This window comes from Thermobia domestica, chromosome 1, assembly GCF_964235325.1.
Source record: "Thermobia domestica chromosome 1, izTheDome1.hap1.1, whole genome shotgun sequence".
Taxonomy (NCBI): Eukaryota; Metazoa; Arthropoda; class Insecta; order Zygentoma; family Lepismatidae; genus Thermobia; species Thermobia domestica.
Window position 1 is genome coordinate 283,391,424 of NC_137454.1, and position 72,089 is coordinate 283,463,512.

Genomic DNA, 72,089 nt, shown 5'->3' on the forward strand with positions numbered 1-72,089 from the left:
ATTTCGAAGCAAAATTTATGGCAATCGTTTGTGGTACGTTTGTGCCGGAGTGAACCGCAAATATTTTCGTTTGTACCACTTCCGGTACAAAGTTATAACGGTTTTAAAGTGGTAGGCTGTAGGAACGGCAGCCTTTAACCTTGGAATTTCGAAACAAAATCTATGCCAATCGTTTGTGCTACGTTTGTGCAGGAATGTACCGCAAAACTTTTCGTTTGTGCTACTTCCGGTACGAAGTTATAAAGTTTTAAATTGGGGGGATGGAGAAACGGCAGCCTCGAACCTTGTAATTTCGAAGCAAAACCTATGCCAATCGTTTGTGCCGGAAAGTACCGCAAAAATTTTCGTTTGTGCCACTTCCGTTAAAAAGGTATAGAAGTTTTAAAGTACGGAGTTTTGGAGACTGCATCCTTCTATTTATAGCATATGTTTTATTTCGTAATTCAATGGTGGGAGCCTGTAAAATTGGCAGCTCATAGATTAAAACTCCCTTATCTTTGTATCCGATGGGACAAAAGCGAATTTTTTTGCTGTACGTTCCGGTACTAACATGGTAAATGGAATAGACATAAGTTTTGTTTGAAAACTCAATGGGGGGAGGGGTGTGGAAACGGCAGCTTCCTAGTTTAAAACTTTTATATCTTTGTACCGGAAGTGGTACAAACAAAGATTTTTACGGTACATTCCAGAAATAACATAGTACAAACGATTGTCATAGGTTTTGTTTCAAAATTCCAAGATGGCGGGCTGTGGAAACGGCAGCTCCCTAGTTGAAGCTTCTATGTCTTTTTAACAGAAGTGGGACAAACAAAAGTTTTGCAGTACATTCCGTTACAAACGTAGTACACACGATTGGGAAAATCTACAATTTTGGAAATTGAAAGGGGGAGTTTGTAACTCTTATACTTTTGTAACGGAGCTGGTACAAACGAAATTTTTTGCGGTACATTCCGGTAAAAACGTACCACAAACGATTGACATAGTCTTATCTCGAAATTCAAGGTGGGTGTTCTGGAAACGGCAGCCCCCTAGTTAAAACTGTCATACTTTTGTACTGGAAGTGATACAAACAAAAATGTTTCCGATACATTCCGATACAAACGTTGTACAAACGATTGGCATAGGTTTTGTTTCGAAATTCCGAGGGGGCTGTGAAAACGGCAGTTCCGTAGTTTAAAACTCTCGCATCTTTGTACCGGAAGTGGTACAAAAAAAAGTTTTGCGGTACGTTCCCGTTCAAAAGTAGTGCAAACGGTTGGCAAAGGTTTCATTTAGAAATTCGTAGGTGCGGGGCTGCCGTTTCCACAGCCCCTCTTAAAAACTCATATAACTTTGTACCGCAAGTGGTACAAACAAAACTTTTTGTTATACATTCCGGCAAAAACGTAGCACAAACGATTTGCATAGGTTTCTTTTCGATATTCCAAGGTGGTGATGCTGCCGTTTCCCCAGCCCTCCATTTTTAAACTCTTTTATGTAGAATTTTTCAATGTAGAAAATCTTCAGAAAATGTAATTCAACAACCACAGCAGAAAATTAGCTCTATTCAAACCCCATCCTTATCTCAACTAAACTCTGTACATGAGTACATCTACTATGAAAATCAACAAAAGCAAAACAAACCTAATTGTTTCTCAGATAATATTTCTCTACGCATTCATGGTTTAAATTAGATAGTTGCGTATTTCAACTATACGTCGAATATTTTTTCTTAAGTCGAATTTGTGTCGTGTCAGTCAAACCAGCTAATATGTACTCTAAATATCCCAAGAGTTTTGTAATTAAAAATCACCGACTATCGACTGTAAAGAATATATTCAAAAATGCCATGTCGATTATACCTATATGCTAATAAATCATCATTCTCTACAATCAAGACAATATTAACGACTTATTTCCACCAACATGTTTTCCAAGGACATTTAAATTTCGCCAAGTGCCAACGGCAGAGGACACATCTGGACTCCTGTCAAATCAACTGGAAATACGATTAACCAGGAAATACTCGTCTGAACCCCACGTCTGTGTAAATTTTCCCCCACGTCTACATATGAAAGTGAAAAGTGATAAGTGATTATTTGTGAAATAATATTATCGAACTAGCAGTGAAAATGTTATATATATATACATATATATATAAAATTACGTAAATATTGTGGTGGTTTAGCCAAAAAAAAAAAAAAAAAATCAAAAGGTGAAGGTTAATCCAGAAATAGTTATGGTGATGGATAATTATGATTATCTTCATGTTATTTATTTATATTTACCGTTTTTCAGTGTAGTACAGTTGCGAATGTTAGTGCAAATTCACATAATACGAAATCAGTGTTTAAAAGGAAACGCGCAAAATTTTTATTTGTATAACGATATAAGACATACTTACCAATATATCAGCGTACGAATCTTAAAACACATATAATTCACTCCATCACCAAACACAAACAATGTAAAACTGACCCAAATTTCTGTTTTGCTTTGTGGAGAACTTCTTTACCTGTGACATTGCAAGGACGTATGCATATTCTTGTGACCGTAATACTAACCTTGTAATATGCAAACGCAATATAAGGACTTCATTTTTATTTTGATATGATTATCTTTGACTGAGCAATCTTTTATCACTCAATCATTGCGACTTGCTACAAACATAATATTTTAACGAAATATCTTATATATACATATTCAATTTATTTTATATTTTGGCGTTGCTCTGACTTCTTATACTTATATCGATATCTGAAATGCTGAGTATCCAAGCGAGGAGAAATGTAATATAACTGAAGTTAATTAGTAAAGGGTAAATGATATTTTATTAACCTCGATATTAATATTTTGTAAATTTTCATATTTCAAATGGAAATAAGAAACTCAATTCCCACTCTGGTGCTGTTAGATCGCTCACATGTTTAGAGCAATTAAGGAAGTCTCGTAACAACTCAAAACTATATCTGGATAAAAACATTCTTTTTAATAGGAAATATAACTTACGTATGTTATGCACCAATATGTCAACTCAATAACAAACACTTTCTACTTCGAGTCATGAGGAAATTCTTGAAAATGTTATTCTAAGTGGAAGAAATGACGCTAACAAAAACTAGGAAGAAAAGGTAGGTGGACAAAAAGGGTAGTAAACTCGAGAGAGTTTTGAAGTGACCATCACAGAAGTACGTTCGACTTCTTAATTATTCTTGGTGAGTACATGATGGTTACGAATCGTTAACACACTTCTATTATTCGACTTCATTACCAATTTCATTCACATCAAAATCTGACTGTTTATTAAATATAACAGTCATTATTATTTTTTTCTTAAGGCCACAGCACTAATTTTGGGTAATTATCTAATCTGATATCTCTAGTTTTTATTTTCGAAATTAAAACTCTCCATGTTAACAAATTATTGCTCTACCTGAATTAAATGATTAAGTACGTTATAAGATTACACTCTAAATTGCCCTCATGCTAACATGTTTATTATTATATAAGCTAAGTGTTCATGTAATCAGGTATGTCGACGTCCGGATTTCGATCGAATAAGTTGGCATACATTACTATTATACTTGGCAATACTCGTTTTACAGCTAGGGGGCGCGGCGGCTCAGTGGGGAGTTGCTGTTAAAATGTGCTAGCGGTAGGACGTGTTGTCCGGTGCAGTGTTTGTTCGCAATTTGACATCCTCAGCTTTAGCACTACGTGTGATTTATTTGGTAAGTGATTATATATTGTAAAATATTAAGGTGTCTCAGCTCGTTAGAAAGAATACCATCAAATGTGTATTTGACAAGGAAAAACGTAATAATCGCCCGTCACCCATAGCTATTCATAAGTGGATCGAAACTTTATTTAGAGAAGAGTGCCACGACATTGTTGCGCTCCAACTTCACTCTGATGGATATGCTGTGTTTGTGACTTTTAATACTGATGCAATTTTTGAAAAAGTGTTAAGTAAGCTCGAACCTACGGTACCATTTAAACATAGTGACGGTAGTACCACTTTGTCCAACTTGTCAACGCAATGGAAAATATTACCAGGGTAAGAGTCTTTAATTTACCTATTCAACTAGATAATAACGTTATTGTGCAAATTCTGACTGAATATGGAACAGTGCAAAATATAACCAATGAGACATGGTCTCAAAATTATCCCCTTGCAGTGTCCAATGGAATACGAACTGTGAACATTGTCCTTAAAAACCCTATCCCTTCACGTTTACTCTTTAACGGCTTTCGTGGCTTCATATCATATGAAGACCAGCCTGTAATGTGTTTTTACTGTCGATCATTAACTCATCGACTTAGTGACTGTGATAAGAAAAGAAGACAAGAGCTGAATGGCCCTCATACGTCTCAAACGTCTGACATTCGATTTACCGAGTTTTCCCCCTATTCCGCCCCGCATCTAGCGCACAGCCACTGCCTTTACAAATGTCATCTCTCGGCACTATTAAAAAAAAACGTGAATAACATGCGTAATTACAACCAAACGGTTCAGAACCAGTAACTGACACCTCTACTACGATTGCTGCTCATACGGATGACAACTCTGATTCCACATCTGGCCTTATCAACAATGCAGCTGAAGAAACATATACATCTAGTGTTAATGTTAATGACCTTGCAAGTGTTGATAATATCGATTCACCGTCTGGTCCGTCTGGTAAACAGCCTGTTGGTACTGAGGGCCTCCCTCCAAGCTATGAAACAAAAAACTGCTATGGAATTCAGTGCACCTACTTCAGATACAGACGGTAGTGACCTTGACCTGGAATGTGAAACAACAGACATTCCTGATACAACAAGGGAATTACGTTCACGAAAGAAACGTGGCTCGCGCGGTTCTTATTCACAACCTGTGAATGTCATAACAACTCGAAAGAAGAGAAAGCGTGGTGCTTCAATAACTGAATGTTTATGTCACGACGATACTGCATCAGGTGTGCTCACTGACCTTCAAGATTTGTAAACACTTTTTTCGCTTTTTTGTTGTCAGCGTGACTATATCGACGTTCTTGTCTTCTGTTTATAGGAATACGTTGATATATTCCAATCTTACATTTGCTTATAACACTGTACATTACACTGTTATTTCCCTCAATGTAAACCTATGCAAAATAATGTTAAAAAAGAATTGCTTAATTTTTTTATGATTATGACGCAGATTTTATATGTCTTCAGGAAATAATCTCTGATGAACACTGTTTCATCTCTGGTTATAAGAGTCATGTTAATCTTGGTGTACATAGTTTTGGAACTGCTATATTAGTGAAAGAAGTTATACAAATTGATTCCCTTAAAATGTTGGTGGATGGCAAAAGGATAGCGTTGTATTGGAAAAATACTTTAATTGTCAATTATATGGGAATTCGGGGCATTAGAGAGACCTTATATTCTGAAGATTTGTTGTATTTGCTTTCTGAGCCCTTTAATAACATTATGTTAATGGGTGATTTTAATTGTGTACTTCGAGCTAATGATTGTATCGGGACACCATCATATAGTCCTGCACTACAATTTTTTGTTCCTCAATACAGGCTGGTTGACACTGCTATCTACTGTAAAAAGGATCATATCTTTACTTACGTGCGCAGTAATGCGGCGTCCAGAATTGACCGTTGCTCTATTGTAATCCAGACTTGGTTAAATTAATTGTTAAATATGTTTTTATGGCCCCGTTTACTGATCATTTGGGTCCAGTTCTTGAATTTAATATTGGTTCGGCGTACTGTGTCTGGGGACGATCCTACTGGAAAATATCCCCTCTTGGTCTAAATGATCATTATTTTCTTAACCAGTTTCATCGGCACTGGTCAGTCTGGCTTCACCACCGCCACAGATATACCAAAAGCCTCAAATGGTGGGAGGAATATGTGAAACCCAAAATGAAATGGCTATATAACGATCACTTTCGAACTAGGAATGCCAACAGTAACCATATGATGGAATTTTATATGAAATGTTTACAATCGGCTAGTGGTTTATCGGCTACTTTTCCAATATCGTTACGAGGTATGCAGTATTATAAAGGTAAAATTTTAAATTTGCAGAGAGAGTGTACTGAAAAATTTCGTTACTATTGTAAAGAAAACACTGTGGTAGAAAACGAGCGTATGACGTTATATCATCTAATTCATACAAAGAAAGGTAAAAATGGCGCCTTAATTTCAAAATTAATTTCTAATACTCAGCAAGTACTAACTAATTCGAGTGAAATTAGAGCTCACATTCATAATACATACACAGAACAAGACTTCTGTTTGGCAATGACATGTTAATGCAACCATATACCAACAATGAGATCCATGAGGTAATACTCAGTTTTCATCGTTATAAAACTCCTGGCAATGATGGATTAGTAGCAGAGTTTTATCAAAAGGTGTTTCCTATTATAGCAGATGAGTTTACTACGATTGTCAATGAAATATTGCATCATGGTGTAATTAGTGAATTCTTTGCTACAGGTATCATTATATTAGTACCAAAGTTACCAAATCTTATTTGTTTTAAGCATTATAGAGCGTTAACTATGTTAAATGTTGACTATAAAATAGTAGCAAAATGCTTTTTCAATAGGTTAAAAACAGAGCTCTCAAGCATCCTGATGCAAGCAGGATTTCTAGAAGGTAAAAAACTTCTTAATGTATTGATGGATCTTCGCGATGCAGTAGCACATTTTGATTACAACAAATGTAAAGGTGGCCTTCTATCTATTGATTCAAGAACAGCATTTGATTTGGTTAACCATGGGTATTTATATCAAGTAATGGAAAAATTTGGATTTCATCCTGCTGTAATTAATCAAGTGAGAATTTTGTATGTTTGCGAGATCTAAAATTCAGGTGAATGGTTATTTAACACCGTTTGTAAGAATCAAGAGATCCAAGAGAGAGACAAGGGTGTCCGCTTTCTATGTCTCTTTTTAATATTTACATTTCACCATTGATTTGTGAATTACATGCTATGCAAATAGGTATTTCCTTTACTGATCTCCACCTTACAGTGCGTTCCTATGCTGATGATCTTTCTGTTTTAGTACGAGATGAAGCTCAACTTAATCAAGTTATTCATGTCATACAAAATATTGGGCAATCTAGTGGAGCATGCATAAATTTTCAGAAAACAAAATTGCTTGCATTTGGTACTTGGGATTTTGAGATGATTACTTTTCCTATTCTCCATGTTGATAGGATAAAGATTTTAGGTGTCTATTTTTATTGCACGGTCCAACAAATGATTTTAGAAAATTGGGCTCTAGCCCTCCAGAAGGTGAAAGGTTTATGTCAATCGTGTAAATTTCGTGGCTACTGTCTTGAACAAAAACTTTGGATTGTTAATACATATATTACATCTCACCTTTGGTATTTAAGTCCTGTTTTACCGTTGCCAAGTCCAATCGTCCGCTCTATGAAAGCTGCAGTTTATTGGTTTGTTTAGAGAGGTAACATTTTTAAAACACCCATGTATGTTCTTACTTAATCCAAAAATGCTGGAGGTCTCAACATGGTGGATATATATTGCAAAAGCACTGTTTTATTTTTGATTAATTGGATGTACAAGTTACAATTAAATACACCCAGTTTTCTAAAATCTGGGGTCTGTATTGAGTACAGGCCACGGCGGTTACCCCTTCTCTTAATATGTCGATTCTTTCAAACACTGTAAAATATTTGAATGATGTACTCTTGAATTCTAGTTACATGGTTCTAGACAGATATTCCCAAATGTCAGAATATTAAAATCTTGTACAGCTTGTATCAGTGTAAACAAAATGTTACTATTAAAGGAAAAGACAACTTTCCTAACTTTGGATATGATCTGGAAAAATATAAATAACACAGTCCTAAATGTCAATCAGCGCTCTGTATGGTACCGAATTGTACATGACGTCATACCAACTAATATAAAGTTACAGAAAATTAAGCTGATGTCGGTCGGAACATGTTCGCATTGTAATAGAGACGATACTTTACAACATCGGCTTTCAACTTGTGATTTGGTGTACGACATATGGTTGACGTTCGCACGTATCATGTGTATTCTAGTTCGTTGTGGGATCCGGGATATTTCCCCGCTAATGATTTTATTTCCTGCTTTTTCATATTATCCTCATTACAAACAAAATAGTGTAATCTGGTTGTGTGGTGTAACTGGAATATTTGATTCAAAGTCAAAGGCCAACCCTTGCAGACTTCTATTTTCACCTCTTGAAAGAACGATGGAAGATAACTGAAAATATCAAACAGAAACAGTTCTCAAATTATTTAGCTGTTGATGAAAAATTAACAATGATGCGTTCATAATTTTTGCATTACTAATGTTTTTTAATGTTTCTGCTATTTGCGATTTGATTCCTTGTTATTTGTTCATAATACAGTATATGTTATCCTTTTTGGAAAAAAATGTTATGTATTCCAATGTATAATACTTTCCTGGATCTAAATAAAAATGTAAAAAAGTGGTAGAGCGTTTACCTATGATGCTTGGGGTCTCTGGTTTGACTCCAGTTCACGCTGTGTGGACTTCGTGGTGGACAAACACCGTGCTCGTGGGTTTGAATGTCTCTGCTAAGGATATTTATATTGAATTTTTATATGAATTTTGGACGGGAGCAGTAGGCCCATATCATTCACTGACATATGCAAAAAGCACCAGAATATTAATTCTGCGAAATTTATGATTAATCTGACGTCACTGACATTTTCAGAATAAAATTTGGAAATGAAATTAAATGAAATCTTTAACGTCCCACGGTTATTCCGGTTAGGCTAAAGGAGACGGTGATAATGAGAAATGAGTGAAATGGTCGAACGAAGAAAGTGCGAGGAAACGGGAGAACCCCGAGAAAACCCACGAGCACGGTGTTTGTCCACCACAAAGTCCACACGGCGCGAGCTAGGATCGAACCAGAGACACCAAGCACCGGAAGTGAATTTATATAAAAATTTACCATCATATGTTTCGCCCCCCGTGATCCCCGTTACCAAAATAACATCTTATATTAAAATACACTTACGTTTCTACTACAATAACACCGAATTTCACATTAATTGATCCAAAGGTACCTTCTTCTGGTAGTCCCTGCTAAAGATATTTATGTGCTTTTTAAATGTGATTTTTATAAGGGCTGTATCCCCATATCAGTCACTGGCACATACAAGGAGCATCGGAGCATTAATTCTATTTCATTTGTGTTTAATCTGACTGTTACCGGCGTTCCCAAACTATAATTTAGGATTTTGGTTACACTCCACCCACTACATTTTTATGTTCCTTGCCCTCTAAAAGAGAAGCCTTACTGAAAATAATGTTCCAGACGACTATACTAACATTATGGAAGAGTGTTATTGTATTCTAAAGCAATCTGGTTAACTGGTTTGGGTTCGGATTAAGGTTGAAACAGAATGTGTCGTTTTATTTCAGAAACCGAACCGTAATATGGTTCTATACAATGTCTGTTTTCAGACTTGTTTGAAAACAGACATTGTATTGCCACTTTTAAAATATCCATACATATTTTGGAAAAGTTCCGAAATGCATATAATGCTTTCATTTTAGGTTAAGATATTATGAATCTGCTGTTTCACTTTTGAATGGAATTACGATTCCCCATGTTTTTCTATCTATATATTTTTGTGAGAACATGTTAATGAGCAATAGAAAATACAGCTGTTTATCGGTTTCATTTGGCTTCGATTAACCAATTGAAAATGAAATCTTTCCGTTTAATGTCCCAAGATTATGCTTGTTAGGTTAAGGGAAACCATGATTAAGCAAGTGAATTAAGATAGACGAATTGTTGGAAGAAAGAAGTGGGAGGAAACTGGAGAGTCCCGAGAAAACTCACGAGTACTTTGTTGTCCACCTCAAGCTTACTGCCTTGGGAATGAACGTGGTACTCCACTCTCAGTTCAGTGCCTACGGTCCCGGGTTCGATTCCCGTTGGGAGACCCATTGAAATTGTATATGTACTCGAGGTATCTGCATTCGTGTCCATGCCGTTCATGGTTCCTGGAAATAACTGTAAAACGATTATTACCAAGTATAATATAAACAAGTTACGGAGATACTTTCGGTGAATCAGAAAAGAACGTGGTCTGAGGCACCACGTTCCAGTTATGGGTTCGAATTACTTGTAAAATCAGTTTCTCCTTCATGTTCTTCTGTGTTTGTATGTCTATTTTATTTTCTAATTTTAATTTGAATTCTCTCGACTACAGTATTTTATAATGACCGAAATCAGAGTGTTTCGTCGTTAACGTATACGTATGCAATTTGCTACATACCCGAGTGCTTTTTTTTACCCTTACTTAGTAGAGCAGTCTTCTCGTAGTAGCTTAAGCATTCGTTTCGTATTTTAGGGATCCTGCATTCCATTCCCGCAGAGGTAATTAAGGAAATTTCGATCAACTTCAATATTCATAGTTCTTCTGATGTGTAATAAAATGAAAAATGCTGCATTTGTTTCGGTTTTACAAGTTAGAGTCGAAACACCTTTCTTCACAGGAAAATGAAATGAAAACTTTTACGTCCCATTGTTATGCCGGCTAGGCTAAAGGAGATGGTGATGATGAGAAATGAATGAAATGGTGGAATGAAGAAAGTGGGAGGAAACGGGAGGATCACGAGGAATCTCCCACACACGGTGTCTGTCCACCACAAAGTTCACTTGGCGGGGGCTGGGATCGAACCCGGGATTCAAAGCATCAGAGGTGAACGCTCTACCACTGAGGCACCGCGGCCCCTCTCACACGGACAAGATGTCGCCACATACCTACAACCGTGATTCGTACTGTCTGAGAACGAAACGTGTTTAATAAAAATTTCATTAATACATAAGAGTCATCCTTAATGCCTAGTATGAGTCATAAATATGTCTGAAACGATATCGTTTCCTAACAATTATTTCGAACCTCTTACAAAATTACTCCTTCTGCTAGAAATAATGATAATATTTTGTTCACCATTTCAAACACGTTCTACATATCTATTCAACCAAAATTTGTAAATAGAAAGTATTCTTTTTTATATTCGTACGTATATTTTGTTAAAATATCAATATAACGCATACATAATCCAAAGTCGTTTGAGTTGAGTTGATATTGAGCTTAACGCCCCTTTCAGCAGCGATGGTATCAGACGAGAACCGACTGATTAAGGTAGAATCAAAACCACATATGCTCCCGCCGGGAATCCAACGCGGGTCTCCCACGCCAGAGGCACGTACGCTAACCACTTAGCCACGCCAAAGTCTTTTATCCACAGAAAGGGTGTTACTAAGTATCGTGATGAAGACAAGTCCTACTTAATTCCTGTTATGGTGTCCCAAGTTTCGATATTAATATTGTCTAGGAACTGACACCTTTTTTCCTCATCGTTTCCTTTCGGACTCTAATCCTCCCAAAATATCTGTTATAAGGATATGCATCCCTAGACAGGGTCTAAAACGATTTATTTTCCTTTTTCCTATCAACTTCAGTATGCTTATTTGTATTGCAATAGGACATAATATTGAGGCCTCAAATCTTCAGTAATAATAATATGTATACTATATTTTCCCCTTTTCTCCCTGTGTCTCAATTTGTAAATGTTCACAAATATTATACAAATCAGAAACCCTCAGCTATATTTACTAATAAATTACTGCATAAAAATATTTAGCATTTTCAAAAGTCATTTAACGAATAATGAAATCGGACAAGTTCTTCTTTCGAAGTAGTATTACGTATCAATCAGTGCCGCTACCACCAGGCGTAATTAATCTTGGAGCGCACGTTAGTTGGGTTGCCCAAGTCAAGGATTTTGTATCTCAAGAATTTATGTGGCCCACTGTACTCACAAGGTTTAAGTAGTATGACAGGGAGAAGAGTGAGAGAAAGGAAGAGAAACCATGCATCAACCGAACAGGATTGAAATTCAAGACTCCATTAGTGTACAAGCTGACGCTTTACCGATTACGCTACAACAGGGCACAAGAAAAAAGGGAAATTTTGCATGAGGTTTCGAGAATTTAAATTAAAGTTCTAGATTGAGATAGCTTCTGATATAGGTAGTGGTAAGGAAGTTCGATAACTCTTAATACCTATCGAACTTCAGTTTTGAATATTTATTATCCGGTACTTGAAACTCTTCGAGTATTTGAGATTGTCGAAATTTCGTCTAATATCTAAACTTCGAGTATCATTTAAAGCAACTTTGGGAATTTTGAGTGCAAAGCTCTCTATAGATGGCATTGTCTGTATGTATGAGACGTCTAATGATAACTTTTTTTAACAGAATATATAATATTGATGGAACTTACTTTAAAATGTTCCACTTTCTTTGATCATATACCTATTGTATTTGGCTGCTTTACGACAAGAAGAACTCCCTTGATTCCAAGTATTTGTTCTTTCTTTGAGCGTATTCGTGATGTTACGACTATTATTAATATTAATGTTTTCTCGCTATTTTATTATTACTTCCTAATATATAAAATTGCATGTTTTACTTCAAATAGGCTATAAGCATAATCCATACATTAATTTGTTCTATAATTATCTCTAGCTAAAAAAAATATTTAAAAAAAATCATTCGGTGCATTCAGAACTTTATAAAGGTCTTAGAAAAGACTTTATTATATGTTGAATGTTCTTGTATACCTTAATGTGAAAGCATCTAATTCACCCAAGGAAAATCCAAAATCTGGTAAAAATCATTTTCAATGTCATCAGCTTAGTTGTACCAATAATATACTAATAAAAGACTCAAAAACGCAGATGGGTTTTAAGGTGTTTTTTTTTTTTTTTTTTTTTTTTTTTTTTTGTTTTTCAAGTGAGTCCAACCCGAAAAAATCTCTTTATTTCGGGTTGGGTCCACTTGGGCACACCCTGGTACTACCGCTATAGTCTTTTACTGTCATTTTTGCATCTGACATTTAATACGTTTCAGTAGCATATTTCAGTTTTTCTTTCTTTCTTTTTTCTTTTCTTTCTTTCTTTTTTCTTTGTTTGTAGGCTGATTGTATTATGCAGGTTATGTGAAGGAAGAACATTTTACATCAAATTATTGATATGTTTTACTATAGTTTAAAGTTATACAACACAATTAAATTTTGACTAAATTTTAAAAAGCTGAATAATGTATTCGTAGCAGAAAATTAAATTTCGTTATATTACTAAAGATCTCTTGCCATCATGTGAGTGAAAACAAGCTAGACCCGCCCTTCCGCCAGTGCTCGCATTTTCGTTTTTACAACCATCTTGTTGTTATCTATTTCCTCCTGTGCTGCCATTTGGAAATGCATATGAACACGTACTGCTGTAATATATAACGAAACTTGAGACCACCTTTCTATGGCCAAAATTTCGATTTTGCCGCTATCTTGAAATGCCTATGACCACATACCGCATTAATTGGACACATTCCCTCCTCCGAAAAGAAGATTCGCAGAAGTACCTTCAGTTTTGCCGTTTCCAAACATTCCTTTCGGCTTCCGCCGCAGTCCGCCCCCCACTCCTAATAAAATTATAAGCCTAAGTAGGTGACCAAGGTCAGTAATCGTGCAAAGAATCACTCGATTCGGTTCACCAGTTTAGAATATTAGCGCTATTGTACTTAGTCACTTTCCCGTTGTCTCAATTTCTTTTTGGCCACCAGCTTGGAATGAAATGGTACGATTGACAACTTTTACCCAATATTTCTTTCAGAAAAAAATGTTCCGGGTAGCACATTTAGTATTCGTAGGAGCCACATACTTGTAGGCTACATACTATTTTCACGCGATACTAATATATTATTATAATATAGATTAATTAATTTGGTCTCCTCGGGGAGGGGGAGGACTCTCAGAACTCCTGGGGTAGTGCCTCCAAGATACATGTCTTTAAGAAACACTGCTTTTACCGTGCCGGTTCTGTTGTCTGTGGCAATAACTTACAACGTAGAGTGTGTGCAAGAGCGCATCACTTTATCTGGTGTCCTTTGCATGGCATAGACAAACACATACGGTGCGAGCCGTTACATTAACCCGCGGTTAGCGTACGCGCCTTTGGCGTGGGAGACCCGGGTTCGATTCCCGGCGGGAGCTCATGTGGTTCGGATTCCACGTTAATCAGTAGGTCCACGTCTCATATAGTCTCGCTGCTGAACGGGACGTTAAACTCAAAATCAACTCAACTCAACCGTTACATTAACCCATCCCTTCTTATAGGGCGTGCTAAAAAGGACAGAATAAAAGGGTCAGAGTGGATGGTTCGACCGCTATAAGGTTTGAATCTGAACCACTCAATTTTTTGGGAAGCCATGTTAACATCTAGCATCTGCACCCTCTCCTATAGGGCAATATCGATAAATGCTAAATCTTGCAAATTACTGGTAAAATATCAATCATTAATACGCTTTTTCCTTCATACCTGACATATTATTAATTTCCGCTTTGTCACTGGCACTTAAGATTTCATGCTGACCTTGCTAGCAAAGGGGGTTAGCTCGCTTCGATAATACCCTATACTTCAATAATACTAGAAATTTCGATAACACCCGAAATTTCGATAATATTCGAAATTACGATAATACCCAAAACTTCGATAATTTCAAATACTCGAACGGTTTCGAGCAACCGATGACAACTCAATAAATTTTCACTCCCGAAATTCGATAGGTTCTCAGCCTTATCGAACACCCCTAGTTTATATACGAAAAGTGGTGAGCTTCGTATTGAATCTTACTGAAAAAAAAATAAGTGTAAAAACTTATGTGTGCTCAAATTATCTCTTAAAAGCAAATACATGAAATTTTGATCACTCGGGTATATGTTTTCTCGGCATTTATTATATTTAAAATGATAAAAAGAAAGGACAAACTAACAAACTGGGTGAACTGATTATTTATACCGTCTGGAACGTCTAGTGGATATGCAACTTAATTCACTTCCCAGTCAATTGGGTCGCATATCAATAAGGGGTAAATCCATGTACCGTATTTATTCGTGTATGCCGCGCACCTTTTCTGCACAAAAACGAAGTCAAAAACCAGAGTGCGCGGCATACACGAGGAAATGTAGAATTGACTGAGCCACCAAGCATTTAAAAGCCACCAAGCCCCTGAGCCACCAAGCACGGGGAGTTTTTTTTTTTTTTTTTTTTTTACCTAATACTGGAATATTGTGATTAATTTTACAAGAGTAGAAAAGTTTTAATATAAAATGACAAGTTACAGCTCATCTTTCCTCTTTGCATCAACCGCCCTTTCAAGAACCACTTGCGGCGACTGTACACTGAATGGATGGCGACTGCAGTACACGAAACTACGCCAACTGGCCGAATTAAGGAACCTGCACTTCGCCTTTTGGCGAATGGATTATTGAAGCATGGAATTCAATTCCAGAGGATCTTGTCGTCCGCAGCTTTAAAAAATGTTGCATTTCCAATGCCAGTGATGGGAGTGAAGACTTTACTCAGTCCGATGCTCCAGCTCCGCGGGATGATACGTGCTCCAGCTCCTCGGGAGACGACGGCGACGAAGAAAGCTAGGCACCGGAGTGGTTTCTGAGTATTGTTTTATTATCTCTATGTGTAACGATTTTAATGATTAAAAGTAGGATGAAAAAGACATTGTACCGTTGTTGTTGTTTTTTTTTCTTTCAGAAAATTGTTGTGCGCTGCTTACACGAGATTTTTTTTTCAATTTTAACGTTCCAGAAAGTGGGGGTGCGCGGCTTACACGGGGGCGCGGCATACACGCGTAAATACGGTAATTCCATCAGAAAGCAATTAAATTTATCATCGTTTAGGGGTAGTTATTTGCCGAAGCTTAGGGAAATTGAACAAGTAACTATAATGGATTGAAAAAGACGCTGCTCAAGTGGCTCGTACAGCGATATGTTTATAAATTAGAAGATGAACAGGGCCATTTATTGTATCTAAGAGTAAGCAAATCCAAATTGAATATATCCAAAATCGAAGAGTGAAAATAAAGGGCATATTTAGAGGAGAGCTGAATCACCTGCTAATAAATATAGGAATGGTAAAAGAAAAAAATAATGCGCGTCACCAAATTAATACACAAAAGACTATGAACAATTCTACATAGAAGAACAAGGAAAAAATTTGGAGGAGGACCCGGAGGAAGTTATCATTTTGATGTATGAATGAATGAACTCTCGAATTAGAGGATGTAACACTAAACAGGGGTAAGGCTAGCTCTTCCATTGCAAAAGACATCGAAAAACTAGCTGATAAAATGGCTAATCGAAAACGAAGCCATAAATGACCATTTCCGAATGAAAAATGACAAATTGAAACAAGAAAATGAAAGATTAAAAAGCGAAATTACAATACTAAAAGCAGAAACCATTGTTTGTAGCACTATTAGCACGATGACAAGGTCAACTACAATCGGAAAAATGAGAAGAAACACTAAGGCAAATAATAACCAAACAAAAGTTTACAATGTTTCTAAAACGAAGAGATAGCGATGAAGTTACAGAAGCGCACAGAAAATTCTGTTCAATAATTAACTGACAAAAGAGAAAATCAAGATTACGGCACTAAAGATCATGAAGAACACCATAATTGTAGAAGCTGTCACAGAAGAAGATATGATAAATATCATAAACAACAAAATCTCCATAAAATTATAGTGGTGGAACAATCTAAAACAAAGACACTACCACTATTCATATACCGTCTACAGTTCGCGGCATAGAAATTGTTACACAAATTCTAAGTCCAAATTAATAACAATCTCTTGCCCCGTTTCATTATGCATCCAGAAATACATGTCTCAATCGATTAGTTGCTTCCAGTATTCATTCCAACTCCTCCCCCTCCTCCACCTCTCCTTGTCTAAAGCAGTGTGTGTGACGTAGTGCACTCTTTCCATTCAGCTGAAAAAGAAACAGCAATCAAGTTTACAACGTTATAGATTTAAAACAGTCTTTTCCATTCCTATGTTCTGAAATATTTTTAAGAGAATAAATTTTTAAAAAATCACACAATGTTCGCAGAGCTTCATAAAGATCTTTAGTTTCATTCTTTCCCTTCTTTAAAGTCTGCAAGCTAGTAAGATGCTCTCTAAGAAATCTATGGAATTTGCCAATAACGGCAGTAGGTTTTATGCTTTCTAAAGTCTGTAATGCACACACAGAGCTCTAAAATATCTACTGACAGAAATGACTGTTATTCAATGATTTATATCATTTCTTTTCATTAATTGCAAGTAAATGTTCCAAAGACATCATTTGGGCAGGACAGGAGGGTGTAATTTCCCCTCCCTTGAGCTTCATAAATACGTATTGTTTCATCAAATGTATAATAATACACTAATAAAAACTTGAAAATCTTATGTCGGCGGAGAATCTCATCCCCCCCCTCGCGAATAAAATCTAAAAGACACTGCTTTTTAGCAAAAAAAAAAAAAAACACTATAGAATTACGATAGCACATTGCTAGAGACGATACATTTGATTTCAAGAGTCGAAGATTTCATCTCAAGCCATATGATTTCCTGGGTGACATTGGGAGAAAGAGAGAGAAAGAGAGATTCAAGTATGGAGACAGAGAGACAAAGAGACAGTATGGAGACAGAGAGACAGCATGATTTATATACACAGATTTAGAATTGGGGGAAAATGATCGGACAGCATTCGTATTATGACGAAAATTCTGAGTTTGTGAAACAGAAGTGGGGAAGGTTTCGAACTGCGACGATCACATTAGGCAGTTGTCGAACTAAGGTGGAGAACGATTTTTAAAGAATCAGATGATTACGAAGGCAGAGAAAGATCTTGAGAACTGAGGAATTAAGAATTTTTAAAAAATCTAAAGCTTCCGAGACGGGTTTCGAACCACGAATCTTGCAGCTATCGAACCATGACTTTATACATTCTGCTAAGGAGATCTCTATGTATTCGTTTACATACGTTTCCTTTAGCTACATTGAAAGCTAATTTAATGGGATATTCCAAAAGTTGACTCGGTGATGCGCCGTTCAGATATAACGTAAACCTCTTGTAACTTAGTTATAATGTATCGTGGCGGATATAAATCATTGATCAGATAATGGCGACTGCTTTGAAACAAATGCAGAGTATGAGAATTAAATCACTCATATCTGTGGTTTCGTATGGAGAAGAAACAAACTTGTGAACCAAAGGTTTAAGAACAACTCAAGTTATTAATATAAACTTTGCCAAAGGTTATTCACTTATATCATCATAAAAAAAAATACGAAGGACGTTCCAAAATGAAGAAATAAACTTTGCAAGCGGAGGCAAAGAACCTCAAGTAACGAGACTAAAGACGAATCTTTTACTACGTAGTGATTGTGGTTCAGTGGTCAAGTAGCTGGATCATTAATATGGAGGTTCGTTGTTTGAATCCACGTAGGTCATTTTTATACTTTAGGATTTTTGATGGCGATTGATCGACGATGACACACGTTTTATTATTTTCAGATATTTGAATACTTGGATGTTTCAATAATTGAACTCTCAAATCTTCATGATTAATAATAGTAATAATAATTTTATCTCCTAGAAGATTAAAATCTAGGAGCTAATTATCGCTCAGATCATACAATTACAAGCAGAAACGTGACATTTGAAAGGAATATTTTGGTTTTATTTAATGTTGCCCACGAGAAGAGGATTTTTTTCACCTCCTTTCTAAAACAAAAAAAAAAATGAGAATTAACATTTGCATTCGAGACGGGAAAAGGCGAACTCAAATTATCGTCTCGCTTTTGAGATGAGAATCGAAACGAGACGAAAAGTATCGTAAACATTTCTCGTCTTGTCTCTATTCTCGAAATGGTGCATCTCCATTATTTAAGTAATAATTGCTATGTAGACTGAATCTTATAGGCTTTTTGTCATCTTGCATTTCAGAGCTCATTGAAGTATGGTCTGTGTAGGTATTTTTGTAGCAAAGCTTTTATAATTACCTCTGCAAATTCTAAAAATTAGTTTATTATATGCCTTACTGTTGAGTTATATTCCGTTATTTTTTTTACTGTTATTTTCCTTAAAACGTACAGTAGAATACTTTCTACGTAAAACTTTAGTGGAAAGGTTTTGTTTAAAATGTGGGTAGTTGCAGAGGTGTGTCTTGAAGGTACGGAACACCTCCGAAATCCCTACGTTTAAGTAAGTTTTGCCAGATTTAAGGGCAACTTTAAAACCTTTATTATTATTATTATTATTATTATTATTATTATTATTATTATTATTATTATTATTATTATTATTATTATTATTATTATTACTGAAGTGTTGTTAATTTTATGGCTCACCCACTTCCATCCAGCTGCCGCCTAGTGGGCATTGTGCTGAACAAACATCCTGTGTGTAGGTTTTCTCCGGATTCCGCTTCCTCTCAGTTTCTTTATTCCAATATTGCTTTCATTTTCATCATCGACGTCTTCTGTAGCTTAGCTGGCATAACCATTATTTAAAAACAAATTTTCTTACGGCTCTTGTCAGTTCTGTAACCCTACTTTCTATATGAAACTTTTCTCGAAACTTTCCGTTTTAAAATTTAGCTAGTTGTAGGGACGTATACCAGAGATGGGCACCCTCACTCATTTTTGCTCTCAAGAGAGCCGCCCTCACCCTCACTCACCCTCATTTCGATAGATGAGGGTGAGGGTGTCTGAGGGTGAGGGTGAAAGTGTCTATTGAGAGTGAGGGTGGCTGAGGATAAGAGTGAGGGGGTCAATTGAGGGTGAGGGTGTCAACTGAGGGTGAGGGTGTTTGAGTGTGAGGGTGAGGGATTCGATTGATGGTGAGGGTGTCTGTGGGCGAGTATGAGGGAATCAACTGAGGGTGAGGGTGAAGGTGTCGATTGAGGGTGAGGGTGAAAGTGTCGATTGAGGGTGAGGGTGGCTGAGGGTGAGGGTGATGTAGTCAACTAAGGGTGAGGGTAGCTGAGGGTGAGGGTTGATGAGGGTGAGGGTGAGGAAGTCGATTGAGGGTGAGGGTGAATAATGATAAGGGTGAGGGAATTGATTGAGGGTGAGGGTGAGTGAGGGTTTGCAAAAATGCCCATCACCAATCCAATCTCTTCGACCTTTCTCCACGTTGAGTGAGTCAGGTGAAAAAAGCAATGCTGTACACGAGTTGAGTTTCCGAAAGATGCTTTTACAGTTTGCATTCCCGCTATCTCGAAATCCATAACCACAGTTACAGGGTCTGGGTATTCACCAAATTCACTGCACTGATGCACCACCGCACGAAACAGTTCTTCGTATGAATTTTGTGTCTTGCTCTGCATTAGGGCATACACCTAGTAAAGGAAGTCTCACCTCAAATAACATATAGGGCCTGCGTAATTTTTTTTAAGAAACCATTGAAAAGTTTCCGTGCACCTTCCATATTTCACTTCTCAATAGTTCCATAAGGCTATATTTAGAGGAAACTGTTAGAAATATTTAAATGTTTTCCTTCCTTTATATAAATTTGTTTTCTTCACATATATATCCAATAACAATTCGCCAATGTTTAATCAGAGTTGAAATATAACATTCTTCTTTCAATAGTTTCTGAAAAAGATTACTCTTTTCACATGACTCAGTTAACGTGGAGGGAAGTCCAAGAGTTTGGGCTCGGAGAACGGTACAAGAATGGTGTAAATTTTCGTCTAGATTGCGGGAAAATGAACGGATTGGCATATCTTCTCATATTTGCAATTTTCTGTTCTGAAATTTTGATATAGGCGAAACTTAATATTTGTAAATAGTGATATATAAACCCATTGGTTCTCCACGTTGCCTTTGCTTTTAACATTTGCTGAAGGTAGCACTATTTTCTTGTATTTGCTCCTGCGTCGAGTACCCAAAACTTAAATTTTGCAGAGTTCAACACCAACCGAATTGTTTTCCAAGTTTGATTAAAATAACGTAAGCTGTTTAGGTCATTTACTTTGCCTCTACTTAGTACAAGAAAGGTTAAAAAAATAACAGTGACAAAATTTCTTATATGATATGTATTTCTGTGATAGAATCACTGGAAACCTTTTATCTCTTATCTCAAATACGATATCTAAAATATGTAACTATTTAATAATAATAATAAATAAAAGTATTCTACTGTACGTTTTTAACACCTTTTCTTTGGGTAAAAGATATTGGATTATGTATGCGTTATATTGATATTTGAAGAAAATACAGAAAAAGATATATAAAAAAGAATAATTCCTATTTATCAATTTTTGTTGAACGAATATATGGAACGTGTTGAAGATGGCGAACGAAAATATTGTTATTTCTAGTAAGAGTGGAAGAACTTAATAAAAATTCCACAATGACGTTTCAGACAAATTTGTGACTCATACTAGAACTGAAGGATGACCCGTTTGTATTCACGACTTGTTTGCAAAACACTCTAAATTTTCAGACAGGAGGAATCGAGATTGTAGACTGTGACGTCCTGGTGTTAGTTTTTCCCCCGTGGAGGAAGTCTTTTGCACTCTAACTTGTAAGAACGAGAGAAATTGACTATTTTTCATGTTATTATACTTCAGAAATATATACATTCTAAATTATAAAATATTTTTGAATATCCTCGGAAGGACTCGAACCGCGGACCCCTTACTAACGAAAGGAATGCTCAAGCCACTACCCTAAGACTGCTCTTTTAAGTAAGATTCAAGAAACACAAGTCTATGTAGCAAATTGCAATAAAATACTATAGTCAAGAGAATTCAAGTTTAAATTTTAAAGAAGACAGAAAGTATCTCCGTAACTTATCTTTATTATATTAGGTTATTCTCGTTTTACAGGTATTTCCAGTAACCTTGAACGACAGGGACGCGAACACAGATACATCAAGGACATGTAATATTTCAAAGGCTCTCCCACCGGGATACGAAACTGAGACCCTGCCTACTGAACTATCTGATGGGAGGCGTGCCTGGTTTGTTCTCAATGCAAGTGTGCTTCAGACGGACACATCGTGCTCGTGGGTTTTCTCGGGACACTTCCACTTTCACATTCCACCAATTAGGTCATCACAATTCACTGCTCTTTCACTTTTGAATGGAATTACAATTCCCCATGTTTTTTCTACATATTTTCTGTGAAAAAACGTTAATGAGCAATAGAAAATACAAATGTTTTTCGACTCGGATTGGTTTAGGTTAACAGCTTGAAAATAAAATGTTTACGTTTAGTGTCCAACGATCATGCCTGTTAGGTTGAAGAAGACTATGATCGAAACAAGTGAATTTTGATTTACGAAATGGTGGAATGAGAAAGTGGGAATGTCCTGAAAACCCACGAACATGACGTTGTCTTTCTCAAGCTTACTTGCCTTAGGAACGAACCAGGCACCCCAGCTATCAGATAGTACAATAGGCAGAGTCTCAGTTTCGATTCCCGGTGGGAGAGCCTTTGAAATATTACATGTCCTTGATGTGTCTGTGTTCGCGTCCCTGTCGTTCAAGGTTACTGGAAATACATGTAAAACGAGAATAACCGAATATAATAGGGAGATACTTTCGGTCATTTTTTTTAAAAAAAATTAAACTTAAATTCTCTGGACTATAATATTTTATCATGACTGAAATCAGTGTTTCATCGTTAATAAATTATTGCATAATAAAGTACGTTTGCAATTTGCTACATAGACGAGTGTTTCTTGACTCTCACTTAAAAGAGCGGTCTTAGGGTAGTGGCTTGAGCATTCGTTTCGTGAGTTAGGGGTCCGCGGTTAGAGTCCATCCGAGGATATTCAGAAATATTTTATAATTTAGAATGTAGATATTTCTGAAGTATAATAACATGAAAAATAGTCAATTTCTCTCGTTCTTACAAGTTAAAGTGCAAAAGACTTTCTCCACATGGGAGAAACTAACACCAAGACGTCACAGTCTACAATCTCGATTCCTACTGTCTGAAAACTTCGCGAGTTTCGCAAACAATTCATGCATACAAACGGGTCATCCTTCAGTCCTAGTATGAGTCCTATATTTGTCTGAAACGTCATTCTTGAATTTTTATTAAGTTCTTCCACTCTTACTAGAAATAATAATATTTTCGTTCGCCATTTTCAACACGTTTCATACATTCGTTCAACAAAAATCGGTAAATAGGAACTATTCTTTCTTATATTTGTTTCTATATTTTGTTAAAATATCAATATAACGCATAGATAATCCGCGTGAACTTCCTGGTGGACAAACACCGTGTGCGTGTGTTTTCTCGGGATCTGCCGCTTCCTCCCACTTTTTTCATTCCACAATTTCATTCATTTCTCATAACCACCGTCTCCTTTAGCCTAACCGGCAAAACCGTGGGACGTAAACATTTTTTGATTACCTAATCCAATATCTTTTACCCAAACGAAGGGTGTTATTATGTATCGTGATGAAGATAAAACCTACTTAGTTTCTGTTAAGGCAACCGAAGATTCGATTTTTATATTGTCCAGTAGCCCGGCTAAGCTACAGAGGACGTCGATGATGAGAATGAAAGAAATATTGGAATAAAGAAACTGAAAGGAAGCGGAATCTGGAGAAAAACTACACACACGGTGTTCGTTCAGCACAATGCCCACTAGGCGGGAGCTGGGTGGAAGAGGGTGAACCATTAAATTAACAACACTTCAGTAATAATACTAATACTAATACTAATACTAATTACAATAATAATAATAATAATAATAATAATAATAATAATAATAATAATAATAATAATAATAACGGTATTAAAAGCTTTAAAGTTGCCCTAAAATTTGGCTAAACTTATTAAACGTAGGGATTTCGGAGGTGTTCCATACCTTCAAGACACACCTCTGCAAATACCCACATTTTTAACAAAACCTTTCCACTAAAGTTTTATGTAGAAAGTATTCTACTGTACGTTTTAAGGAAAATAACTGAATATAACTGAACTGTAAGCCATATAATAAATTAACCTGTAGAATATGCAGATGTGCTCATAAAAGCTTTGCTACAAAAATTTATACCCAGACCATAATTCAATGAGCTCTGAAATACAAAGTAACAAAATAACGTATAAGATTCAGTCTACAGAGCAATTGTTACTTATAGAGTGGCATACACTATTTCGAGAATCGACACAAGACGAGAAATTTTTACGATACTTTTCGTCTCGTCTCGATTCTTATCTCAAAAGCGATACCATAATTTGTTTGTTTTAGAAAGATGAAAAAATTCTCTTCTCGTGGGCAACATTAAATAAAACCAAAATATTCTTGCCAAATGTCACGTTTCTGCTGGTAATTGTATGATCTGAGCGATAATTAGCTCCTAGATTTTAATCTTCATGGAGATAACATTATTATTACTATTATTATTCATGAAGATTTGATAGTTCAATTATTGAAACATCCGAGTATTCAAATATCTGAAAATAATAAAACGTGTGTCATCGTCGATCAATCGCCATCAAAAATCCTAAAGTATAAAAATAGCCGACGTGGATTCAAAAGACGAACCTCCATATTAATGATCCAGCGACTTGACCACTGAACTACAATCACTACGCGGTAAAAGATTCGTCTTTAGTCTCGTTACTTGAGGTTTTTTGTCTCCGCTTGCAAAGTTATATTTCTTCGTTTCAGAACGTCTTTCGTATTTCTTTTATGATGATATAAGTGAATAATCTTTGGTAAAGTTTATATTAATAACTTGAGTTGTTCTTAAACCTTTGGTTCACAAGTTTGTTTCTTCTCCATACGAAACCACAGATATGAGTGATTTAATTCTCATACTCTGCATTTGTTTCAAAGCAGTCGCCATTATCTGATCTATGATTTATATCCGCCACGAAACATTGTAACTAAGTTACAAGAGGTTTACGTCCTATCTGAACGACTCATTCACCGATTCAACGTTTGGAATAATCCACTAAATTAGCTTTCAACGTAGCTAAAGGAAACGCATGTAAACGAATACATAGAGATCTCCGTAGCAGAATGTATAAAGTCATTGTTCGGTAACTACAAGGTTCGTGGTTCGAAACCCGTCTCGGAAGCTTCAGATTTTTTAAATTCTTAATTCCTCAGTTCTCAAGATCTTTCTCTGCCTTCGCAATCATCTGATGCTTTAAAAAGAGTTCTCCACCTTAGTTCACTTCTGTTCGCAAAATCAAATTTTCGTCATAATACGAATGCTGTCCGATCATTTTTCCCCAATTCTAAATCTGTGTAAATAAATCATGCCTCTCTGTCTCCATACTGTCTCTCTGTCTCTCCCAATGTCACCCAGGAACTCATATGGCTTGGCATGAAATCTTAGACTTTTGAAACCAAATGTAACGTCTCTAGCAATGTGCTATCGTAACTTTTTTATTAGTGTATTACTATACACTTGATCAAACAATACGTATTTATGAAGCTCAAGGGAGGGGAAATTACACCCTCCTGTCCTGCCCAAATGACGCCCTTGGAACATTTGCTTGTAATTACTGAAACGAAATGAAATGAATCATTGAATAACACTCATTTCTGTCAGTAGACATTTTGGAGCCCTGTGCGTGCATTACAGACTTTAGGAAGCAGAAAACCTACTGCCGTTATTGGTAGTTTCCATAGATTTCTTAGGGAGCATCTTACTAGCTTGCAGTCTTTCAAGAAGGGAAAGAATGAAACTAAAGATCTTTATGACGCTCTGGGAACATTGTGTGATTTTTTTTTTACTTTAGGCTCTTAAAATATTTCAGAATAAACGAATGGAAAAGACTGTTTTAATGCTATAACATTGTAAACTTGATTGCAGTTTCTTTTTTAGCTGAATGGAAAGAGTGTACTACGTCACACACACTGCTTTAGACAAGGAGAGGTGGAGGAAGCGGAGGAGTTGGATTGAATACTAGAAGCAAGTAATCGATTGAGCTATGTATTTCTGGATGCATAATAAAACGGGACAAGAGTTTGTTATTAATTTGGACTTAGAATTTGTGTAACAATTTCTATGCCGCGAACTGTACAACAGATTTCAAAGATGAAGAAATAGTTGAAATATTTGGAGAACAAAATTTTGAGAAAACGAAATATCATAAATAATGAAAGAAATAGAAACGAAATTCAAGACTGAATCTAAAAATCACGTAACTATTTCGTGATAGAAGTCTCCTCAATTATTAAAAAATGCTCCAAATAGTAGAATATATCTCATATATAAGATATATAAAATAAAACATTTCATAATGATTCCTAATTGTTTGCCGTGTGCTAACTAAGCGCACGTGAGTAAACATTGTTAAGAAAAGAATATAAAAAATAGAGTTAAATGTTAAATCGAAGAAATTTCTTTGTCCACCAACTCCACATCAAAAGCCTGTTTCAGTGTCACATAAGATTCCAGTTTGAAATGTTAAGTGTAAATTGAGTTGTATCTGTCCAAATGTTAGTGATGCCATTAAAAGTACTGAACTCAACGTAATGGAGTATTTCTGTTGTTGTAAATAAACTACATGCTGTAATAAAATGCAAGTTTATTAAACTTGCATTTTATTAAATTTGACTTTTCAATATCCTTACACTTCTCCCCTTACCATTCCAACAAACAATAGTAGTTCTTTAACTCCGAGACAACACATGTGTGTTGTGAGAATAGGTATAACAGTGTAGTCGGTAAGGCATCTGATATGAACTATGCGATTCGGGTTCGAACCGTACTACGGACGGGAACTTTCACTAATTCTATCTTCGTTCTAGTGCGGCTCTGAGTCTCACCCAGCTGCTTTAAAATGAATACCTTCTGCAATCTAGGGAAGTAAAGCTGCCAGATGAAGATGCTGAAAACTCAGGAGAAATAAACTTGACAGTACCGGAAGAATGATGTGCTTATTTTATAGGAAATTCATGGATATGAAATCACTTATATCAGAACATACTGATAACAAGTAAGATCCCTTTCTACAACAAAATGCAATTTAAATTATTAGTACCTGTAGAACTGACCATTGCACAGTGGGCAGGAACCCCGAAAACCTGGCCAAAACCCCAAAAATGAAAGTTCATGGAAGGGTCTATGACCTAACGCATATGAACAAGAAAGGTTCCAATCGTATACATATATCAATGTTACTGATATATGTCCACTGGTTTGGTCAGGAGAGAAAGTCAAAACTAAACTTTGTAAATGTTCTGTATTCATGTGTATTTTCTATGTTGGAGAAGGTTAAGTTTGCTATATTTTTACGGATATTATCGTCACATCCACGAGTGGGTACCTATCGTTTCTTTCATCTGTATATATTATAATTCAATGAAAACATCTATTTTTGACGTTAGATGTAATTTATCAATTCTATGGATGCTTATGGAGAAGTAGGTTGTAAACCAGAAAGAAAAACACATTTTTACAGTTTCGTAGGTTTTTAATCCAGAAGGAGCGGATACAACACGAGTTTTTTCGCTAATGTAGTACTTGAATTATTTATGTTTCACGAGCAGTGAATCAATTTTGCCCGTTTAGACTGTAAGTGCATATTTACTGTGAAAGATGTGTGAAATTTTCTAACCAAAATACAGCATTTAACAGCAACTATCCTCTCTTTTTGGAAAAATGCCACATGAAATAACTAGAAGAAACCTATTTGAGATTCTGAAGAATGCAGAAGGGAACAGAGAAGCCAAAAACAACAGCTCCTGCACTTTGTGGAAGATGAATATCAGGTGGAGATATATTATGTAATACTGGCCAAAAAATAGTGGTCGCCTTTTGCTATCAGATATTCCGGAAGCTCGACAAATGCAATCGTGAGTACGGTAAAGTAGAGGAAATGTATGCGGACTGGCTGGATACTGATATTAATCTGATTGATAGTGAACCACAACTATCGACCTCGGTGAAAGTTGGACGCCCACAGGCAGACTTTGCAGAAAGCAGTGAAAGATCAAAGTGGAGAAAGACTGAGGCAAATCGGTAAGCCGAGAGCGGAACCACTCTTGCTGACGCAGCCACGATGAAGCACAGAGAGGGAAGAGAACTTGACAAGTCAAAAATACTAGAAGAAATCGAGGCAAGTTCTACCAAGATTAGGAAGTCCTGGACACAATCTGAAAAACACTCTGCAACGTCGTACGATTCAGATAAGGCTCTGGCATTATTTCTGAAAACCAATCTAACTAAACGTCAGTAAAAACTTCTTAGGAGTGAAGCGAAGGAACTGAGCCATGATATTTATCCCGCTTATAATCATATACGGGACGAAAAGAAGAAGTGCTCCCAGAGGGCATCCAAGTGAGTGAGTCGTTGTCGGAAGTGCCACTTCAGTATCTACTAGATCACACTGTGAAAAGGCTTTTGGAGGTTCAAGAGCCAGTCATGGAGAGCATGTCACGGAAGTACCGTATGTGTCTAACGCTGATCAGCAGGTGAGGCTGTGATAGGTCTAGTGGTCAGGCCCAATACAAGCAGTCGGCCAGTGAAGCTGGGTTTCAGGATTCAGACATTTTCTTCATTTCATGAGTGCCATTGCAGCTGTTCTTCGATAAATAAGGTGAAAGAGTTGTAGTGTGGCAGAATCTCCACCCATCATCACCAAGATTCTGCTATCCAGTTCGGCTCCAACTCAAAAAAGAAACCGAGAACCTGGCACGAGAAGAGGTGCAGCGAATACAAGAACAAATATCAGCCTTAACACCAAGTAAGGTGTTCGTTGAAGATGTGGCGTTTCAAGTCCAACACAGCCTCCATTTGACAACGGTAGACGGCAAAGTCTGCAACGCTATCATGCATACAATGTCTGCACAAACGTGTTATGTATGCGACACAAAACCTAAAGATATGAACAGTTACAAGAAGACCTCCATCAGCAAACTGGAAATCAGACAGCACGTTTTAAAAAAGAATTAACATGGGAAATAGGTGCGGTACCAAACCATAATTTATAAAGACAATTCGCACAGAAAAGACAGACTATTTTGTTATATAGATCATATAAAAAGTGGCAACGATAGTTTGTGATCTTTCAAGACATAATAAGGTATTACATATATGATTTCATTTGTTGTTTTCTCTTCCGTTTTTTCTGTAATATATATACCCATATTAAACACATATACATATTTTGAAATTTGTGACTGCCATATTGTATCCGCCATTTTGAATTTTACCCTTTTGGTATCAAATTCGTACTGAGCGACCTTCTAAACCTATGCATACCAACTTTCATAAAAATTAAAGCACGACTTCCAATTTTGGCCAGGTTTTCGAGGTTCCTGGCCCACTGTGCATTGGTATAAAGTAAGCAATAATTATATGGAAAAATTTGAACTCAAGTGTCTACAACATTGAATAGTAAAATTAGCAGGTAGTTAAAAAGGATGGCGTTAATCAATCAAATCTCAGGGTGAATGGCTGCAGCTCGTGCCTAAATTTGCATTTACTTATTCAGAAAATATCCCATGGTAGGGTTTCCTTAACTTGGAAGTGTAAAATTCGGGTGGGGGCCGCGGTGGCTCAGTGGTAGAGCGTTCACCTCTGGTGCTTGGGGTCCAGGGTTCGATCCCAGCTCCCGCCAAGTGAACTTTGTGGTGGACAAACACCGTGTGCGTGGGTTTTCTCGGGGTTCTCCCGTTTCCTCCCACTTCCTTCATTCCACCATTTCATTCATTACTCATCATCACCGTCTCCTTTAGCCTAACCGGCATAACCGTAAAACTCAAAGATGTAAAATTCGGGTATGAAGCCTTAATTTAAAATAATTGAAAATGTGTTTCAGTGACATCCCCTTTCTTTCCTTCTTGCTGCATTCCCGAATCGCAGCAAATTCATTCCCGAAAAGTTTACCCCTAAGAGTATGAAGGGGTTAATTACCGTATGGTATTTCCTATTTTTCCCCATAAAATAGCCATAGTGAGAATGTGGTTCAATTCGTGGTGGTGTTTTTTCTATAGATTTTCATTGAAAATGAGTTCATCCGTGTTGCAACGTTTTCGAAAATTTCGTTTCAAAAGGGGACGAGAGGGAATTTCTACAATTTTATAATATTTTGTTTCTTATTTATATAATTTTGTATGTGCAATGAGCGGCCATTTATGATATTATTATAATATGATAATATTATGACTCTGTGAAGGATAGAAATAAATAAAAATAATCTAGGACACAAATCTAGGATTAGGCTAAGGAGGAGCGAGGTACATGTATGTAACATTCTGTCCATTGCAAAGTACTATCAAATGCCATAAGTATAATATTATTTATTTAATTTTTCCACTAAAAGGGAAAGTAATTACTGTGATAGCCTGGATCTTTGACCACATATACAGCAAATATGTGCTTCACTTGTAGTTTTTCGTACGAGTCGCTACTGCTAATGTGATGAAATTCCCTGGAAGTATCAGTTCCTGGCAAAACATCTCGTCGATAACTCATATACTAATCTATAATTTGACGTCATTGTTGTAAATTTTCAGTTATTTCGTCATTTCTACATCTCTTAATTAACTCTACGTACATGTACTCCCGGAAATTCCGAGAATTCGACTCCAATGTCATAATCCTGTCAGCAGTCACAATATATAAAAGTTGATGTCTCGTTCCAGTTTTCCTTGTGATACGTACATATATATATTAGGATAACATACATGCAGCAGCGCATAATAAAACATGATTAAGCTATACCTAAAAGTCACATTTAAAAATCGTTTAATTACTTGTACGTACCGATAAATCAAGACGGTGGCTGAAGTATCACTTCCGCTTTATTTTAACAAAGTATAAAAAGTGAAATAATTTTCTCGTAATTAGGTCACATCTTACATTTGCGTGTGAAACACATTCACATGAATATATTGGTTTTTGCTTTCAGAGATACATAAATATTCCGTCTATGTTATATTCATTTAGTGGTACTGAAATGTGCATAATTACTTACTTTCATTGCATTGTCTTTACAACATTTCATGTCACTATCTGCACATGTATCCTCGCTTTATTTCCAACATCATTTTCAACATTGGCAACCTTGCATTACATTCACTCTCTCTCTCTCTCTCTCTCTCTTTCTCTCTCCGTCTTTCTGCTTGATATTTCAGTGAATGGACAACAGATGTCTCACAAACAGAGAGCGAACCTGCGCAACGAACGCGTGTCTGAAGAGCGGAGAAAGAAAGAAAGATACGAGATGTTTTCAGTCTGTGCTGTGTGAAGCGCGACACGGTTTTGAAATGGTGTATCCCCTGTGTCCCGTGTGTTCATCCCTTCGAGCACAATGAGAAGCAGCAGCTCCGAGCTGCTGCTCGAGCAGCAAGAACTTCGAAAAAGAAAACTCCTAGAACTGACACAAAAGAAACCGAAACCACCGAAACGAACTTGTCGTCAGAGACTCTGGTTTTATACGACATCATTCTTTGCGATGTGTCTTTTAGGAGCCAGTTCCTCATTGCTCTTCCTTGTACCATTGTATGTAGACCCAGCAGTATCCACGATCCTTGCGGATTTCCATCCTGAGCCAGTGACGTGTATTACTTCTCGAAGTGTTGAATTAAAAGGCATATTTAATTGCACGTGGAGTTCTTGTCGCGAAGGATGCACTAGCGATTTCTATGAGTGCATACATGTCTTCGTCAACTATACCTTCCAGCCATTCTTTGAAAATTATATTACCTCACCACCCTCCTCCATTTCATCACAAAGTACCTCAGAAGACCTTTTATCTCTGAGTCTGGAAGAAGCTATGAACTATCCATGGAACGTATCTTACGCTGTTCTACTTGTTAACATCAAAGGCTGTGGGTACCCACCAGATGTACATTGTAACAATTTTACTGGCCTTTATAAAGAAGAAGGTGTGGTCTTCCCATGCTATTATAGTAAAGAGAACAACAGTATCGTACTAACAAAGTATGATCATGACGAACAAGTAATGTACATTGTCCATTATTTTGTTGTGCCATTTATAGTCACTGTCTTATCTTCGGTAGTTCTTTGTGTAATGCATTGCGACTATCGTTGTCGAAGAAGGAGAAGAAGGACAAAAGTAGAAGATATGAGGTAAGAAATTGATTTGTTTTTTGAAATGTGACAATTCCAGACATCAGAGAGAAGTTCAATAAATGTGTGTGTGATGTTACTTGGAATAGTACTAAAAGCATATATATATATAATATCACTCACTAGTTTTACTCCAATGCTTAATTCATGCAGTGCATTTTAAGAAAACTTGGGAAGCATACTATTACATTTATAATTTTAAAACAGAACGTCAATCACCTTGGGGACTTCGGACGCCTTGATATATACAACTCGTAATGTAACACAGAAGCCACAATTATTTCAATTAAATAAGAAATTATTTGTTTTTAAATGTATAATACATAAATTATTCTTATAAATTATTAAGTTTCAATCAATAGACTACGACTAGCTTTGATTTCACTTATGAGTTAATGGAATCTTTGGTTTTAGCATAGAAATTAGTACTTTCTCTTCTAAAAACAATTTCAAATATTTTTTGAAAATAGAAAAAAAAATATTTATTCAACTTCAGAATTAAGCTTTCAACTCTAACTTGAGTAAATGATATATTAACTTTCTTCATTGACTAAACTTGACTTTCTTTATTTTGTGTGGAGGAAAGTATTTGAAGACGATTGTGAAGATATTTTATTATTTTTTAAACTAAATAACATACTATTATATTTATAATTTTAAAAATTACCACCATCACCTTGAAATTATGAATGCAATTTTGTTTTATTCATAGCAAAGAAATTTTGTACTGGAGAAGTTGTTGAAAATTATATTGGAGAAGTTGTTGAAATATTTGCGTTTCAAATATCCAGCATTCAATCCTGAATACCGTAGAAAATAAAGATCAATAAAAAGAGTAACTTCCATTATTTACATGAAGAGGCATGGAAATAGATAATCAATTTGGTTGAGTTTTTCAAGTTCTATTTGTAGTTTTTCATCTCATGGTCTCTTCATTTAATATATTATGCACCCTTCCTACTTTTGCTTATCTGAACTATATCCAAATTAGGGATAGTCACTTTGTTTCGAAAAATACTATGTTGAAAACTAAAGTTTCCGAAAACGATAAATGACAAATTTTCGAAAAGCGAAAGTTTTTCAGATAGGAAAAATTAAAAAGCTATTTTTACATGATAAAACGAAAACTGAAATTTCAAAAAATCGAAAAGCTTTTTTGAAGTGAAAAATCGACAACCGACACTTCCGAAAATCAAAGAACAAATATAATGAAAAATATCTCTAATCCAAACCGAGCAAGACGATAAAGCTTAACAGTAGGCAAGCACTTATTTTCCTGAACAGTCTAGCCTTGTCAGCGTTTCAATTCCAACTAATTTAAAAAGGAGTGGGCCCACCATGTTTCTGCCTAGTAGCAGAGATATCTGAATCGACACTGTGATGTCTATCTAAGACCTTGTACTCCAAGTCGAGTTCCAATTAGGAAACACTAACAATGAAAATTCTGACAATATTCATATTTATTTATTTATGTAATAATAAATATGCAATGAAATATATGAAACAGGAGAATGGCCAAGAGACTTTCTGAAAACGAACATGATACCGATGGCTAAGAAATCGAACCCAAAGAGATGTGAGGATTATAGAACTATTAGTCTTATATCTCATGCAGCTAAAATTCTGCTCCGAATACTGAACAGAAGGTTATATGGAAGAACAAATAAAGATGTTGAGGAAGAGAGGTTCGGGTTCAGAAGAGGCAAGGACACAAGAGATGCTATTGGATTATTAAGGGTGATCGGTGAAAGATTTATAGAAAAAGGGAAAGAGGTGTATGTTGTATTTATTGATCTAGGAAAGGCTTTTGACCGCGTGAATTGGGAATTGTTGTTGGGAGTTCTAACAAAGATAGGGTTGGAATGGAAAGATAGAAGAGTCATAAGAAACTTATACATGAACCAACAAGTAAGTGTTAGGATAGGGGAAGAACTGACGGAAGAGAGTGCAATTGGAAGGGGAGTACGACAAGGATGCTGCCTCTCGCCAACACAATTTAATGTCTATCTAGAAGAAATAGTGAAAAAGAGCCTACATGATGATGACGGCATTTCTGTAGGAGGTAGAATGATTAGTTGCATAAGATTTGCAGACGATATGGCACTTGATGCAGAATATGGAAAGAAAATCAATAAAATGTTAGAAAACTTGAGGATGGGCTTTGAAGAATATCAGATGAAAATAAATGTTAGAAAGACAAAAACCATGGTGATTGGAACAAAGAGGTCTGTGTTAAATATAAAAGTGGGAGGGGAGAAAATAGAACAAGTGAATAGTTTTCGATATCTGGGTAGTATTCTTAGTAATGATATGAAGTGCGAAAGCAAGGATAGGAATGGCGAAAGAAGCCTTTAGGAGGAAGAAAAGTCTGTTTTGTGGGACCTTGAATAGAGTTGAGAAAAAGACTCATAAAATGCTTCGTATGGAGTGTTGTACTGTATGGAGTGGAAACATGGACATTACGTAAAGGTGACGAAAATCGACTGGAAGCCTTCGAAATGTGGGTGTGGAGAAGAATGGAAAGAATTAGTTGGGTCGAGCGGAAAGCGAATGAGAGAGTGTTAGAAATAGTGGGTGAGAAAAGAACACTTTTAGATATTATTAGGAAGAGGAAGAGAAACTGGTTGGGACATTGCCTAAGAAGAGATTGTATCATGAGGGACGTCCTAGCGGGTATGGTGGCGGGAAAGAGAGGGAGGGGGCGAAAGAGACTACAATTAATGGATGATATTAAAACAGAAAGATCATACGCAAAGACGAGAAGGTTAGCGGAGGACCGTGGAGCATGGAAGCTTCTCAGCTGCGGCAAGTGACCTGCCAATAAAGGCAGAATACCTATGATGATGATGATGATGATGATGATATGTAATAATATTTTATATTAAAAAGGGAAAATCTTTTGTTTGTGATCGCATCACAGGAAAACGGCTGAACCGACTGAAACTAATTTTTACATATAGCTATCGCCTACTTTACACTGCGTTTCTATCATGCTACTTTGATTAAAATGCGTTTCCTAGAATAGGGAAGAGGGGGGGTCAAACTTTATGTGAAAAATTGAGTTTCTTACTATCTCGTGAAGTTAATAAAATGAGACTTGGTATAAAAAATCCTCTAAAAATAAGTAGATCCGCGTACTAGTATTTACAAGAATTCCCATTTTAAGGGGAAATCGGGATATATTCTATAATTTCTTTCTTGATGTTGAAAGCAATGTTCCCTGTTGTTTGTGGATGCATCACGGGGAAACGAATGAACAGTTCGAAATTAATTTTGGAACAGTTATTACCTACCCAGCTGGGCTTTTATCATGTCACTTTGATTAAAGAGCGCACTATAAGGGAATAGAGGAAGTTTAAGCGTATAAAAAATACGGTATGTCTCTAGAGATGAAACTGTAAATAACTTATCATTAAAAATAAGAAACTTGTTCCAATGCTGTTGAAATTTTTTTGTTTTAGAAGAGGAGACATTTTTTATAATTCATTTTTTTCACATTGAAAACGATGTTGCCGGTCATTTGTGATGCATTATGGGAAAACAATGGAAATATTTTAACAAGTTTGAAAACATGTTACCTACCTTGATCTAATTTTTCATCGTGTTGACTAAATACACCCTAAATGGGAGGAAGGAATTTAAATTTTATGTAAGAAAAATATATACAGTATCTTACAAGCCCGTCAACATAAAAAATTAAAACTCGATATTTAAACTTTTCGTTTAAAAAGGAGGAACGCGTGTTTCACTGTTTATGAAAATTTCCGTTTTAGGGGGAAAGGCATTTATTATAATTTCTTTCTTCACATTCAAATCGATATTGTCTCTTATTTGTGACCGCATCAAGGGGAAGCGGTTCATCCGCTTGAAATTAATTCTGGAACAGTTAGTACCTACATCACGCTGGTATTTTACAATGGCACTCTTATTAAGGAGCGTATTCTAAGAGTGTTCAGATATTTTCCATAAAAATTTTCTCCCCATGATAACAACGGACATTTTAGCTAGTGATAAAAAATAAAGAAAACTATCTACCTACGTAGCCAGCGGAGACAGTGTATTAGTTCAATAGCAGATGCGCGGACAGACGATCTGTTACCAACTCTATTAATGATAGTTTCCGTGGTCAGATTTTGCTGTCTCTTGAAAAACACCTCAGTTTCGTCCTAATTAGGTAATGTCATAAGTTTACTCAAATCCAGAAACACGAACTAGTCATTCATTTATTATTACTGTCATCGCTGGAGGTGTTGCGTACCATAAAACAACCGAGTCTCTTTCTTTCCTTTTTTTTTAAGAGTAGAAATATCATCGTCCTACTCTTCACTGATTTCTTCTCCAATCAACAAGAATGATTTTTAAGCATTAGTACATACTATATTTCATAAAAGTCACCCTGAAACATACTCTTAAAGTTTAAGTGACTTTACCCTTTTCCTTCAATTCCCCTCAGAATATAGACTCACTGGGAAGTCACAAAGAAAACACATACCATAATTTATAAATACTGTTGTAATTTCTACAAAACATATATTTTACACAATTTTCAGTTGGAATGCATTCACTCTAATTGACTCTAACTAATGTTTCCCAAGTAGTAGTGCACTAAGTTTCAAAAAAAAATAACGCTGTATTTTATGAAGACTAGAATTTTTTAATGAAATTATGCGTGAATCATATATTTTAATATAACACAAATAATGTTTCAGCATATTTCAACCCCGAGAAATTGAGATTGTTCAAAAGCCTCAAATAAAACATAAACATGGAAAATTATTTGTTATCGTATTGTCTATACACGCAAGCAAAACTGGGGTAAATTTACAACTTTTAATTCCATTGTCACTGACTGATTTCAATAACTAACATTTCTTCTTCTTCTTCTTCTTCTTCTTCTTCTTATTATTATTATTATTATTATTATTATTATTATTATTATTATTATTATTATTATTATTATTATTATTCAATAGAGCATGAACTTTTTATCGATAAATTAACAAAGGCAGGTCTATCTATTTTGTACATTCATTAGTTTGTGAATTACCTAGCAAACAGAAAATTTAGAGTAAAAATTGGTCAAATAACCTCTAGTCATGGTTATAGAAAGAATGGCATACCTCAGGGATCTCCTTTGAAACTCCTTCTTTTTTCCACTATTTATTAATGATCTGCCTGAGAAAATTAAATACTCAAATATTTTATTATATGCCGATGATTTAAAATTATTTAGAATAGTAAATATTGAATATGATAACTATTTACTACAGAAAGATTTAGATGTTGTTAGTACATGGTGTAAAATTAACTTATTGAAAATAAATTGTGAGACCTCCTTAGCCTAAACGGCATAACCGTGGGACGTAAAACTCAATAAATTGTGAGAAAACTAAATACATATCATATACTAACAAAACTCAATACTATTTGTGCAAGTATGTAGTTAATGAAGTAACATTGCATAAAGGCGAACAGATTAAAGATTTGGGTGTAGTGTTTGACAGAAGTATGAAATTTAGTTATCATATTAATAATATAGTCCAAGGGACTATAAGAATAATAGAGTTCGCTTTCAAACAATGGTTTGGGTTTAAAGATGCCAGTTCGTGTATATATTTATACAAGATACTTGCAAGATCAAGACTAGAGTTTGATGTTTTATTTGAAGTAGTATATGCATAACATTGGCAAACAAAATTGAGTCAGTCCAGAAATGTTTTATTCGGCTATTCATGGCACAAAAATAAGCATTATTATTATTATTATTATTATTATTATTATTATTATTATTATTATTATTATTATTGTTATTGTTATTATTATTATTATCACTTTATGGCTTCATATTGGGCTAAGGAAGAAGTTTGCCAAATCCAGTATGCACTATTGGACTCTGGTATGGTTAAGAAACTTGAACGTTACAGAAGTTCAAGAAGAAATATTTAGAGAACTTTGAAATGTGATGTTCGAGGAAGATGGAGAAGATTAAATGGACACACAGAGAGAGTAACAAACGAAGATGTTTTAAAACATATAGAAGAGAAGAGGACGCTTTAAGGCAGCATCCTTCGTAGCAAGGCCACATCTTCCAAAGAATGTATTCTTCATACGGCCATGGAAGGAAAGATAAAAGGAAAGCAAATAATAGGAAGAAGAACACAACTGGTCGATGATTGGAAAAATAGAAAACATTGAGAGTTACAAGAGGAAGCTGAAGATCGAGAAACTTGTAAAAAAACATTTTTAAGCCAAAACCTTAATTCTATTTTTTTTAAACTAATCAGTTCCAGGACCTGCCCAAAGACAGATTACTTAATAGTAGAGATGCAAAAAAAGCCGGCCAATTCTCGTTTTTTTCCCCCAAAAGCTGGCTTTTTTGAATCGATGGTTTTTTTACACATAAAAAGCCGGCTTTTGGAAAAAAAACGAGAATTTTGGAAATTTTGGCTTTTTTCATTTTCATGATTTTTCTGTTTAAATAGCTTTCTTATAGTATACTCTAACGTTAAATAAGATTTCATGACCTGTCACCATCATGATGGATGGAGCACATGGTTTATGAATTAAAGTAAACATAAATTACGTAGTATTTGAGGGCAATTTTAGAAGCTGTTTAACCTTATTTTAACTTCTGAATCATCGACATTTCTTTCTTCTCTAGATCATTTCTTTTTAGTTATCCGTGTTTCATATCTTGGAGCTTAGAACCCTAGCTTCTAGCACATAATTAAACTTATGTTTTTCAATATATCCATCAGAGCGTACTTCCACATTTCCGTTATACTCTATCTGTGCAATGATTTAACAATAATCTTCAGGACACAACTTTGAATACCATTTGATAGAAATAATCAGTATTGGATTTAGAAAAATATTTGAGACGGTTTTTTCTGAATAATGTTTGGTTTTTCTAAAAATTCCTAATTTTTATTTAAGAGGAGCTTAAGTTACTGAGTACAGGCATAATAAATATTTCGTTTCGTTTGTATTTTCAGCTATAATCTTTCAGATACAACCTTGAAGACCATTTTATACTGATAATCAGTGGCGGATTTAGAAAAGTATTTTGGGAGGGTTTTTTTTATTAATGGTTAGTTTTTCTAAAAATTACTATTTTTTTATTTGAGGACAGCTTGAAGTTTATGAGTAAAGGCAAAACTAATATTTAGTTTGCTTTAGAAATTCTGTAATTTCGGGGTAAAGGCTTGAATCCGAAAGACATCCCCACCCCTAACCCTCTTTGCAAATCCATCACTGCTGGTAATTAGTAATAACAAAGATTTAAAAACGATTAGAAAGGAAGTCGGCCAGGACACACAGTACACGCACTATCTCTACATTCACATATGGGATTAAGAAAACTTTTGTCAAAATGGTTGAATGCGGGGTTGAATCCCGGACTTCACGATAGAAGCGCGAAAGCTAACCACTCACTCATGTTTGTTGTGCTTAACTTAAATGTATTCTTTCTTTCTCTTTCTTTATGGCCACAAAAGCTCTCCATTGACTTCTGTCCTTATCCAATTCAATCCAGTTTCTACTCTGTATTCCTATTTCTGCTATATCCATCTTAATATTGTCCTCCCATCTGGGCCTAGGTTTTCCTAATGGACGTTTCCCGATTGGATTTCCAGTTAAAACTTTGAAAGCGTTTCTACTTTCTTCCATTATGGCTATATGACCTGCCCACCTGAGCCTTCTAGACTTGATGACTCTAACGATGTTTGGTAAACCGTATAAATTATGTAGTTTCTCCTTATGAAGTTTCCGTCATTCCCCATTCCCGTTCCTCTTGAGTCCAAATATTCGTCTCAGAATTTTATTCTCAAATAATTTCAGTCTACGTTCTTCCCTCAGCGTAAACGACCATGTTTCACAACCATAAAGCATAACAGGCATGATCATCATTTTACATATTTTAGGCTTTAAATTCCTTGACAGAATTAGCGACGACAAAATATTTTGAACTGAATAATAACAAGAATTTCCTGATTTCAGTCGACATTTAATTTCTTTGTGGGTATGATTTTGGTCTTGTAATACTGATTCAAGATTTTTGAAAATATCCACTATGTCGAAAGTATTAATTGATATTTTAACGCACTCATAATTTGCCATATTACGATCCTTGTGAACTTCTTTGTATTTAGATTTCTCTGCATTTACTCATATCCTTGCAAGCGTTTAATAAAGCCTCTGCATTTCTTTTGATTGTTCTCCTATTAGATTTACATCATCAGTATACACCATAACCTGGTAAACACCATTCAACTCTAGGCCCTGGTTCCTATCTTTGATTTTTCTTAAAGTGTACTCCAGAACAAAGCTAATAATAACGGCAGTAACGCATATCCTTGTTTCAGGCCAATCTCGACGTGGAAGCTCGTATTTTTCTACTTGGACTATACTCTGTTATTCATTTAAACACTTAGTAAATCTAGCTTTTTCGGTATTCCAAATTCTGTAAGAATGTTGTACAATGTTTCCCCCTAACCGAGTTGTAAGCCTTTCTAAAATCAATAAACAGTCAATGTACTGGGTAATATATTCCCATTTCTTTTCGAGTATTTGTCGAATGGTAAATATCTGATCGATTTCGACTAAATACACACTGATAATCTCCAATAATTTCATTTGCGTATGAGGTCAATCTTATCAATATAATGTTGAGAAATGCCTCGATAATATTATTACAATCAATTTTGTCTCCTTTCTTGTGAATTGGAACAGTGATTGATTCTTCCACTCTTTTTAAATGTATTCCATAGTTTTTCTTTTTTGTAAAAAAAAAAAAAAAAAAAAAAAAAAAGTTCGTAACGATATGTTGAATTTTCTTGTTAAAAATTCAGAAACCTTCAGGACTGGGTAAACCGTGATGGTAGTTATATATTCTACAGCCTAGGAAACCATACGCTCAGATGAACCGTATTACGTATATGATCCATGAACAGAAAATTCGATACTTTCCCGATTCTGAACAAGCTTAAGGAACAGTCAGTGCATTACAGAATTTGGAGCTTTAACGATTTTGCAGATCCGAAGCACCTGATAGGTGGTAACAGATTATTACGTTTGTGATCAATCACTGAAAAATTTGTTCGAAATATTCATACAATGTATATGAAAGTTAAAATTTAACTGAAAAATTTCAAGAATGCACAGAACCACCCGAAACCAAGCTCTTGATGTGCATATTTCTCTCATGTTTTTTCTTTATTTTGCTTCAAAAAGAGGGATATGTTAAAGTAAAAATACTACATACAATTTGCTAGTTATTTATGTATAATTTTTAAGTACTTATTGTATATAAGAGGCTAAAATATTATTACATATATTGATTAATCCTTTGGAATTCATAATGTAAAAATGTTAGGAATTTTAAAAAATCTTTTTGAAATTCATGGTTTATTTTCGAGGTTTCATGTTATTATCTGCATCAACCATTAATTAAATGAGTTTTTTTGTTGTAGAGAAGCGAAACAAAGTCTGCGTTATCAGTTTAAAGCAAAACTTTCAAAAAAGCCCAAAATTTCCCAAGCAAAAAAGCGAAGCAGAAAAAAACGAGTTTTTTCCAAAAAAGCCGGTTTTTTTCCGAGCCCTTGCATCTCTACTTAATAGTAATAATAAACACTTTAAACCGTTATTCTTGACGTCTTTCAACCTCCAGCTATACGTTGTTTTACTCATCCACAACCACAGAATACGTTAAGGTAAAATTAAATTAATTTTACTGAAATTTTCGTTGAACAGAAAAACAGCCACAAAATGCATCTTCAAACGAATGGTGAATGCTCGCCTCAATTATTGGAGGTTCTGTGCACTGTAGAAGCAAGCAAAACATTCTTTCGTTTGGGTAAAGTTACACTAGCTTACCCTTGAGAGATCTCTACGCAATAAAAGTAACTCTAAATCATGAAAGGAAACAAATGTCATGTTTCATAAAGTTTACTATGAAATTCTTAAATAGGCAGTAAATTTATCCATTACCCTCGAGTTCAGTTCCAATCAAAAGGTTCCATTAAGAAGCCTGCTGAAAGAACACGACATGTTTAATAACAATCAAGTAGTTCATAGGAAGGATACCTTTAAACATTTTTTACTGATAGTGTGGTTAATTCCTGTACCTCCGATCGGTTTCAATACCAACCAAGAAATTTCATTGGGAAACCACAAATAATACATTTAAATGCCATATTCCAATATAATAGGATATTTTTAGGAGTTACTATGGAAAATTGTTTTATTCCATGTGTACAATATATGCAGTTTCTTGTTTATAGAAAAAGCTAGCCATTTATTTCTAATCGAAAAACTACATCCGTATCCATAAATGAAATCAAATCAAATTAACGTAAATCTTCTTTGGGTAACTAAAATATTGATAACTTCAAGTCAATGTATTAACAGTTCCTTGGGCAGGGTTGCATTCTAAAGAGAGGTGAGTGCCTGGAGTTGGGCATTATTATTATTATTATTATTATTATTATTATTATTATTATTATTATTATTATTATTATTATTATTATTATTATTATTATTATTATTATTATACACTCTAAACATGAAGTTTATTCCCCCAATTATTTACCTCTTCATGTATTTCAATCTCAAGAATTAGCCTTATTTTATGCTCAGGGAAAGCATATGAAAAGTTACATTAATTGGATAATTAAAAGAAACTCAAAGTAAGTCAAATATAACTAAAAAACTAACTCTATGGCCTATGGAACGTGTAGATTCAATGCCGCGTTCACAAAAGCTCTCCACTGACTTCTATCCTTAGCCAATTGGATCCAGTTTCCACTTTGTATTCCTATCTCTGTAGATCAATCTTATTATTGTCTTCCTATCTGCGTCTAGGTCTTCCTAATGGTCGTTTTCCGATTGGTCTTCCAGTCAAGACTTTGAAATTGTTTCTACTTTCTTCCATCCTAGCTACATGAACTGCCCACCTGAGCCTCCTAGACTTGATGACCCGATTTCTATTTCTGTTCGGTTGGGTTCTGGAATATACGGTTCTACGGTGTGTATCTCCTTTTCACTAAGCACATTAATTTTTGGCTGCGTGTTCAGTAAATCATCAAAGAAATCTTTCCGTCTGTTTAAGATGCTATCCGTATCAGTGAGAACTGTTCCGTCAGCTTTCTTTGATATATAGATTGATAGCCTTTCTTAAATTCGTTAATTCCCTTATACATGTCCCGAATGTTTTTTATTTTACTATTATCTTCAAGTTCCTTAATTTTAGCTTTCAAAAAATCGTGTTTCTTTGTCCTAAAAGTTTTGGAAATTTCCCGTCTGATGACTACGAAATTTTGTGTAGTTATTTCATTTCCATTTCGTAGCCAGCGTAATTTTGCTTGTTTTCTCTTCTCTGCTAGTTTAATGCATTCCTGGTCAAACCATGGTTTGTTCCTATGTATTTGCACGTGCCCCAATTTTTCTTTTTGCTGAAAATTTAATGCTATCTCTAATTTCAATCCAAGTGTCCTCGATACTAGTGCACTCCGAATCTTCTAAAGCAGAGAATCTATTCGAAACTTCAATCTTGTGTTCCTCTCTTATCTGGCACTCATCTAATTTCTTTACATTAAATCTCTCCGTGTTCGGACATTGAATACTTCCTTCATTCAACGATAATCTCTCTCTTATTATAGCTGCTACCAGGTAGTGATCAATGTCTTAATCAGCCCTCCAAATGACAGGACATCAATTATGCTAGCTTCCCTTCATCTGTCTACTAATACGTGATCAATTTGATTGTTTTTCGGTCTGGTGAGGTCCAAGTGTATTTATGAACGTCGCAATGTGGGAATTTTATATTCTTCACGATAAAGTTTTTGGATGTTGCAAAGTTTACGAGTCTAACACCCTTGTCGTTACTTTCCTTATGCAGACTTTCGTTCCCTATAGTCTGTTTGAATATATCCTCTCGTCCTACCTTCGCATTGAAGTCCCCTAATGAAATTTTCATATGGTATAGCTGGAGTTGGTCAAATATCCGTTCCACTTCTTCGTAAAAACTGTCTTTTATATCGTCATCCTTATCTTCTGTTGGGGCATGTACATTTAAAGCAATAATATCACACCACCGACCCTTATGAGTAATAAAAGAAAGTCTGTCAGTAACAGATTCAACCCGCTTAATTCTTGGTAATATTCGTTTGTAAACGAAAGAACCCTGTTCCTAATTGGTGATTTTTATTTCCTTCCCCGTAAAAGAACGCAAAATTTCCGGAATTCACAGATCCATTTCCTTCCCATCTAACTTCCTGAACTCGTACTAGGTCCATCCTGTATTTCTTTAACTCATTCGTTGCGGATTTTAACGCGGCTGCCATATAAAGACTTCTAATATTCCATGTTCCAAATCCCATGCCCATTTTCTTTTGTTGAGGTCGTGCCAAGGTATCTGCCCTTGTCCAAGGCTTCTGAACAGGTGTCTTTTATTTTTACAGGATGAGGTTGTTAGCCTTACCCAAACCACCAAGCTGGAGGACCACTCCCTTTCGTCTGTCCGCGACTGCTTATTCAGTATATTCGCAGCTAACCTCTATATCTAGAGGCCTTCTCCTCGATCTGCAACCTGGGTGAGAACGCGCCATGCCGTGGTGACAGGAACCCACGTTATACTTGAAGCTTATGTAATTAATTAATGTATCATTAATGAAAATAATGTAATATTGTAAATAATGTGTAACACTGTTTGCGTCGTACAGCAATTCTTTTCCTCAGCAAATAAAGTATGCTGTGAGAAGAGACCTGTCAGCATATATCATTCAACAGATCATCAACTTGACCTAAAACATTACCAAGAAAATGGAAGTGAATGTCATTCACATTTTTATAGATTGCAAGACCATTCCAAATACTAGAAGTAGAATTAATGTCATTAAACAATACTTTTTTTCTCAAATCACTATTACTCAGTTGCGGCTAATGTTAGTGTTGCTGCGTTGCGCAACGACCAAAGTGTTTCAAGAAAAAAATATTATTATCAATAGTAGTAAAGAACAGAAGAAATACTTTTTAATACTCGCATATATACACTTTAAATAACATATTTTTTACTTCTGTAACTGTCCGTTCCGTTAATCCGTTCTAAAAAGCGAAATATAATACGTCACAGAGTCTCTAATTTATATTGTGTTGCAGCGAGCATACAACGACCAGATTCCTTCAGCGCGACAATTGGAGCAAATGTTAAGTCTCCTTTCCCCTATCTCAGAAGTTAAAGGGACTGGTCGTTGCAGTGCTTCTACAACTCAGCACGGTTTCAAGTGAACGAGAAGGTTTTTCGCGCTAAATAAGATTTCTGAATTTTCTTTCACTAGCAATTAACAAATGGAATTTGTTTTTATGCATTCATATTTTTAAATTACGGGACTATACTTAAGCAAATCAATATAATGACAAGTAAAAAAAGTGATTGCAGAATTACAAAATAAGAAAGAAAATACCTAGTAGAGGAGAAAACAAATTAAAATAGACCAGCATTTACAAGTTAATTCTTAGCTTATATTGATAATGAAGGCTTCTTCTACAGTAACTTGTGAATCAAATATTAAGTCAGTATGTAGAATCGCTCGGCTCCCCCCTCTGTGGATAATATTTTAGTATAAACATAATTCTTTTATAAAATAAGTATATTTTATACTCTTGATAATTTCCACATAAAACTGTATGATGGGGAACGTCACATTGACTTTGTGACTAGTTAGCAATGCTCAGGGGCGTAGCCACGTGGGGCGTCCACCAGGTCCGGATCTCCCAAAAATTTCGAAACTTGACTAACATTTGTAGACTTTCCTAACAAACTATAGTTGTTTAACAGAGAAACGATTGATGTAGGCTACATATTTTATTTTACGCCTCATCATGTACTCTTTCTTTTCTTATAAAAATAATCGTTTTATCATTTTTCTAAAAATATAGGTGACAGTAAGTAAGATTTACTTATCGTCTTTTCGGGTGCAGTATAAGGCAGGTTCCATATTATGTAGATGTATTGGACCTCCCTCAAATAAACCCCTCCCAGTTAGCATTTCTGGGTGTAGAACTGGTAGTGCTGTTTGTTTTGATGTTCTTTGATTTTTGGTTTCTGTTACATGCTGATCCTTCATCTGGCGGGTTTCGAGGTTTCCTTTCCAGAACATGATAAAGTATTTGTTAATTTATGTTAATCATACGTTACCAAAAGTGTGGTTATAGATTAAAATATTAGTGTTAGCTTCATATACAGGAAAGAGCAAACATTGTACTCATATTTGTCTAAGATTTCACATTGTTGACACACAAAGAAGGGATCGTCTGGATCAAGAACACAGACCTCGTTAAACTGATGAAAATATTTTGTACATTGAACTCAATCAGCGGAATTGTTTTTGCCGTAAACTAACCTCGGCAGATAGCACAATAATTTTCTATTTGAGTATTCTCATTTTTGTTATTGAGTTTTGCAACATTTTTATGTCTGTACATTCTTTTATATGCCCTACCTTTTGATTTTTCTATCTTACTATTTTTCTGTGCAGATGTTAAAAGTTTGGCACTATTGTCTTTCACTTTACAATACCACATCTCATTTCCCTGGATGAACCCAGACCCGTCTAATATAATTAACTTTTCTTCTAGTGCGTGTTCATCTTCAGTAAATGTTGTAAGCTTCAGGGTACAAGAACATTAATCTTAGAGTAATTAAAAGACTGAAAAGAGTATAAAATATTGAATCACAAATCGAATTTGTGAGCACTTTGAAAAACTTATGTGCGCCGAATGATCAGAAGTGGTAATTGCTCCTTTCTTCCGTGTAATCACTTAGTTGGCGTAATCAGTACTAAGTGAAAGTATGGGGTGTAAGGAATGTATATCTGTAAAAGTTTAGAAATGAGTAGAATACTTTGACGAGAAAGGTCTAAGTTTATGAGGTAAGGTGGGAGAGATATGTGAGAAATGAAGGGTCACTGTAAAATTTGAATATGTTTTTGTTAAGCTCTTGTTTAGAAGTAAAAGTTGTATTGTTCAGCGCTCATGGTGGACAACATATAGTTGAAAGTTATGCAATCATAGGTAGTTGGTTCGTCAGTGTGCAGTGTTTCTAACTTGCAAAAAGTATAGTTAAATGCATCATATACTTCGGAGAACTTTCGACACTCGCATTTGGAGCACTTTCGACAGAGGCTTTTTTCTCCTCTTTCGTTCTGATTTTTAATAACTATATATCCAAAATACTACATTAGTATTAACATTTAGAAAATAAAATGTTTGCGTCCTTTATCTATTGCATGAGAGGCTCCTGGAATTTGAACAAAATGTCAGTAGCCATAGAGGTCGTAAAGAATGCAATGTTATTTGCTACTGCTTCAAGAGCTTTTCAAGTCCCTCGGATACATTACGTGACAGGTTATTGAAAGTTAACTGCAAGAAACATTTTGGTGAACATACAACATTTACTGAAGAAGATGAACATGCACTAGAAGAAAAGTTAATTATATTAGACGGGTCTGGGTTCATCCAGGAAAATGAGATGTGGTATTATAAAGTGAAAAACAATAGTGCCAAACTTTTAACATCTGCACAGAAAAATAGTAAGATAGAAAAATCAAAAGGTAGGACATATAAAAGAATGTACAGACATAAAAATGTTGCAAAACTCAATAACAAAAATGAGAATACTCAAATAGAAAATTATTGTGCTATCTGCCGAGGTTAGTTTACGGCAAAAACAATTCCGCTGATTGAGTTCAATGTACAAAATATTTTCATCAGTTTAACGAGGTCTGTGTTCTTGATCCAGACGATCCCTTCTTTGTGTGTCAACAATGTGAAATCTTAGACAAATATGAGTACAATGTTTGCTCTTTCCTGTATATGAAGCTAACACTAATATTTTAATCTATAACCACACTTTTGGTAACGTATGATTAACATAAATTAACAAATACTTTATCATGAAATACAGAATTTTTCTGCTCTCTGTACTAGCTCACATTTAGTACATTATTTTTTAAAAGAAATTCTTGTTTCACATATTTCTTGTAATTGAACAGATTTTGTGATTATTCTTTCCCTCATTTGTAACTCAGTGACATTTTTTAATATTTTCCAGAGCTGTAAATAAAGGTATTCTACGTTCCTAAACTTATTGGTTCCCGTGTTTGTTTCAAGTCCATGAACCACTTTACGAACAGTAATGTGCGTTGTGGAATTATTATTAGTGACACTATCATAGTATGTAAGGTTTTAATGTTGATGTCGGTATTAGCCCAACAACCTGTCGGACTTTCCCATAGAATTGGGGAAGTGTCACACTTCTTCATCGTTCATTTCAATTGTGCCTCCACAACCACACATTGTTTTTGTGTAACATATATTGTATCTGTCAACTAACTGAAAAAATATACTTAATCATGGGCTATAATTCGTTTCTTTAATAATTAATTACAATCTTGTAGTAGCGTTAATGTCCTTAGGGTGTCGGTATTACCCCAAATGATCATATCACTGTTGCCATCCAATATCTTACTTACTCTATAACATAGGATCAACATAAAATTTTTGTTCAATGTCAGTCCAGTTATGTTATCAATATTCAAGACGAAACACATTGGGCTTCGTCTCGACTCGATCTTTTTCCCATTTACAAGTGTGTGTCTCGGTTTGATTTCGAATAAGCCTCATTACGTCGATTCTCGGTCTCGTTTCTTTCTAGTTTCGATCTCGGTACCATCCAGTTCTATATTTTGAAGCACTGCATGAAGATTTCTGTTGAAGAGGATAATATTTAATTTGAAGATATTTTTATTTTAGTTCTTGAGCGGTATGCACGGAAAAGACAAATAAGAACAAATTAAGTTTAAATACAGAATGCCTTTTCAAGAATTGTTCCATGATTTAGTATGTATTATGATAGAAGTAAAATAGTGTTTTTACTACATTTAATTCGTCGTCAGTGTCTTCATTAGTTTTTAGTGGCAGTGAGAATGAGTACTCAGCAACGTCTAATACGCGAATTGTACTGTATGAGTTCGAAAGCGGGCCTAAGTCTGCGGCAGCAATTCTAAACATTTGTCATACGAAAGAAAAAGATACAGTCAACCACACCACATCAACATATTAGTTCCAGAAATTTCGTGAAGTTTGTAAAAATTGAAGATCAGCCATGGTCCGGGCCCTTCAGCGTAACAGATTCTGGGGCCATACAACACGCTATTGAGGGAAATCCGTCCACCAGCATACGGCGAATGCCAAACTAACTTGGCATATCTATGTTCATTTAGTGCGTCACCTTCACGAACTCGGGAAAATCATCAAGAGCTGTTGAATTGTGCCAAAAAAATTGACCCCAGCTCAGGCCCAGATAAGAGTGAATGTGTACGGACAACTGTTGCAAACTCACCGTTTTCTGAAACGAATTGTCACATGTATCGAAAAAAATATGTCTCGAAATTCAAATGTGCAAGAACAGTGATTCAGAAAGGGGTGCCTTCCAGAACCTGTCGTCAAACAGTGCCGTTTCGAGTTGAGTTGATCTTAAGTTTAACGTCCCGTTGAGCAGCGAGGCTATATCAGACGCGGACTTACTGATAACATGGGATCCGAACCACTTGAGCTCTCACCGGGAATCGAACTCGAGTCTCCCAAGGGTCGTTTCGAGCATTATATATTGCTCTGTGTTCAGTGGAATCATAACAGAGTAATTCCTTTCGTGTTCGTTTCTAACGATTTGTCATCAATGTTGATCTTATTTCCGAAAAGTTGGAATGAATGTGTGCTATACTACACCAAACACAACCCGCATTTCTGAACAGAAAGCGCACTATATAGCAACAGAATAACACAAAACCATACTAGGCTCGAAAAACGCAACAGATAATGAAGGAACTTGATAGCATCAAACTGATGCCACACCGAGCATATAGTCTTTACCTTGTTTATTTGGATTAGTACCTATTTCGGTCCATGAGGCACTTTCTGAAATCATGATACTTCGCCAACCAACAGAACGTGGGAACAATAGGACTGCCTGACTTCTTTGATTCTAAGGAAAAGACGCGATATCGACGTGGAATCAAGGAACGGACAGGAAAGTGGCTGCAATCAGCCATCACTAGGGGCTGGCTATACTTTGAATATTAACCTGCTTTCATTAGACTATACTACAATTAACACAGGTATGATTTGTACCAGAATATTGCACGACTCACCGTTTAAGATTTCTTTGATGTCTGCTATTTACTAGGGATGGGCAAAACCGGTTTTTTATAAAAACCAAAAACCGGTTTCTAGAAAAACCAAAATCTGTAAAATCGACATTTCGGTTTTCTTCAAAACCTTTTTCGTTTTTTCACCGAAACCGGTTTCAGTTTTCTTCAAAACCGGTTCGGTTTTCACCGAAACTAGTTTCGGCGAAAACTTTTGGAAACACATAAAACTATTTCTGTGGAAATGGAATCGAGTCCGGAGAACAACGAAACACTATTCTGGTCAGAAATAGAACAAAGTTTGGATAAAACCGAAACCAGTTTAGAAGAAAACCGAAACCGGATCCCGTGGAAACTGAACCGGTTTTGGAGAAAACCGATAACTGCTTTTGGTGAAAACGGAAACGTTTTTTCTAAAAACCGAAAAACGGTTTTTGTGCCCAACACTACTATTTACTTAGAGAAGTCCCCTGCTTTTTCTTAGTAGAACAGTTTTAAAATTATGAAAATAAGGCTTGGCCTATGTGTCTTTGTATTATAATAAGATTTATTATATACCGTTTACAGATTTATTTAGTAATGACTTGACCACGTATGCATGATTTTCGTTCTTTCTTTAAAAAAGTAAGGAAAAGCAAAACAGTAAGAAATGTAACATTAATAAAAATCTTTTATTGTTATGGAGTGTCTGAGAATAAAACATTCTGGCCACGTTTATTATTTGAAAACAGTAACAGCAGCAGCGGATCTAGAATTTTGTTTCGGAGACTAAGGCTAAATCCAAAATACCAATAAATCTGGTCTTATTATAACATTATATATTATGTATCAAATGTAGAGAAAAAAGTGCTTCAGTTTCTTTTCTGAGAACTTAAGCTCTGTAGGCCTTTGCAAATTCACTTCTGAGTAATTCCCATTATCCGGAAATATGCTTTCGGAAATATTTTTTTTCTTAAAGGAATCCTGTATAAACCAAATATGCTGTTGATATAAAATATCATATTGAGACAACGAACTGAATAAAAGTAGCATGAGTTAAGTATAATAGTTAAGGTAAACATGAATACTATTGGGGTCAATGTGTAAAATTATTCACAAAAGAAAAGGAACGAAAATCGAAGGTGCAAAATTTCTTGTTTATGTTATTTTTAACAGCACTTAATACGGTCGTTGTTAAAGGAGAAGTTAAGAGAACTGATATTTCATTTTCTTTTGTTTATTTCTTTCTTTTCTTTTTCATTTATTTTTATTTTTATTTATTTATTTGATTTCAGTTTAGGTCCCTTTCAACAACGAGGCTATATGATACGTGGATCTAAAGTTTAACGTGGAATCCGAACCACATAAGCTCCCGCCGGGAATCGAACCCGAGTCTCCCACGCCAAAGATGCTTACGCTAACCGCTTAGCTACGAGGAGCTCCATCCAAATTTCGAATCTACATGCAAATGTTATTGTGCAATAGTAGCATTGCTAGAGAAACCTTAGATTATTTGATCACCTATGTCTAAAACCTTGCATTTCACATCTTATACTTTTTAAATAATATGTTGGTAGGTGTAAAAGAAAATTGCGTCACACACACACAATTTTGATACATCATCCCTCAAACATACGTGCCTGAAGTTGGCCCCCCACCTCTCCCAAATTACGCCAAACATTGCACATCGTTAGTGCATCGTTAGTGCACGTTAGTGCACTCAGAACTAACGTTAGTGCTATCAGCGTTTACGAAATATTGAAGATTTTTGGTGGGGGGGCCAACTTCATATGAAGTTAGCCCCCCACCCATCTTTATGAAGACATATTTTCACAAAACTTTGCGCATCGTTAGTGCACTTAAACACACTTAGCACTACCGTTAGTGCTATCATATTTTGGGATTTATTCAAGATTTTTGGTGGGGGGGCCAACTTCAGAAATATCAAATTCTATACAAATAGAGGTAGAAACACGAGGTTAGCGGCAATCGTTAGTGCATCGTTAGTGCACTTAAACACACTAAGCACTAACGTTAGTGCTACCATATTTTGGGATTTATTCAAGATTTTTGGTGGGGGGGCCAACTTCAGAAATACCAAATTCTATTCAAATAGAGGTAGAAACACGAGGTTAGCGGCAATCGTTAGTGCATCGTTAGTGCACCTAAACGCACTAAGCACTAACGATAGTGCTACCATATTTTGTGATTTATTCAAGATTTTTGGTGGGGGGCCAACTTCAGAAATATCAAATTCTATTCAAGTAGAGGTAGAAACATAGACCTAACGGCAATCGTTAGTGCATCGTTAGTGCACCTAAACGCATTAAGCACTAATGTTAGTGCTACCATATTTGTGATTTATTCAAGATTTTTGTTGGGGGGGCCAACTTCAGAAATATCAAATTCTATACAAATAGAGGTAGAAACATGAGGTTAGCGACAATCGTTAGTGCATCGTTAGTGCACTTAAACACACTAAGCACTAACGTTAATGCTACCGTATTTTGGGATTTATTCAAGATTTTTGGTAGGGGGCCAACTTCAGAAATATCAAATTCTATTCAAATAGACGTAGAAACATAGAGCTAACGGCAATCGTTAATGCATCGTTAGTGCACTTAAACGCACTAAGCACTAACATTAGTGCTACCGTATTTTGGGATTTATTCAAGATTTTGGTGGGGGGCCAACTTCAGAAATATCAAATTCTATACAAATAGAGGTAGAAACATAGAGTTAGCGGCAATCGTTATTGCATCGTTAGTGCACTTAACGTACTAAGCACTATCGTTAGTGCTACGATATTTTGTAATTTATTCTAGATTTCTGTGGGGTGGGCAACTTCAGTAATATCAAAGAGATAGGAACATAGGGTTAACGGCAATCGTTAGTGCATCGTTAGTGCACTTAAACGCACGAAGCACTAACGTTAGTGCTACCATATTTTGGGATTTATTCAAGATTTTTTGTTGGGGGGGCAACTTCAGAAATATCAAATTCTATTCAAATAGAGGTAGAAACATAGAGTTAACGGCAATCGTTAGTGCATCGTTAGTGCACTTATACGTACTAAGCACTATCATTAGTGCTACCATATTTTGGAATTTATTATAGATTTTCGGTGGGGTGGGCAATTTCAGTAATATTAAATTCTATCTAATAGAGATAGAAACATAGGGTTAACGGTAATCGTTAGTACATCGTTAGTGCACTTAAACGCACTAAGCACTAACGTTAATGCTACCATATTTTGGAATTTATTCAAGATATTTGGTGGGCGGCCAACTTCAGAAATATCAAGTTCCATACAAAGTGTCAGTATTTTCAGGAAGCACTAACGAATGCACTAATTTCTTTGTTAGTACTTGAAGTGGGCGCAAATTCACGCTGACCACCAAAGATATTTTACTTGTAGCACCTGCACTAATTAAGCACTAACGTTAGGGGTTGGTGCACGAAGAAGCACTAACGATGCACTGAGGATGTACTAGAAGTTATCATTAGTACTTTTTAATTTGGAAGAAATTAGACACAGTGAAAAACTCTCCTTAAATTTCTTATGTGAGTTTCCTGAGATGTAACTGGTCATAACTACACTAATAGTGAAGCACTAACGAAACTGAAAGTATTTTTAGAATCACGAACTATGCACTAACGAACGCTTTAATTTTTCGTTGTTGGTTGAAGTGGGGGCGCCAAGTTCATGAAGGCTTCCAAAGTTTTTTTTTTCTTGTAGGACCTACATTAATGAGGAACTAACGTTAGGTGTTAGTGCACTATGAAGCACTAACGATTTCAGTAGAAGAGGTCATTTTGATTTTGGCGGAAATTTGACGCAATTAAAAATACCCCATGAATTTCTTATGGGATTTTTGTGGCATATAATTGGCCATATCTACATCAAGAGTTAAGCATTAACGGAACTATGGGTGTTTTGCAGAAGCACTAACAATACATTAACGAATGGACCTGTTTTTGTTAGTGCTAGAAGTGGAACCAAGTCCACAAAGGTTTTTTACTTGTAGCACATACACTAATGAAGCACTAAACTTAGGTGTTGCTGCAATAGGAAGCACTAATGTTACAAGCAAAGAAAACTTTCGAAATTAGCGGGAACTTAGCCCCCACTACAAGAACTAACGAATACATTAGTTTTATTCGTTAGTGCATTGTTAGTATCTTTAGAAGATACAAGTACTTTCGATAGTGTTTCACCATTAGTGTGGATACGGCCAATTGTAAGTCACAAAACACATGGGGAATTATTCATTGCATCAAATTCCCATCGCATTCAAAAGCACTAATTACCTCTGTTAGTGCAATTGTTAGTGCATCGTAAGTGCTTCTTAGAGCACAAACACCTAACGTTAGTGCTTCATTAGTGTAGGTGTTACAAGTAAAAAAATCTTTGGGGAAGTCAGCGTGAATTTCGTACCCACACTTAAGCACTAACGGAAAAATAGTGCCATTCGTTAGTGCTTCTATAAAGCACTAACAATTTCTATTAGTGTAGTTATGGCCAATTACATATCACTAGGCTCACAAGAAATTTATGGCAAATTGAACCGAATTTCCGCCAAATTCAAAATCACTAATGATCTCTTCTAGAGCAATCGTTAGTGCATTGTTAGTGCTTCTTAGTGCATCTACACCTAAGGTTAGTGCTTCATTAGTATAGGTGCTACAATTAAAATACATTTTGAGGCCAGAGTGAACTTAGCGCCCCCACTTCAAGCACTAACTAAAAACTTAGTGCCATTCGTTAGTGCATTGTTAGGCTTCTAGAAAACACTAACAGTTTAGTTAGTACTTCACTATTACTTTAGTTATGGCTAATTACACGTTACGAAACTCACATAATAACTTTATGGGAAATTTTACATTGCATCAAATTTCCGTCAAATTCAAGAGCACTAATGATCTCTTCTAGTGCAATCGTTAGTGCTTCTAGAAAATACTAACAGTTTCGTTAGTACTTCAATATTAGGGTAGTTATGGACAATTACATGTCACGAAACTCCCAAAAGAAATTTATTGGTAATTTTTAATTACATCAAATTTCCGCCAAATTCAAAAGCAGTAATGATATCTTCTAGTGCAATTGTTAGTGGTTCTTAGTGCACCAATCACTAACGTTAGTACTTCAGTGGTGTAGGTGCTACAAGTACAATATCTTTGGAGGGCACGGGAACTTGCCCCAACTTCAAGCACTAACAAAAAATTAATGTCATTCGTTAGTGGATCGTTAGTGCTTCTAGAAAGCACTAAAGATTTCTATGGACTTTGATATTTCTGAAGATGGCCCCCCAACAAAAATCTTGAATAAATCCCAAAATATGGTAATGCTAACGTTAGTGCTTAGTGCATTTAAGTGCACTAACGATGCAATAACGATTGTCGTTAACTGCGTGTTTTTACGTCAATTTGTATAGAATTTGATATTTCTGAAGATGGCCCCCCAACCAAAATCTTGAATAAATCCCAAAATATGGTAGCACTGACGTTAGTACTTAGTGCGTTTAAATGCACTAACAAAGCACAAACGATTGTTGTTAACCCCATGTTTCTACATCAATTTGTATGGAATTTGATATTTCTAACGTTGACATCTAACCAAAAATCTTGAATAAATCCCAAAATACGGTAGAACTGACATTACTGCTTACTACGTTTAAGTGCACTAACAATGCACTAACGATTGCCGTTAACCCTATGTTCCTATCTCTATTTGTAAAGAATTTGATATTACTGAAGTTGGCCCCCACCGAAAATCTTGAATAAATCCCAAAATATGGTAGCACTAACGTTAGTGCTTAGTGTGTTTAAGTGCACTAACGATGCACTAACGATTGCCGCTAACCTCATGTTTCTACCTCTATTTGTATAGAATTTGACATTTCTGAAGTTGGCCCCCCCACCAAAAATCTTGAATAAATCACAAAATATGGTAGCACTAACATTAGTGCTTAATGCGTTTAGGTGCACTAACGATGCACTAACGATTGCCGTTAGGTCTATGTTTCTACCTCTACTTGAATAGAATTTGATATTTCTGAAGTTGGCCCCCCCACCAAAAATCTTGAATAGATCACAAAATATGGTAGCACTAACGTTAGTGCTTAGTGCGTTTAGGTGCACTAACGATTGCCGCTAACCTCGTGTTTCTACCTCTATTTGAATAGAATTTGGTATTTCTGAAGTTGGCCCCCCACCAAAAATCTTGAATAAATCCCAAAATATGGTAGCACTAACGTTAGTGCTTAGTGTGTTTAAGTGCACTAACGATGCACTAACGATTGCCGCTAACCTCGTGTTTCTACCTCTATTTGTATAGAATTTGATATTTCTGAAGTTGGCCCCCCCACCAAAAATCTTGAATAAATCCCAAAATATGATAGCACTAACGGTAGTGCTAAGTGTGTTTAAGTGCACTAACGATGCACTAACGATGCGCAAAGTTTTGTGAAAATATGTCTTCATAAAGATGGGTGGGGGGGCTAACTTCATATGAAGTTGGCCCCCCCACCAAAAATCTTCAATATTTCGTAAACGCTGATAGCACTAACGTTAGTTCTGAGTGCACTAACGTGCACTAACGATGCACTAACGATGTGCAATGTTTGGCGTAATTTGGGAGAGGTGGGGGGGCCAACTTCAGGCACGTCTCAAACATATCTCCTGGTTAGATGTTTTGTAGTACAGACAATCGTATGATATATAAAAAAATCCGTTCCTTGACGTTAGAAACAACAATTTCAATAAATTTGAATTACCTAAATCAAGGCTACTAAAATTTGTAGAAACCGTGCGTGTAGAATTCTGTTCAACTTTTTATTTCAGTGACAGGAATATTAATTTAACATTGATAACGGTTATTTTAACATAACAAAAATCAGCATTATTATAGCACTATAATAATAATAATAATAATGGTAATAATAATAATAATAATAATAATAATAATAATAATAATAATAATAATAATAATAATAATAATAATAATAATAATAATAATAATAATAGTTAATAAAACTGCTCTTCCTTTCAAAAAATAAGGGAACTAAGAAATTTAACGTGAAAAAATATGTTTTCAGTTTCAGTTTAAAAATCAAGATTACAAACAAAACACTTTATTTTCTGATTCGTTATTCTTAAGATTTCTTTACATTAGTATTTGTAAACCTATTTTCGTTTCTAATACAGATTTACTTACAGTAGGTTCTCTCAATATTTACTTGTTGTTACTTACAAAACTACTACGTAACAGAAATAACTTTTTAGCTGCTTCGCTGAATGAGTGATTGTAAGTTGCCGGCTTCAGAAAAATCACCGTATTCGTAGCGAAACGTATTAACGCATGTGTTTCCTTCAAATTTTACTTTCTGATCTAGTATTTTACATAAGGTTACTTTATTGTGTCAAGTAGATTGCACTTGAATATGGACATTGCAAGTAAATGTGTTTTTAGTTTGTTGTTGTTAAGCTCTTCAACCATTTTTAAACATGTCACGTATTTCTCTCTTGTTCTATGCAAAAAAAAGACGGTTAAGATAAGTCATATTTTACGAGAAAGCAGCAGATTGTTTTCAAATATTCTTGTTTGTACTCTGCTGATTTCGTTGAGCTTTTACGATGCATCACTTCTTGGTCTTGGTTCTAAAGAAAATGATCGGAGAATGGCATGTCACAAGAACACTTGAATCGCCAATGAAAAAACACAGCTAATACTGATGGTTAGTTATAAAAGTATTTCACTAAGTATTAATATCCCCTTACTTCAATCTCTTTTTTCTGGAATAAAATGACTTACATTATGTGCAGGACTGGATTAACCCATCTGGAGGCCCGAGGCTAGAAAAAATATGTCCCCTGCTCACTTCACCTAATGCATTTCTGTGAAAGTACAGTAGGAAAGTTAAGAGAATTTGTTTCATATTTTTGATCATATTTTCGCTTATGATGATTGTATCTTGTATGACTCTTTCTAGACAGCCAGTTGAGATTTTGATCAGAGTGGAGACCTCCGTCCACCTGGAAACCCGGGGCTACATCCCCCTAAGCCCGCCCTTAATTAGGCCCCTTAATTAGGCCCCAATTATGTGTCAAATTTGAGGTTTCTAAATTACCATATCTTTATGCAAGATTGTCATGTTTTGACTGTTCATAGAGACAACGAAATTACCATATCTGTACGGTAATTACCGTACAATTTCCATCCCTGGTTTGTTTTCTAAGTATTACGTAGCAGACGTTACCAGAAGTGTTACTCCAGAAAAATAAATAGTCTATCTTTTCTTGCACAAGGCTACCAAGGTAACATAAACGGCAATAAAATGTTTGGATTTAAGTACCGTTGCAGTAGAAGTGTCTATACTTGATTTATTCCATCTCTTATGTTAGATGCATTTGGCAACGTTCTAATCGTTTTCAACTTTTGTCCTAAGACCTGTACCTACAATGTGGTTATTTTACTTTTCAGTGACCAGTTGATAAAACTTTTGTCTTCTTTTTCAAATTGAGTGACAATATACTGTATATACATTTATATTCCTGTAATTAGGTGTACATTTCTTAAAGTAACCTCAGGACACCGTAAGGTTCCTGCCAGAAATCTAAGATGGAAAATAGGTAATACTTATTTCGTAGTGGGCTTAGGAATATTTATTTTACATTTTTCCTTAATTTGCCATTGAGGAAATATATATACAACTATCTCTAAGTTAAATAATGTAGTTATTCTACTCATTCAATTTGTATATCGTTAATAAATGTCTATGATGTCTAATGCATAAGAAAATGTTTACAGTGTTTATAACAAAACATTGATATCGTTAAAGGCACTTGAGTGTTGAAGGTTGACCCCACAGGTTTTTCATCTTACTTGCCAGTAGGATCATTTCAAATTTTGGCACGGGGAGGGGGTCAAGATTGTCCACCCATATAACAATTTAGTTTTTTTTATTAATATATAAATATATCATATATTTAAAAGCATGAGTTTCTCAAACTCATGGAGGGAACAAATTTCACCCCTTTCCCTCCTCAAATGACTTCCCTGTTACTAGCTTGTATAAAATGTACACATACATCATATTATATGTATGAGCATCAAGTATTTAATTATCCGGTTTTAATTGTGTTTTGGCCTGAACACTTTCCAATTATTATCTATCGCGAACTTGTATCCTTTAGTAATTAATACCTGTACATGACCTATAATAAACAAGTAAATATAAAAAGAAGAGTTGATTTATTTTGGTAGGGGTTAGTGCATGTATAATTTTCTTTCAAGTTTTTTTTTTTTTTTTTTTTTTTTTTTTTTTTTTTTTTTTTAGAGCAGTCATATTGTGGATGCCTTTGACTTGGCTATTGCTTCACTCTTCCTTCTTTTCATTACCTATCGACTCCGATCAATTCGAGTAACTTGAAGTAAGCACTCTTTTCCAATGTCATCCGCTCTCAGCTTCATTTGACAACAATCTAAGTACATCGTTAGTGACATTCATTCAAAATTAGTCAAATTATTCCTGAGAAACAGCAGTTTACGGATTAGAAAATCGCGAAAACAGCTTGGTCATTGGCTACATGTACACTCAGCGAAATTTGACAGGCTATTCTAACTAGGTAAACTATAAGTTTTATGCCAATTTGAGTTCAAGTCCTCAAACACTTCCATAGACATACGTATAAATTCACAAACAAAGTGCTGACAACAGACGATTACTTAAAGATGTGATATATATATATTAAGTTTGTACTGGTCTTATTATTTTGTCGGAATTGGTCAATTTTAGAACCATCAGGTTTATCAAGGGATGATGGGAAAAGTCCAGATGGCATCACGTTAATCCCTTGGAAAAATGGACAATGTCTAGTATGGGATGTCATTTGTGTTTATACTTTTGCAGCTTCTAATATCGTATCAACATCTAAGGAAGCTGGAAATGCGGCAGAAACAGCGTGCAGACGAAAACATTTAAAATATAAATGCTTAAAAGAGAACCATTTTTTCATTCCCTTTGCTGTTGAAACAATGGGTGTTTTCAGCAAAGAGGCAAATAATCTAGTGAAAGAGATTGGTTCACAGCTGGTGCGAAAACAGGAGATCCGCGGAGCAAACAATTTTTAATACAGAGACTCAGTTTAGCAATTCAGCGGGGAAATCCAGCTTGTATTTTTAAATCATTCCCCTCTGCTCCTATTATGGAAGAAGTTTTTTTTTCTATCTTAAATAGTTAATCCGTTCCACGCTAGCCACATCTACCATCAAGTACTGTTATATGAAGGTTCAATTATATCACATGGCACAGCACAGTGTTGCCTGGAATTTCGTATATTATGTAATGCATTGATTCTTTGTACATCATTTTGTATATTTCGGTTACCTCTGGAATTGCTAGGGGATCTAAAATTTTTATATAATATAAATATTATTAGAATTTCCAGCAGCATGAACTTTGCAAATTTTGTTAATACAAACTTTACTCACAGTTACATAAGCAACAAACTAAATAAAATTAACTGGAATTTTGTCGAAATACATAATTTCTCTAGAAATAAATTTTGTTAACTTTTCCCGCATATTTATTACAACTCATACAACACATTTTACATAGTTTCATAGAGATTGCTGTAATTTAAGAAATAATTATGGTTTCGGTTTGGTGCTGTCTTCTTCATATAAAACTAACCAAGAAAGTTCTGTTTTTTCTGCTGAGGTCTTGTTCAATTGGGCCTCACACCGTGAGTTCAATGCGAATGGAGATAAGGCGAAGGCCAGTTGCTGGTGTGAGTTTATTCAACATACTACCTGGTTGTGGCAGTTCAGTTACACCGTGAACTTGCGTCAGGACAGAGTGAACATGTAATCTCCACAGAGCGTCATAACGGCGTGTGTGCTGTACGAGTTCGAACTGAGGTCTAACTCCGCTGCAGCGGGCCGGAAGGAATGGCAGATCTTTGGTGAAGATGTCCTAATTTCGCGGATAGTGCAGCGATGGTTTAACAAGTTTAAGGACGATGACGAAACACTTGAAGATGCACCACGTGTCGGAAGACAAACACATGTACAAAATTAAGATCTTCAAACAGCAATTGAGGCGAAAAGTGACAAAACATGTGAGGAAATGAGACAACAATTCAGTGTGAATGAAGAAACCATTCGGCCGCACCTCCATCTATTTGAGAAGCACTACAAGTTGGGTCTATGGATCCCGTATGATTTGACTCCGGGCCAGAAGGCAACGCGAACAGACACCTGTATTTCTTTGCTGTCTCGTCTTAGGAAGGAGCCATTTCTGAACAGGGTGTTGACATGTGATGAGAAGTGGGTCCTGTACGAAGCTCCAGGTTAGTGTCGCATGAACCGGTTCCAAAACAGCCGAAACTAGTACTGCACCAGAGGAAAGTTCTTCTGTGTGTTTAGTGGACTGTTCGCGGTATCATACATCGGGAACTGCTACCAGCTGGTCAGAGCATCAATATAACTGTGTACTGTCAGCAGTTGAGCCGTGTTCAAGAAAAACTCAAAACTCTGGAGCCAGCACTCGTGAATCGTAAAGGGGTCCTCCTGTTAAAGAACAACGCTAAGCCCAAGGTGGCTAGGATGACGCGTGGCAACCTTGGATGAGAAATACTATTGCATCCACCATACTCCCGAGCATTGCACCGTCCAAATATCACCTGTTCTATTTCTTGGGCAATAACATTAGAGGAAGCCAGTTCAAATCCCTAATAGAGGTACAAAATGCACTTGATACCTTTTTCGCTTCACGTCCCACTAAGTTATACCGCGATTGAATCCTGGCCTTGCAGAACATTTGCAAAATGTCGTCGATGCTGATGCGGACTGTTTTTGATCTTCCAGGTACGTCTTAGGTGACATATCAATGTTCAGAGGTGGTGTTTGAAAAAGCGACAGAACTTTCTTGGTTACCTTCATAATTGCACCTAGGTTAAAATCTTGCTAACCATCTAACAAAAATTGTATATTGATATTCAGTTTGAACAATATGAGGATGTTTATCATATAATGAAGGCTTGTAATATAATTCACACACAACTGGACAAGAAGTGATAGATATTCTTGGAGATAAATACATCTAAATATGAATAGTTTTCTGCTGTGTGAAAAGAAATCATTTTAGAGGTAAATGTAGATAACACAAAGTACATAATGCAAGTCCAAACTGTATTCACGGACACAATGACAGCATTGAAATTATTATTAAAAATAATGCAGTGGATATGAATACATTTAAATATTTATCAGTAGCAGTAATGTATACGAAGTTACATATGAGATTAAAAGTAGATTAGTAGTAGTAGACGGAAATTGCATGCTGCTAGTCTTGCAGAAACCTGTCATCATTGAAACCGTATTGAATAGATTAAGAATGAATACACAAGTACAATTTTACCTGGTACTACTTTAATTATCAATACGGACGTTGATTACTTATTCAAACCTAATTCTTTCAAAATTTGTTTAGAGCACAAGAAAATGAATGAAAGTGTAAAAAGAATAATTACGTAAAATGGATGGTAATATGAACCATAGAGACGCTATTCTCATGGGAAGAAAGCACAAGTATATATAAACATTATTGGAAATACACTGCTGGAAATTCCTATAAGATATAAGAACTATATAAACGATATTGACCTATAAAATGAAGGTTAAAATAATCTTGATTAAACACCATTGACTTAAAAGTTATTTTATTTCTGCTGCCTTGAACACTCGATATTTTAAAGCAGAGCGTTATAGTTACAGGTATCTAACTAACTCTGTAAATTAAGGATTCCTTAGAACCTACTTCGCAGAGATAAATGTTGATCTTATGCCAATTTAACCCCATCAGTCCTTATATTATCCACTTCCCAAAGATCTTGCTTCCTATTTTGTTGTTATCTTCTAAGCCCTTTTCAAAGCATCTTCCAAGATTTTTCCACATCTTTGAGATGTAGAATATGATGGAATATTTCCGTCTGATGGAATATGGATGAATGCCGGTCCTGATGAAATATTTCAAAAAATAATATCCTACGCTGAATCTCATTGTATGTAAAGAACTAAATGTTCATTTATTTGTTAGAATTCATTTTATGTGAAGACTCAGAAGGAAAACAATATTACATCACTCAGACCAGTCATCATTTCGTGTCTTAAGATAGTTCACAAACTACCAGACACCTATGACTCTGAAAGTAATAAGACTAATCCACAACTAGTATTTACTGCTCTATTTTTGTCTATTTTATGTTATTTGTAGAGACTGTCCAGAAGAAAATATAATATAGTTAACTTATTAATCCTTTCATCGACATGTACAACAAATCTTTAATTAGAGACCCAAAGTAGTAAAAATAAAACCAAATATAAACAAAGTTCTTTGCAAACCGAAAGAAAATGTAATAATACAGACAAATTTGCTGTAAATTAAAATTTGCCCAGTTCTTTCTAAAGGAATTCGAATAATGACTTTCATTCATTGTACCCTCATACAAAAAGAAATGAGCATACGCATGTATAGGTAAATTTACGTCAAATAATGCTGAACTTCGAATTAGCTGCAAGTTACGCAAGAAAATAATATTAATCTTCTGTGCTCACAGATTAGATTTAAATGGAGATATAGTTCAGGTAATTTACCAAGAAATTTATCAAGATATGTTTCAAGTAAAATCAATAATATTTGAGAAACAGTCATTCAATTCCTCAAAAGTTAGATCTATGCTGGGAGGGAGTAATTCGTTTTGTTGGAGTTTCTGTTTCCACCAATAAGGAGAAATAAATACTTAACTTTATTTCATTTTTTAAAAAAATATTTTTAGATGGAGTTGGAATCGGTTAAAATAAGGTATTTTATTAAAACCTCCTGGTGAATAGCAATATTGATTAACATAACCATTCACAAGAGCATTCTGCAAACTACGAAAACCACCCACGATAATAATAATAATAATAATAATAATAATAATAATAATAATAATAATAATAATAATAATAATAATAATAATAATAATAATAATAATAATAATAAAATGTTTAAGGCAAAAAGTGTATTTTTTTTTCGAGTGTAGAATTATCATGCAATAGAACATGGGTATTTCCTTGAAGAAAACGAAGCCTATGAACCTTCACCAGGTACAATGCTATCTACGATGTCTACAAAATAATTTTCAGATTACCTTTTTATCTCTTCTTTTTGATGTAAGAATTTCTCTCTGGCACAAGAATTTCTTGGCGTAAGAAAGAAACCTAAACATTCATTCCTCCGTCACCAATTCATTTTCTAAGACAATTTCTTTTCATTGCCATAACCAGTTTCTTTTCCAAACTTTTAACTGTTTTCACCCTTTCTGTTTTCTTTAGAACTTTCTGTAACACTACTACATACAACATAGTTCCAAATAATACTTAGAAATTATCTACGTACATCATGAGCTCTCAACCTTTTCCAATGACGTACCTCATATTTAATACAGAGAATATAAACGTTCCAATAGTCAAAGGTGCTCAATAGAAGCATGATTCCTTTGTCCCAGGGGCAAAATTACTCGTCCATGGATTTATTTGAACTGAATAAGTAAATTTTAACTTGTAAAATGCAAATATAAATTGAAAGGAAACTATTCTCTGAATCTATTCTGAATTTTTAATTTAAAAATAACCAATTAAACCATTAGCGTTATGTGAACACATACTTTTGATTATTGTACTTCAGTTCGGAAATGAACTTAGTCACGATAGCAATAAATTTAAAAATGAAATATTACAGAATTCATATTCTAATCTTCAGTATGAAGGTTTTGCTTGTTTAGCAAACACAGCTTCGTATTTTTTAAATTTGATTTTAATCTTAAATTGGGCTCGACATTCAATTTATTCATTTACCTGTTTTTCGTATGTATATGAGAATAAAATCTACAGACACAAAGATAAGGAGTAACAAATATCAATAGAAATTTATTAGCCATCATTGGATATTCTTTTCTCCATCTCAACTAGAAGTTCTAAGTCTTTCCAATAGATCACCTTGAGACTTTGCTAGAGACTTTTGTCACAAGAAATCTCGATTAACTCATCTTTCTGAAGAGACTCATCTCCCTGAGGATTAACTCATCTTTCTTTATCTTTAGTAAACTGTCTCTAATGGGAAACAGATCCCTAATCCTAAATTGTGTAGCAAGATTTCCAGGGAAGTATTTTTTTCAAAATCTGTGATTAGACTAGTATGTTGATACTTCATATCCACTGCCAGTTGAATAGAAGAATAATATAATTCCAAGTTAACCCCTTACCGCATGCCGTGCCATATATGGCACATACCCTTTTTTCACTTTAGCTTTTTAGTGATTTATCAAAGGCATCAAATGACTGTTTTGTCTGCTGTGTGAGATACTGACGTGTATGAATAAGAGATTTTGGTGTCATCTGGCAGGTTCTTTGTGAGTTGCAAGTGTGTCACATATGGCACTTAATTATTTCTCGTCGGAATTAAGTGAAAAATCTAAAATTCAAGTTTTAATTCATTTTTCAAGTTCCCATATGAGGATTTCCAATACTGATTATTTTTTTTCGCTAAAAGAAAAAGACATGCAGAAAGGCGTTAAGAATACATCAACCAAACGAAGGAAACTTTTGTTGGCGGCGTTCTTTCTTGCCTTTATTACACAATGAAGGCAAGTTGTTTCCTAAAGCCGCAGTTTTGTCTTTCCCAACAATAAAGAAGTGTGCGCATATGCGCACCGTACAAACTTTTATTCAGATGGTTAAGACGACAAAATAAACTGGTAGAGAAGACAGAACTCATCAGGCAGGTAGCCAGCCAGAAAATGTAGGGGGGACGGTGAAAGTTAGGGGGGCGATCAAAAAATATAGTTCATCACCATATTATAGTTCATTTGCAAGCCTACTGTGAAAATTTTAGAGGGGGCCAGTAAAAATTTAGGGAGACCGGCCCCCCTAGACCCCTCTGGATACGGGCCTCGAACTCATCACTCAAATAATGCAAATCTGAAGATGTCCGAGAGATAAATCAGTATTTGTGAATTAAGTGCAAACAGGCAACAATAGTACGAACTTCACTACAGGACACTTGGCTGAAGTTGGGGGGATGATCACGTGACTTAGGTCATTGACTCGTCATATGGTATGTCGTCAGTCATGTGACCTCAACGTTAATGAACTTGATTTGTAGTATGACGTCACAAGGTCACATGACTTAATTTTGGAGGGTCAATGGGTCCTAAATATGTACCTCCGGGCATCATAGCTCGTTTCCTTGAATGAGTAAAAAATTACCCCAAATTGAAAATTTCTGGGTTTTTGACGTTATTTGTCCTTTATTATAGGTGTCCTTGGTTTTATAGCAAAAAAGATCACTCTTTTCGATAGCTATTAGACTCAGTTTAAGAAAAAAAAAACTTGATAAATGTTGCTGGGGTCCTTTTTGTTTCCTTGGATGGATAGAAAATTACAAAATGAATATTTCGGGGTTTTTGATCTTGTCCTCTATGATGTGTTTTTGGTTCTAAAGAGGATTACCTCGCTCTCCTTCATGCCTATTAAGGACAAACTATGTACCCGTATGGTTCCTTTGAGTGGCGTGGGGTGGGTCAGCCTTTTACTTCTCATTTAAGATAGATGCTTGTACTTTTATGCTTATGTATACGGTTATGGGCTTATAAAGGTGTAGGTTACTGTCTTTTGGGGCTATTTAGAACCTCTATGATTCCTCTGAATAGGTGTTGGGTGGGCCAATCCTGTAACCTTGAAGTTTCAAGATGGGTGCTTATGGACTTATAAAGGGACTTACATAGGTAATTTTTGCATTTCTATTGAGGATCAGATATGTAACCCTATGGTGTGACGTGGGCCAAACATCTATCCTCATGTTTTAAGTTGGGTGTTTATGGTCCTGTGGATGTTTATGGTCTTATAGAGAGTACCTCACTTTCATTCATGGCTATAGGTTATCAAATATTACTCTTGTCAATGAGCGTAAGGTTAACCCAACCTTCTGGTCCTATGCTTACGTAAGTGTATTTATGAACATATAGAGGATACTTTACTCGCTTTTATGGCTATTGAAGATCAGTTACAACATGAATCATAGTTCTGATGGGTTGTTATAGTCACATAGCTCAGGTCACATGACATACGAATCCGACCTGATTATTTAAATTCACACGAATCCGACCATGCATGTTTATGCTATTGAAGACTAGTTATGACATGACTCATTGTTCTGATAGGTTGTTGTTGCTACATGGCTCAGGTCACGTAGAGCACAAATAAATCCATATGATTAACTGTTTAGAGTCACATAACTGAGACCATATATCTACATGCTCTAAGGTAGATGGGTTTATATGTTAGAATGAGAAATGATCTTTTGAAACGATGTGATGTGATGATGATGTGATGAAACGTAGTGAATGACAAATGATTTTTTATTTTTTTTTTGTTTCCAACGTGGGATGTCAATGTTATTGTGATTGAAGTACAAGCTTAACCATGAATAAAATGAACTCATTCGAATATTCTATCATGGCATAGGGACGTTATTTGTGTTAGATCTCTCGTTGAACTTGAATGTAAGAACTATAAAGGATACTTTCCTCCTACAAAGGTGTAAGTATACTTAAAATTATGGTACATACTTTTGAATTTTTTTCCTCCGTAAAGTCATCCTTTTGAAAGACCAGCTTTAGACCAATTAACTGAAGTTTTTTATGCATATATATATATATATATATATATATATATATATATATATATATATATATATATATATATATATAGATATATAGATAGATAGATAGATAGATAGATAGATAGATAGATAGATAGTGATCAGAAAAATGGAAACGCCTGAACGAAATTGCAACTTACCAGATTAATATGGTGTCGGGCCACCTTTCGCCTTCAGAACAGCCTTGATGCGTCGTGGGATGGAGGAATAGAGGTCGTGAATGGTAGCAAGTGGAAGTTTACACTATTCCTCGTGCAGGGCATCGGCCAGTTCTGTGAGAGAGGATGGAGGTGGAAATCGTCGCCGGAGTCGTGTTTCCAAGACGAACCACAGATGTTCAATTATGTTGAGATCTGGGTAGGAGTTGAACTTCATCCCGATGTTCCTCAAACTACGTTGCAACAACGCCAGCTGTGTGAATGGGTGCATTATCATCCTGGAAGATGGCGTCATTGTCCGGGAACAACATCCGGACCATAGGATGCAAGTGGTCTCCTAAAATTGTTACATAATCGTTGGCAGTGATTCTTCCGCTAAGTGTGACCACGGGACCCAATGAAAACCATGATATGGCGGCCCACAGCATCACCGATCCGCCAGCATGTTTCACAGTTGGGCGGAGACACTGCAGATCATAAGCTTCTTTGGGCGTTCTCCACACATAAACACGGCTCGTGGTTGGGAATAGGATGAAGGATGACTCATCCGACCATATCACACGTTTCCAGTCCTCAACGGTCCAAGTTGCATGGTCGCGGCACCATTTGCGGCGTGCAAAAGCGTTATGGTCCCTGATGAGCGGTTTGGCCCGTGCAACACGACCCCGTAAGTTCATGTCATGTAATTCGCGGCGGACTGTGATTGTCGAAACAGGGTGGGGGATGTGCTGATTGAGTTCCTCCGTCACTTGCTCCGCAGTGGCACGACGGTTCTGCGTGACAATGCGCTTTAATACCCGGCGTGACTGTCACTCATGATTTTCTGCCGCCCACTGTTCCGCTTCCCCGATGTGGTTTTCCCGTGTGTTGTGTAGGCCGTCATCACCTTCGACACTGTCCCACGCGACACACCTGACACAGTAGCCACTGCCGTTACACTCACTCCACATAACCGTGACACTCCACCAACAATTTGCCCTCTTTGACAATCTGAGAGGTCTCCCATTTTACACTACCTCCGTCTTCTGCAGCCACTGGACACTGCTGTTCCACTGTCCCTGACGTAGTATGGAGACCGACCTAACACACCACCACCAGCGGTCGCGAATTTCGTCGCCACGTCACCACTGCCAACCCATACATCTGACGTGTTGCCAACTACGGATGTTTCCATTTTTCTGATTATATATATTTATATATATACTGTTCTTCAAATGTAACACGTGATATCACTTCTTATTCGTTACTTTTCATCACATTCCCTTTTCTAACTTTCTATCGCGTGATATGTTGTTCTATGACCGAGTACTTAATAGTCAATAGTATGTTTTCTTTTCGCACATACTATAATTATATCTTTAGTATAAAACTAAAATCATGTCTTAACATGTAGAAAATTGAATTCTTGCATTGTTTTATACGGTTGCAAGTTCTTGGTGTATATTGTATGTCTAGATGTAATTAAAAGTTCACAATTAAGTAGTTTATTTTAAATTTTGTTTACTAAAAATATTTATAACAATAATTATGGAAAATTTAATTGATTGATTAAAATGACGGAGTTTAAGAGAATTCATACTAACTGAATGAAACAAGAATGGGTTGTCATCAACAAAAGACTTTAAAATTATTATCAATTTGAGCGATTTGAATTAATAAAAGCATGCAATATTTAGCTTTACTTAAGCTGCTAAAAGTGAGATATTAGTTAAGTGTTTAGTGTACAGTGTTGTTAAAACTTTTGATTTCTAAACCGTTCCAATATTTTAAATCGAATCTTTTGTTAGACTTGTTATTTTTTAACGAAGTTTTCAAATTCTTTTATGTAAAATTTTTCCACTAATTTTTCGTGTAAAATATATTAGACATTTTTTACGCAGAAGATCTCAAACTGCAATTGTACTTTGTTTAAACAAAGTTTTTGTCTAATTTTTCTTGTAAACAGTTCCAATTATTTAAAATGATTCTTTTGTTATACTTGTAATTGCTTTAGCTAGCAACATTTTCTAACTAAATTTCCTTTGTACCATAATTTTTCAAACAAAACTATTTCATGTAATTTTTTGTCTAAAATATTCAAACATTTTCTTGTGTATTTTTTTAAAATTTCTTCTTGTGAAAACTTTTAATGAAACACTTGTAAAATATTTTGAAACTTTTTGTATAAAAAATCAAGCAAATCTACTTTGAATATTATTCGGTAATTTTTTTTAAAAAAAAAAGTACAAATGAATTTTCAAAAGTTGTACAAAGAAAAGATTTTTAAAAATGTGCAAAGCAAAGTTTTAAATAAAAGATTTTTGTAGAAGAAAATATTCAAACAAAATAATTCGTGCAAATAAAGATTTTTAAACAATGCAAAGAGAAAAGTCAAACAAAAAATGTACAAAGACAATTTTTCGAACAAAAAACTGCATGAAGAAAATATTTCAAACAAAAATTCAAACAAAAGGTATCTATGTATAAGGAAAAAAAGGTGTGAAGAAAAGGGACACAAACACAGAAATATTGAGCACAGTCAAAATGCCCCGTAGTCTTCAGACTCGAATCCCTGATATATTTAATTTAAGACCGTTACCTTTCGCCTCAGATCGCTCGGCTACACCACTCCACACCTTCCAAACGATTTTTTTGAGCAAATTTAAACTTTATTGAAGTGAAAACTGTCTTGTTGAAAAATTGGCATCAACCTTTGTGTTAGGGGCTATATTGTCGCAATATCAGGTAAGAAAAGTTTAAAATAACGGCCTTAATTGTCAAAAAGATACATTTATTCAATGTCATCACGAATATCAGTCACTGATTTATCCAAGATAAATGTTTTATCTATTTTAGGTCAGATGTTTATTCTGATCTCACCTAGATTTGTGACGGAGGAATTTCTGCACTAATAAAGAGATTTCTGTACCAGATTATTTACCATAAGCATTATGAAACTGGAAAAATCGTAAACACCTTTGAACAAGTACGGTATATTTTAATTTTTATCAGATATCATATGTACATCTGAAAGTCAATAACTTAATTTCAATACTGGCAACACTGTCAACAACACTATTAATATGGAAGATTGGTTTCTTCAATATAAACAAAATTATGATTGTTTAGATTCAATTGATTTCAATTTTTCACTTTACATTATATTCTACAATTTTAGAGATAAACTTTCTATTATATTGACATATGAAAACTTATTCTTTCTTTTTAGTCAAATTCATTTAGAATTTCTTCGATGAAATCATGTTCTGTAATATTCTGTATACTGTTCGTGCGACTGAAATGTCCAACTGGCGTTGGTGACTTTCAAAGGTTCATAAAAACATTTGTTAGACAAAAAATACTATAACACCAGGTTATACGCAGAAACGGTTTCTCCTGGATGGCAAAAGATATCACTCCAACCATAGGCAATCTTACCGGCCGAAAGACCTGCAAGGTGAGAGCTCCTTCGTGGCTACGCGGTTAGTGTACGCACCTGTGGCGTGGGAGACCCGGGTTCGATTCCCAGCGGGAGCTCATGTGGTTCGGATTCCACGTTAATCGGTAGGTCCACATCTCATATAGCCTCGCTGCTGAACAGGACATTAAACTCAAAATCAACTCAACTCAACCTGCAGTGTGAGGAAATGTTTCGAAAGCTGTCCTGGGTGTTAGTCAAGATCCAACCTCCGTCCCTTCATAATTGTCATAGTATATCTACTTTCCATCAATAGCGACGATGCAGAAACTTTCGTGGTTATTCTGTACACTCAGAGAACACATATCTAAAGAGCGATCCTTTTAAGCTTGTTATTTAAAAAAATCCAAGTCTAACTTTCATCACTTTACCGATTTTACGGAGGCGTCGAACAACAGTGGTATGTTAAGCCTAACACATCTGCATCTATACATATACAGTAATTTTCTGAGAATCCATTCCGCGATGTTTCTGAAGAGCTCATCAGAACATGTCTGATGGCCGCAGTCTTAAAATTTTAATGTGTCACCAAAGGCTAACGTGACATTTCATTTAAACTTCTGATCCAAGTATTTGTTTAC

General features: G+C 35.5%; 1 protein-coding gene across 1 annotated transcript; it reads left to right on the forward strand.

The window, feature by feature from the left end:
* The first annotated feature begins 26,757 nt into the window (after nt 1–26,757).
* On the forward strand, nt 26,758–31,998 carry Teh1 (tipE homolog 1 phospholipid transfer protein). The gene is made up of 2 exons (XM_081735098.1): nt 26,758–26,844; nt 30,989–31,998. Exon 2 carries the CDS (start codon nt 31,165–31,167, stop codon nt 31,948–31,950), a length of 786 nt encoding a protein of 261 aa, XP_081591224.1. The 5' UTR covers nt 26,758–26,844; nt 30,989–31,164; the 3' UTR covers nt 31,951–31,998.
* Nucleotides 31,999–72,089: the final 40,091 nt, after the last annotated feature.

Bases quoted from the DNA above. Each gene is read 5' to 3' on its own strand.
- Teh1 (XM_081735098.1), top strand. From the start codon at position 31,165: ATGAGAAGCAGCAGCTCCGAGCTGCTGCTCGAGCAGCAAGAACTTCGA.